The 63,026-nt window shown below is 38.0% G+C and overlaps 12 protein-coding genes and 1 pseudogene across 13 annotated transcripts; 9 read left to right on the top strand and 4 right to left on the bottom strand.

Annotated features, from left to right (window-relative positions):
- The first annotated feature begins 812 nt into the window (after positions 1-812).
- Positions 813-2,903, top strand: LOC137716103 (probable pectinesterase/pectinesterase inhibitor 41). Its single transcript, XM_068455498.1, has 2 exons — positions 813-1,747; positions 2,051-2,903. Exons 1-2 carry the CDS (start codon positions 835-837, stop codon positions 2,740-2,742), a joined length of 1,605 nt encoding a protein of 534 aa, XP_068311599.1. The 5' UTR covers positions 813-834; the 3' UTR covers positions 2,743-2,903.
- Positions 2,904-9,440: 6,537 nt separating this feature from the next.
- On the top strand, positions 9,441-11,673 carry LOC137715781 (probable pectinesterase/pectinesterase inhibitor 7). Its single transcript, XM_068455129.1, has 2 exons — positions 9,441-10,505; positions 10,778-11,673. Exons 1-2 carry the CDS (start codon positions 9,488-9,490, stop codon positions 11,467-11,469), a joined length of 1,710 nt encoding a protein of 569 aa, XP_068311230.1. The 5' UTR covers positions 9,441-9,487; the 3' UTR covers positions 11,470-11,673.
- A 3,240-nt stretch (positions 11,674-14,913) lies between these two features.
- On the bottom strand, positions 14,914-15,651 carry LOC137715783 (putative invertase inhibitor). The gene has a single exon (XM_068455130.1). The coding sequence runs from the start codon at positions 15,604-15,606 to the stop codon at positions 15,013-15,015; it is 594 nt and encodes a 197-aa protein (XP_068311231.1). The 5' UTR covers positions 15,607-15,651; the 3' UTR covers positions 14,914-15,012.
- Positions 15,652-18,892: 3,241 nt separating this feature from the next.
- LOC137714669 (RING-H2 finger protein ATL5-like) lies at positions 18,893-21,805 on the bottom strand (annotated as a pseudogene).
- A 2,321-nt stretch (positions 21,806-24,126) lies between these two features.
- On the top strand, positions 24,127-26,539 carry LOC137714082 (uncharacterized). The gene is made up of 3 exons (XM_068453370.1): positions 24,127-24,619; positions 25,767-26,005; positions 26,115-26,539. Exons 1-3 carry the CDS (start codon positions 24,155-24,157, stop codon positions 26,359-26,361), a joined length of 951 nt encoding a protein of 316 aa, XP_068309471.1. The 5' UTR covers positions 24,127-24,154; the 3' UTR covers positions 26,362-26,539.
- Positions 26,540-27,813: 1,274 nt separating this feature from the next.
- LOC137715503 (large ribosomal subunit protein eL18y) lies at positions 27,814-29,668 on the bottom strand. The gene is made up of 4 exons (XM_068454849.1): positions 29,552-29,668; positions 29,358-29,447; positions 28,942-29,253; positions 27,814-28,181 (listed from the first exon to the last, which is right to left on the bottom strand). The coding sequence occupies exons 1-4, from the start codon at positions 29,552-29,554 to the stop codon at positions 28,023-28,025; spliced, it is 564 nt and encodes a 187-aa protein (XP_068310950.1). The 5' UTR covers positions 29,555-29,668; the 3' UTR covers positions 27,814-28,022.
- Positions 29,669-30,986: 1,318 nt separating this feature from the next.
- Positions 30,987-34,415, top strand: LOC137715371 (exocyst complex component SEC15B). 2 transcript variants are annotated; one of them, XM_068454675.1, is made up of 2 exons: positions 30,987-33,444; positions 34,125-34,415. In XM_068454675.1, exons 1-2 carry the CDS (start codon positions 31,051-31,053, stop codon positions 34,131-34,133), a joined length of 2,403 nt encoding a protein of 800 aa, XP_068310776.1. In that variant the 5' UTR covers positions 30,987-31,050; the 3' UTR covers positions 34,134-34,415. The 2 variants fall into 2 exon arrangements, with proteins under 2 accessions (XP_068310776.1, XP_068310777.1); XM_068454676.1 differs by lacking the exon at positions 34,125-34,415 and having other exon boundaries at positions 31,003-33,533.
- A 1,582-nt stretch (positions 34,416-35,997) lies between these two features.
- On the top strand, positions 35,998-36,477 carry LOC137714668 (uncharacterized protein At5g01610-like). The gene has a single exon (XM_068453822.1). It carries the CDS (start codon positions 35,998-36,000, stop codon positions 36,475-36,477), a length of 480 nt encoding a protein of 159 aa, XP_068309923.1.
- Positions 36,478-37,002: 525 nt separating this feature from the next.
- On the top strand, positions 37,003-37,515 carry LOC137714666 (uncharacterized protein At5g01610-like). The gene has a single exon (XM_068453821.1). The coding sequence runs from the start codon at positions 37,003-37,005 to the stop codon at positions 37,513-37,515; it is 513 nt and encodes a 170-aa protein (XP_068309922.1).
- Positions 37,516-39,023: 1,508 nt separating this feature from the next.
- On the top strand, positions 39,024-39,803 carry LOC137715453 (uncharacterized protein At5g01610-like). The gene has a single exon (XM_068454789.1). The coding sequence runs from the start codon at positions 39,092-39,094 to the stop codon at positions 39,605-39,607; it is 516 nt and encodes a 171-aa protein (XP_068310890.1). The 5' UTR covers positions 39,024-39,091; the 3' UTR covers positions 39,608-39,803.
- A 7,010-nt stretch (positions 39,804-46,813) lies between these two features.
- LOC137715583 (protein SENESCENCE-ASSOCIATED GENE 21, mitochondrial-like) lies at positions 46,814-47,900 on the bottom strand. Its single transcript, XM_068454926.1, has 2 exons — positions 47,666-47,900; positions 46,814-47,284 (listed from the first exon to the last, which is right to left on the bottom strand). The coding sequence occupies exons 1-2, from the start codon at positions 47,737-47,739 to the stop codon at positions 47,050-47,052; spliced, it is 309 nt and encodes a 102-aa protein (XP_068311027.1). The 5' UTR covers positions 47,740-47,900; the 3' UTR covers positions 46,814-47,049.
- Positions 47,901-51,888: 3,988 nt separating this feature from the next.
- On the top strand, positions 51,889-54,272 carry LOC137715675 (U1 small nuclear ribonucleoprotein A). Its single transcript, XM_068455009.1, has 4 exons — positions 51,889-52,240; positions 52,786-52,879; positions 53,021-53,109; positions 53,764-54,272. The coding sequence occupies exons 1-4, from the start codon at positions 51,956-51,958 to the stop codon at positions 54,049-54,051; spliced, it is 756 nt and encodes a 251-aa protein (XP_068311110.1). The 5' UTR covers positions 51,889-51,955; the 3' UTR covers positions 54,052-54,272.
- Positions 54,273-56,257: 1,985 nt separating this feature from the next.
- On the top strand, positions 56,258-62,197 carry LOC137716563 (poly [ADP-ribose] polymerase 2). The gene is made up of 18 exons (XM_068456017.1): positions 56,258-57,087; positions 57,174-57,471; positions 57,624-57,742; positions 57,844-57,925; positions 58,260-58,483; positions 58,653-58,779; positions 58,968-59,023; positions 59,439-59,512; positions 59,741-59,787; positions 59,862-59,911; positions 60,062-60,124; positions 60,229-60,309; positions 60,415-60,525; positions 60,672-60,747; positions 60,895-61,037; positions 61,319-61,392; positions 61,680-61,788; positions 61,902-62,197. Exons 1-18 carry the CDS (start codon positions 56,635-56,637, stop codon positions 61,992-61,994), a joined length of 2,280 nt encoding a protein of 759 aa, XP_068312118.1. The 5' UTR covers positions 56,258-56,634; the 3' UTR covers positions 61,995-62,197.
- The last annotated feature ends 829 nt before the right edge of the window (positions 62,198-63,026 follow it).

Raw genomic sequence — 63,026 nt, 5'->3', positions numbered from 1 at the left:
GCAGTTGAAAATGTGCAGCTATTCTGTATATTTATGCCACCTCTCCGTCTCAGTCAAAGGCTATGCATCTTAATTATATTTTCTTTGGCTAGGAGCTGAAAGCTTAGAACTTGCACTAAATTACCGCTGAAATTTGGAAACTAATTAATTATTATAACCCTATATAATGGTTCTTTTCAACTAATGACATTATACCAAATAAAACAACTTCCAATTTCAAACATTCGGTTACCGAGGAATTTAACTTGCTGCTTAATTTGACCTAGAAGAACCAAGTTCATAAATTAATTTACATACGTAGACCATTTCTTATTTGGCTCAAGACCATATATATATATATATATATATATATAGACACACACGCACATATAATTGTATCTAAAGTTTGATTACTCCAAAGATCGAACCTTGTGAAATAGGTAACCCTTACTGCTGGTATTCACAAGGTTTTATGTATATATGAACCATTCTGTCAGCTAGCATGGATGCTGCATAACAAGCTAGCTGGTTTCAGTCTGGTTAATTACCAATTAATCAACAAAATTAAAGTATTATAAATTAACATTAAGGGATTTTATAACTTTTATTCAAACAAATGGAAAACTAGAATAATTATATAGCACATATACAAATGTTATAGTTGAAATAAGTTGACAGTGGACTTTGCCTAATGTTAGGAAACACAAGGAAAAATTTTCAAGGTTTTTGACTGCATTTGGCTTCAGCAAATGGACATGAAACTAATTCTGTTGAAGCTCAGCCTATATAAATACAACGCCAGAATGGCTAATATATAGCACTTGACTTGTCTGTCATAGCACCAAATTCGAGCCAATGGATAATTTGCAACTATTCTCCATGTCCAAAATTTCGGTTCTCATCCTTCTTCTTTCCACGTGTTTTGCATCTCCATCTTTAGCTGCAGATGCAAATCCAGTCTCCAAGCAAACCATTTGCAAATTCACCCCAAACCCTACATACTGCAACTCCGTCCTCCCCAACCAGACCTCAAATGCGTACGACTTTGGCCGCTATGCTGCGCAAAAGTCGTTATCACAGAGTCTCAAATTCCTTAACTTGGTGGACAAGTATCTCCGAAGCCACTCCGCCGCTCTCTCACAAACCGCGGTCCTCGCTCTCCAGGATTGCCAGTTTCTTGCAGGGCTCAATGTAGATTTTCTTGCAAGCTCCCTGGAAACCCTAAACAACACCAATTATCCAACACTTTCTGACTTGAAAACCGACGACATCCAGACCATGCTCAGCGCCATCTTAACAAACCAGCAAACATGTTTGGATGGCATACAAGCCACAGCTTCATCTTGGAGTGTAAAAAGTGGTCTTTCGGTTCCACTCTCTAACGACACGAATCTGTACAGTGTTTCTCTGGCCTTGTTCAACAAGGCATGGGTGCCTAAGAACAAGAAGAAGAAGGGGAGAAAACTGCTTGATAATCAGATCAACATTGATGACGTGTTGGTCAAGGAAATAGTGACTGTGAGTCAGGACGGAAGTGGGAACTTCACCACCATAAACGATGCCGTTGCAGCCGCTCCAAACAAGTCTGAAGCCTCTAAAGGTTACTTCTTGATTTACATAAAGGCAGGAGTTTATGAAGAGTATGTGACCATTGACAAGAAAAAGAAGTACCTCATGATGGTTGGCGATGGCATCAATCAGACTGTCCTCACTGGCGACCGAAATGTTGCAGATGGAAACTGGACAACTTTCAAATCAGCAACATTTGGTAAGAAATAATCAGCAAGTTTCGGTTAATTATTAAGTTAACATATCAGCTTCAAATTAATTTAAGTTTGTACAAGTAAATTTAATTGAACGAATTTAAGAAATAAATATCTCGGTGCAAACACTTAACTAAAAAATAGAAAATATGAACTATAGTGATTTATATACAACTTGCTGTATGTTTAGTGCACTAGTTTAATTTTTGAATTTTTTATGAAAACTTTGTAACCCCCATTTTACTTTTGCATATATATTTCCGAGCGAGTTTTGTTATAACTTGTACGCCAATTGATTCATGTTGCAGCTGTAGTTGGACAAGGGTTTGTGGCAGTGAACATGACGTTTCGTAACACCGCGGGGCCCGGGAAGCACCAAGCAGTCGCGGTTCGAAACGGGGCTGATCTATCCACATTCTATAGGTGCAGCATTGAAGGGTACCAAGACACCTTATACACACATTCTATGAGGCAATTCTACAGAGAATGTGACATCTACGGCACCGTAGACTTCATATTTGGTAATGCTGCAGTTGTCTTCCAAAACTGCAACATTTATCCCCGCCTGCCGATGAGCGGCCAATTCAATGCCGTCACGGCTCAAGGTCGAACTGATCCGAACCAAAACACGGGCACTTTGATTCACAATTGTACCATACGAGCTGCCAATGATCTGGCTTTGAGCGACGGTGGTACAAAGACTTATCTGGGAAGGCCATGGAAAGAGTATTCTAGGACAATTTACATGCAATCCTTCATGGATAGTTTGATTGATGAAGACGGTTGGCATGAATGGGATGGAGATTTTGCCCTGAGTACTTTGTATTATGCGGAGTACGATAGCAGTGGACCCGGTTCGGACACTAAAAGCCGAGTTGCATGGGCGGGCTATCATGTGATTGATGCTGGTGATGCTTCAAATTTTACAGTATCCAATTTCTTGCTGGGAGATGCTTGGCTGCCTCAAACTGGAGTGCCTTTTTCTGGTGGCTTATACTAATATTACAAACAATATGGTAAATTGGATTTGGAAGTAAAATTATTATGATTTAATTAGCTTATTTTGATTGTTGTTTTATGATTTTAAATACATTAAAATTTCTCTAAAGTAAACTCTGTAATGGAATAACCGCTAGTCATAAAAAATTTATGTCCCAATTTGAGACCATTTATGTATTGGAAATTTGAATAACCTTCATATTGTATTAAGTTATAATTTTTCTTGATTTCATCTTAAGGAAACACACATCCATATGGTTATAATTGTCAATGAGTTCAAAAATATGCAAGAATTAAAATACTTGCTACCACAGAATCCTATTTAGAAAATACAACATTCATTAAGGATAAAAAAGTCAATAAATAATATTTCAATTATGTATTAGAGTAAACTCAACACTGTAATAAGTTAAAACTTTTTTTTGCCTCATTTTAAGGAAACATGCCTCCACATATTGTTGATGAATACAAATTAAAACATGCAAGAAATAAAATATTTGGCGCCATCTTAACTAATAACCTCTCTAAAATTATAAAATTATTTTAGTCCCAACTATATATAACTTTAGACAGATTTTACTATAACTTCATTGGCAAATGTTAACATCAATTATATATATCAAAGTTGTGCGCATTTCAACATCTATAGCATATGTAAGCGTCTTGTAGCGTAGTTTGTATTAATATTAAACCTGGTGTCCCAAATTTGATTTTGTTCTTTCCGTTATCACTTGTATGTACAAATAATAATAAGCCATGTTAATTTAGTAGGATTGTGGCTCCCTAATAAATAAAAAAAGGTGGAAGGTTTTGGGTTTGATGTGCCGAACTAATGAGTATATTTGACTATGACCACAGGCAGGTTGAAATTCCTCATAACCTTTTCGGGTCCGAAAAGTTTGGATAATTGTGACTTGCCACCAATTATTCCTCTTTTAAAAATAATAATAAAAATGAAAATAAAAAATGACTTGTGGAGACAAATGATAAGATATTTCTCACAAATTAATTGAAGTGATGGAAAAGTCCAACGTCTGAATTCAAACTTCATGCATTATATTAATTTGACTTTTTTTATGCCTGTCAATTTGATCTAGTTCTAACGACTCGATATCTCATCAAGCATTATTAATATAGCAGAGTTTTAAGATTAAACTGGGAAAGAAAGATGACTGCATAATGTTACCATTTTTACTTAAAGTATAAGATTTCTAAAATGAGATACATATTAAATATGTGTTCACTCTTAATACAACATGCAGAATAATACATCACATAATTTTTGTTCCCAACTTTCTAGTTCCAATAAAAATTTCTCTTAATTTGGGCGTTGAACTTGTCAATCAAGTGGGATTAACATAGAAGGTGGAATTTTAGTTATGAAAGGAAGCTGCTGGAAAGCGCCGCAGGAATGCAAGTTCGAAACATTGACTTGGTCACGTCACTTTATCTATACACCCAACTTGTAATTAAGGTAGGGCAACGAGGAAGCTGAGGACTTGTGTACAGTGTATGGTGTCTGATTATTCCACCGTCTTTGAAACAGCTCGTGTCAATTCCCAACGGCTAACTTTTCAACGCGGTTACAGACTGCATATGTTTCTGGTCCGACTTAAAATATATATTAACTTCTGTTCATGTACATCAATAGCTTGGAAAGTCAATATAATGAGAGGTATAAAGCATACCTTAGCAAGTCAATATAGTGAGCGGTATAGACCATCTTCAAAAAAGTTAGTAAAGCTTTTATTTGAAAGTGTCATTTGTTAAGTTTATTTGGCACATTTATGTTATTTTAAAAATTGATCAAATCACATTTTATCTCACAGATTTTCCATTAATTTCAATTCATAAAACATCTTTTAATTTTTTTTAATTTCATAGTAACGGCTCATGATTTCATATTAATGTTATACAACTGTTAATCAATTTGTCTTTAGATGTTGAGTGATTATGTGACAAGCACTAAGTCCATATTTAATTATTAATAATGCAAAAATTAGAAGATTATTAATTTAATATTTTATTTAGAAATTAAAAAATAAATGAAAGAAGATACGAGCTCTGCCACTACGCAGAAAAACTCCATTTGTCGTCTGTCCCAAACGCTTAAAAATGAGCCTCCACAACCGACGCAAATAATAATTGATATAACAGAAATATAGTTAGAAGGGTATTATAGTAACTGGGATATATGGCTATATAAGGGATTGTATAGCTATCATTTCCTTAAGTTCAGTTGTATACATTTTGCCTGATCAATCAATACAATCTCTCTTGTTTCTCTCTACCAATTCTTTCTCGTTCTCTGTACCAATTCTTCATCTTTTGCAATGTAGTTAATATGGTATCAGAGCCATCAGGCTCACGCCATGGATTTTGGTGGTTCAACTTCCCATTATTTTTCATATGTTTATAGCTTTAGTTTCTTTCCAAATTTTCATTAGATGTTCCGATAAATTTTTGTGTGCTTCCGCAATCGTTCTATTACTTTCTGGGTTTCTTGTTCTTGTTCATTGGGTTTCTGGGTTTCATAAGCTTTGGCGCTTCTGCTTCACTCGCTTCACCAAAATCGGACGCATTGAAGTTGATTCTTAGTGGCTTTACTTGTGCTTGTTGTCCAATGAAAACCGGAACAGTCTCGTCAAACTCAAGTGTTGAAACCGATGCTGCAGACTCCACTTCCCCATCGACTTGGACCCTATCCTGATTCTGCATTCTCCAGAAATAAAACGGCGCTGTGCGCTCAGGGTGTGGGATCAAATTGGAATATGGAAGTGGAGTGACAGTGTTCTGCTGATTTGCCGGGATCTGGGTTTTCCTCAAAATTTGGTGTTGCTTCACCAGAATCTTGTGGTTCTTGTTTGTTGGAATCTGGAATTTGTGTATTCTTTCTCTCTAATGGGTTCTTGCCTATCACGTGTTCGATCTTATGCGTCAATGAAATTTCAATAAACGGAGTCTGCAACTGAGTCTATCAAAAAAGCAGCGGAATCTCAGAGCTTCCTAGAAGCGAAAAAAAAGCAATTATCGGAGGAAGTGGAAGCAATTCTTGCGCCTGTAGATGACTCTTTGATATCTTGATCATGGCGGTTAGGCAATTCTTGGTGTTTGCATTACTTGCCTGGTAACATTGCATTTCCAACTCAATTGCTTAATTTCATTACTGTGTAGCTCGATTTGTTGATTCTTGGATGGTTCTTAGAGATCTTTGATCAGTAGAGTAGACTATGAATTGAGTTCAATTAGGTGCTTTGATTAGTAGGTGATTAACACAATTTTCGATTCATGGAGGTGGCAACCTGCAAGTTGGGGCTCATTTATCAATTGGGTTTATGAAGAAGCTACTGCTAATTACTTGGTTAATAATTTTGATTCATAGAGATGGTGTTGGGGTTACAATGTGTTCAGTTTGGGGTTACTGCTCAAGGGAATTACTGTTTTGTGTACTATGTGATTAGGGTATTCTGTGATTAACGTTTGTGTACTTTGTGCTCTGTATCTGGCACTTTGATCCATGTTCTATTCTCTGTTGTGGAGAAAATTTCTCAACTTTGTGCAGTCCACATGTTTGAAGAAATGCACAACTTAAGTTGTGTGAAGTTAGTGAAGACACATGTTTGTCAAGTTGTTTTGTTGTTTGTTGGATGAATTGTCTAAGATAAACTACTATTTCATTCGGTGATTTGGTTAGATTACAAGATTTCAAGAAAGTGTCATTCTTTCTTGATGGATGGATAAGAAAGTATCATTCTTTCTTGATGGATAAGAAAGTATCATTCTTTCTTTGATTCCATAGAATTTGTCAAGGGTATCATTCTCTTGTTGCCTTAGAATTTGTCAAGAGTATCATTCTCTTGTTGCTTTAGAATTTGTCAAGAGTGTCATTCTGTTGTTGCCTTAACATTTGTGTCAAGAGTGTCATTCTCTTATTGCCTTAGAATTTGTCAAGAGTGTCATTCTCTTGCTACCTAGAAGAATTTATCTGTTTTGATTTCTAGATTGTACTTGTGTCTTTCATCGTGGCTTCACCAATGACATAAGTTGTAGTCTTATGTCTCAACTCTTCAAGAAGCTGCAAAAGCTCTCAGTAATCTTTTGGTCAGCAGTTACAAAGGTGTCATGGGGTGCACTTGTTTGATTCAGGGTTTTAGGAAAGCTAGAAGATTTGGTGATCGGTTTTGTGGGTGCTTTCTTGTTAGCAGCAGGTTAATCCAAAGTTGGTGATTCTAATCAAAGTACTACAATGTTAGATCATCAAATTTATCAGAAATGGTTACTGTCAGCATCAAAAGTGGAACTTGTATCAAAGGTATTCCAATCCTTTGGCTGCACTAGAAGTTATTTTCATTCGTGTGTTCCAATCCAATGGTTCCTTATCAGGTGGAAGATCGCGAAGGTGATCTTCCAATGATCCTAAGGGCATAAATTCATAAACAAGAAGCCGTTGGTCTCCAGCAACACAGTACCCAATAAGATTCACTAGATTAGGGTGATGCAGAAGACTGAGCATGAGAACCTCAACAAGAAATTCTCTGTTGCCCTGAAGTCCATTCCTATCCAATTGTTTAATAGTAATCACCTGACCAGTGCTCTTAAGTCACCCCTTGTATACATGCCCAAATCCCCCTTCCCCTATGAAAGACTATGGCCTGAAGTTCTTTGTTGCAGTCGCGAGTTCACGGAAAATGAAAGTTTGAGTAGCAAGTTCCAAACTGCAAGAAACAGGGGTTTGGGGTTTTCTGCAGTGTTTAGTTTCATAACTGTAATTGCAGATGTATTTACAAAAGGATTGCACAGTCCAATGTTCTTAAAGCATTGTAGACATCTTAGTCTCGTAGTTCCAAATCAATCTCAAATACCTGGCTAGTTCAAACTTCACTTGGATACTCCAAGTTTAGCTTGAGGGGGGAGTAATAACTGATACAACAAAAATATAGTTAGAAGGGTATTATAGTAATTGGGATATATGGCTATATAAGGGATTGTATAGCTATCATTTCCTTAAGTTCAGTTGTATACATTTTGCCTGATCAATCAATACAATCTCTCTTGTTTCTCTCTGCCAATTCTTTTTCTTTCTCTGTACCAATTCTTCATCTTTTGCAATGTAGTTAATAGCAAAGACGTTCTTAAAAAGAATGAGGATCTATTCCCTTAAAGAACCTGAAAATTAACATGTGAGATTGTCCCACAACAGATATTTTCCGTAACTACAAATTAATATGATTGTTTAAACCCAAGCATAAGCGATATGTAGGGTTCGCATTGCTTTGGCATATTGAGGACATGCATGTATAGTTCCAAAACACACTGCCGTCACTCGTCAATGCAACGTAGCAAAAGGAAAATATTCAAAACCCACCGTCACTAATTGAACTCTAGTGAACTTTCCTTTTAGTTTACTATAAACTCATCAAAACTGATCGTGTTAATGGTTTTATTTTATTAATCCAATTAGCTAGGCAGGATATAATGGCATGAGAAATACTTATCGAACTCTCTTAGAAGCGGAACTCATCATGAATTCTATGTCACTTCATTATTTTTTTTGCACAATATATTATAATATTGACACGAAAATTGACGTTAAACTATATGGTGATAAAAAGATTTATAAAAAATCTCACTTTTGAGAGAGTTCTCTTAACATTTCTCTAATCTTATATCTTCTGGGTTAGTTGACAATAATTTCACCTTCAATTTAAAACACACCCACTACCAGAATAATATCGAATTGAAATTCTCCAAGTAGCAAATGCGACAATATAATTGGCCGAAAGTTCTTACATGCAAATACCTCATCAAATTATTATATAAATGAATGAGGATCCCCGGATCCTCAAATCCATTAATCATGTATCGTGCAGTCAGAAATTATTTTAAATTCAATATGAATAGTACCTAATGAAAATTGACTACACAATATACAATGAATGGATACGATTTGAGAATCTCCAAGATCCTTGTAAAGAGGATCTCCAAGATCCTTGCAAAGAGGATACTCCTGGAATACAAATCATGCCTGAAGATTGATATCTAGCCTACTCGATGTCACCAATCCCCTTCCCTTGGGCACCTGCCCCACCGTTGATAAATGCCACAATGCATCTAATTTCTAAGTAAATAACAAAATACAGTGAAATATAAAGTTAATTTAGGAGCTATTATTGGACAACCCACTCAAGAAATCATATATCTTTTATTTTATTTTATTTTATTTTATTTTATTTTACGAGAATATAGAGTGATTTCATTGTGAGAACCAAACAAATACAAGAGAGTACGTACCAAAGGTAATATAGAACTCTTATATGATTACCATACGAACTAAGAGAAATTGGTATAAATCTGCTACAAAGGCAACAGAAGCTAAAGACCTAACAGACTGGCACCTATGTTTCCAAAAAATCACTCGCTAAAACAACGAGGCCACATTATTCTATTGGATGAATGGAACTAGCTAGGATGACTACATACTACGATTAGTCGACGTTTGCATGTACAATAACATCAAGTCTGAGATCTAACGCGTATTTGTACACAAAGTCTTACAATTCAGTTGACCTCACAAATACGAATACCCACAAAAAAATTGTTCACTCCAACCACCATATTATCAATCCAGAAAAATAATTCACCTCCCTCTCTCGCCTCCTATATATATATATATGTATGAATCAAGCCTATCACCAATCATCAACTCCACTAAATAGCATACAATACTAATTCAAATTCCAATCCAAATGGCTTATAATTCTAAGCTAATCTCATCCCTCAATCTTTTAGCTTCATTTCTCATCCTTCTCGTTCCACTCTTTGCCCCTCTATCTTCAGCTGCGGATAACTCTTCAACCACGGTCTCCGCCGGAACCATTTGCAAATCTACCCCCGACCCTTCCTTTTGCAAATCTGTCCTCCCTCACAACCGCAACCCCGAAAATGTCTACTACTACGGCCGGTTCTCCGTCGGAAAGTCTTTATCTCAATCCCGAAAATTCTTGAAACTTATTGACAAGTATCTCCAAAGACGTCCTACTTTGTCACTTACCGCCGTCCGAGCCCTCGAGGACTGCCGGCTGCTTGCCGGCCTCAACATGGACTTTTTGCTCAACAGTTATGAAACCGTCAATAAAACTAGCAAAACCCTTTCCACACTCAAAGCCGACGACGTCCAAACCCTCCTCAGCGCCATTCTCACCAACCAGCAAACATGTTTCGACGGCATTCAGTCCACCGTGTCGTCGTGGAGTCTGAAAAATGGCCTCTCCGTCCCCCTCAAAAACGACACGAAATTCTACAGCGTTTCGCTAGCACTTTTTACCAAAGGGTGGGTTCCCAAGAAGAAGAAACAAGTCGCGTGGCGCCCGACTAGGAAGCAGCGGGGCTTCAAGAACGGACGCTTGCCGCTGAAGATGTCGAGCAAAATGCGTGCCGTTTACGAGAGCGTGAGCAAGCGGAAGATGCTGCAGACGGAGACGGCGGACGATGAGGTGTTAGTCAGTGAGATCGTGACGGTGAGTCCGGATGGAACCGGAAACTTCTCCACCATCAATGACGCCATTGCGGCAGCCCCAAACAACTCTGCACCAACTGATGGGTACTTCTTGATCTATGTCACAGCCGGTGTTTATGAAGAGTACGTCTCGGTTGCTAAAAATAAGAGGCACTTAATGATGGTCGGAGACGGCATTAACCAGACGATTATCACCGGTAACCGGAGCGTTGTTGATGGATGGACAACTTTCAACTCTGCAACATTTGGTAAGAGGTCTTAAACAAGAAATTAAAATTCATTATATTATAATTGACGGTCTAACAACACAATTAACTATTTGAGATTGGTTACGTAACACCTTAATACTTTTATTAAAAAAATCATTAAGACTTTTCTTAAACATTCAAGAGAGTTGCTTTGAATGAGCATGACAGAAAACGATGTCATTAAACATTTAAAAGTGCTTTAATATATCAGTAATCATTATATAATGTTGAATTAGTATCTTACAAGTTCTCGAATATGATAAATATTGCAGCTGTGGTTGCACCTGGATTTGTAGCGGTGAACATAACGTTCCGCAATACCGCCGGAGCAATCAAGCACCAAGCCGTTGCAGTCCGAAGCGGGGCGGATCTGTCCACCTTTTATAGTTGCAGCTTTGAAGCGTACCAAGACACACTATACACACATTCTCTTCGGCAATTCTACAGAGAATGTGACATATACGGCACCGTAGACTTCATATTTGGAAATGCTGCAGTGGTTTTCCAAAACTGCAACATTTATCCCCGCCTGCCGATGAGCGGTCAGTTCAACGCCATTACGGCTCAGGGTAGAACAGATCCGAACCAAAACACAGGCACTTCGATTCATAATTGCACCATTCGTGCCGCCGATGATTTAGCCTCTAGCAACAGCAGTACAAAGACTTATTTGGGCAGGCCATGGAAGGAGTATTCTAGGACAGTTTACATGCAGTCTTACATTGATAGCTTGGTGGAACCTGTTGGTTGGCGCGCTTGGGACGGAGATTTTGCGCTAAGCACATTGTATTACGCTGAGTACAACAACACTGGGCCCGGATCGAACACTACGAACAGAGTTACGTGGCCCGGTTATCATGTGATTAATTCTACCGACGCCGCTAATTTCACGGTGACTAATTTCTTGCTGGGAGATGATTGGTTGCCTCAAACCGGAGTGCCTTATACTGGCGAATTAATTTGATAAAGTTCTTGGATTGCAAGCCATTTTTTCATCTTCTCTTTTACTATATTCTTTCTCCTTGCCATTTTTTAAAGTGTAGTAATAAGCATGTAATGCCCAATTAAGCATTCTCAATTTAGAACTTCGGATTTAAAATTATAAATGGTTTTATTTTTTGTATTGTAACTGATTAGCTTTATAACAATCATGTTAGAAGAAACTTTCTTGATACCTCTTAATACAATTTGTCAAATTTGAAGCATATACATCAAAAGATTGGATTACACTTTATGTAGTTCGTTGTTAGTAATTTTTTTTTTTTAATGTGACTTCCAAAAATGCTAGAGAAATGCCTGAATATATAGCGTTGGCTGATCTGGCTTTTTTTTAATTTTATATATAAAGCTATGGTATCCTATTATATCGTTTTTGACCTAAAATAGATATCGACTTGTAGTGTAATGCCTTGACATACCAACATGGGTGGGATTATGTCATGACGTCCATCCATTTTATAATATATGAACTAGTAACAACATATGTAACATCCCACATCGACCAATGGAGAGGAGGTGATGTGCTTTATATATACATGCTCCCCTTCCTATAGCACAAGGCTTTTTGGGAACTCACTGACTTCAGATTCCATCGGAACTCCGAAGTTAAGCGAGTTCATGTGAGAGCAATCCTAAGATGGGTAACCCACTGAGAAGTTCTCGTCTGAGTTCCCAGAAACAAATCCATGAGGAAATGGTAAGCCCAAAACAGACAATATCGTGCTACGGCTGAGCCGAGCTTAGGATGTGACAAAATGGTATCAGAGCCACTCTGCTGTTCAGTGGTGTGCCGACAAGGACGTCGGGCCCCTAAAAGGGGTGGATTGTAACATCCCACATCAACCAACGGAGAGGGGGTGATGTGGCTTATATGTACATGCTCCCCTCCCTATAGCACGAGGCATTTTGGGAACTCATTGGCTTCGGATTCCATCGGAACTCCGAAGTTAAGCGAGTTTGGGCGAGAGCAATCCTAGGATGGATGACCCACCGGGAAGTTGATAGAGTGACTGTTACAAAAATCTCTCTCATATCAAGAAAGACTAGATCTAAGCTAACTTCGACATTTGACAAGCTGCAGGAACTGAAGGTGTATAGCATGTGATACGTAAACTATGTGCCCCATATCAATTCCAGGGCTCATGTTTCCCTCGCTCTTGTTGGTTGTTAGTTTCCAACAGTTTTCCATACTTAAGCATACATCCCAAGCCATCCACGCAATTGAAATGAAGGACATGAAGGAGTACTCTGTTTCGTGTCGGGCAAAAGATTACAAGTTTAGATGCCCAATTTATTAGGCAGCGATTTATAGCTTCAATTATATGACTCAAATTTGGTCTAAAAGCCAAGATATTAATTTGAGACACTCTGCTTTTGTTCTTTTGGTCTGCTAATCTCAAATGGCTCTACTTCTTTGACATAATGCAGTGTAAAGAATGTTCTACGTTGAACATTGACTTCAGTTTATCTGACCTACTAACCTTTAGTTGTATCACAAAGCTAACAAGTTAAAGAATTTAGACATTTTTTTAATTTTTTTAATTTTTTTATGTTTAGAAACCTCGGCAATACGAGATGATTTGTATTGATAGCGAAAAAGAAATTATACCTAGTCAGGAGGACATAAACCTTACAGTCATAATGCAAGAAAAATAAAATAAAAAATACATGAAAAAGAAGGGAAGACTTAAGAAAAACTTGTAGGCCGGGATGCTCAAAAATTCATATGAAGAAAAGGGAATCTCCATGGGTGGAACCGCATGCCATACGGGGAAAGATGAAAGTAACCCTAAATTTGCTAATTTATCAGCGATCGCATTACATTCTCGACAAAATATGAGAGCACCGGAAAATCATGTGTTTCAAAAGGGAAAGACATTTTTTCCAATGAATCCACAGCTGCCAAAGAAAAGAAAAATGTCAAAAGAAAAGCAGAAGATCACACTAGAAGCGTCGCTTTTGAGCCACAACTTTCACCATCCCGCGAGTGGGCCAGCTCCATAATAAAGATGAAAACATGAAGCTCTGCATAGAAAAAAAGTACATAATGCCTCAAACTCTGAAAGAAACCACCAAAAAAATAACCTGCTGAATCACGAAAACCCATGACAAGATGTACGACCCGAGTTACCCTTAGCAAGCCCATACGCATTCTCCCTAGCCCAATCATACGGAGGATGCCAATAATGAGAACAATAAAAGGAGCATTACATAACTTGATTGGAATACCAAGAGAGATTTAAAGTTGCTTATCTAAAACTCCGCGAACATAGCCAAGAGTGAAAGAGAAAACTCCAAACTGCCAACTCCGACGTTCATAAATTTATAAATATATATCATCTTCTAATGCATGAACACAAGATTATGGGCTATTAGACTCTTTTGATTTGTTACATGGAGAAGAAGACTCTCAAAAGTGAGATTTTTCATGAACTCTCTATCATCTCATGTTTTTTGCAAAAGCTTTTTTAATGTTGACACGGAAATTGTATCAAAAATATGAGGTGACGGAGAGTACATAAAGAGTTTCACTTTTAAGAGAGTCTCCTTAATTAGCATTGAGAAATGCTAAGAAAACTCTCTCAAAAATGAAAGAGATTTTTCAGTGTGACCAGTACACAGAGTGGTACATCACATGTTACTATACAAATAGTGGGATATGTGTGTTAAAAAGTTAATAACTTAAAAAATAAAATTTCACACCATTTATATAAAAACATGTGGTGTACCACCTATGTTCCAGTCACAATGAAAATTTTATCGCTTATGGGACTCTCCGCCACTTTTTTTTTTTTTTTGTGAAATTCTCGTGCTAACATTATAAAACTGTATACCAAAAAAAACGAGATGGCAAAGAATTTATAAGAAATCTCACTTTGAGAGAGCCTCCACACAAGCAACAAAATTGATTGCGTCCTTGTACTCTTTTTTGTTTCTGCTCCTTATCTTTGCTATGACGCATCTGAAATGAATGTAAATGCCACTCATAGAAGACAACTACATAGGAGTTACCAAAAGCAATCCTTCTGAACCGCCTTCTTTCACGTGCATGTGTTCCGTTATACCTTGGAACTCTCATGCATCTTATTAATCTCTACTTAAACAAAATCACGAACATTTAATTTTCTAGGTTTGCTCTTCTAATCGTTTCTGACAGATCACATCAACTTGATGATATAGCTATACCATCTTGTGACGGCAGACATTGCTTTGAGTTTGGCAAAAACTATTAGAGAGAACTCAGAGAAGGATGCATCGCTACGTATTTGCACATGATTATTTGGTTTAATAGCCGTTAATTAGGTGTTGAGTTCAAATTTCACAAAAAATTGTTAATAAAATCGTTGCTTGGTATATATAACCAACAATTGTTATTGAAGAACTGTGAGTCATTCACCAAGTTGACACATTTTAGTAAATTATAATTTATATTAATTACATAAGTTTAAAAATTTGACCATATTTAGCTAGCTACTAATTAAATCCGTACGATGAGGACTCAAGAAAATCACTTTTCAGCAGGCAAGACCTTGATTATGGACAAAATATTATTGCACAACAGGCGGAACGCTTTGTTCTTCTCTACCATCACGGATTCCTGTCCCTTAAGAGAGTTGTCGCAGAAGTCGGCGTCAGAAATCGCCACGTTGACCCACACTTCAACGTCCTTGAATTTACTCGCCGAGATGGCGGCGGTGCAGTCGTCGAGCTGGTCGTTGGCATCGGAGTAGTGCTCAACGCAGTCCGCCAACCCCTGCTGAATCACGGGGTCCAAGGAGGTGGCGTTGTGCATGAGCAACGACCGCATGTGCTCGTCCACGTCGGCGGCCATTGCCGCGGCCAGCCGGACGGCAATGTAGGCGAGGCCGATGAGGTCAGCGCCCTTGCTGTTCGAGTCCTTCTCTAGGGATTCGATGCATAAGTCCTTCCTGGGTGAATGCTGGCACGCTTGTTCAAGAAGCTTCATATTCACCTCCCCCGCGGCGGCAGCGGTGTTGCTTCCTTCACTTTCACCTTGACCTTGACCATTACCGGCGATCACGACAAATCTTGAGGCACACAATGTTGAGAGGAAGAAAAATGCTGCTGCAATTGGCTTCATTATTTTTCTTTTTCTTTTCCTTTTCCTTTTTTTGTTGTTGTTAAATTAATAGAAGGGGGTTATTTAATTAGAAAACAAGGAGAATGAGTATATAAATGAGGAGGAATTGGAATGGTGGTCGGTTTTTGTGAGAGGAGAGCCTCTCAATGCTGCGATTTATGAGGAACCTTCACGGGTTTCTCCTAATTTTTTAAACGCGTTTTGGAAGTTGATTTGAACGACTGGGACCGAAGGTGGATTTTGTTCTTCTAAATTTAACACATGTATGGTTATGCGGCTTGTGCTGAACATACGCAATTTGGAAATCAGGATTGTATGTTGGGCTTGAGTTATGATAGCTTTCCAAATTTCCTTAGAGGTTTGTAGCCCTAGGTATGCTTGGGCTATGTTCGTATTTTGTTTGGTGGCTTGGTCGTATAACTAAATTATTAACATTGTAAAAGACTAATTTTTCGCCGTTGTTGAATGAATGGGATTACATGAGAGTGCCTTGGAGTTGAAGAAAACCTTGAGGCCGTTTGAAAACCACTTGTTTTCAACTTTTAGTTTTCACTTTTTTTGAAAACGGAAAGTAGTTACCATTTTTTTTTTTTTTAAAAAAAAATTGAAAATTGAAAACAAAATGATTATCAAACTCTCCCTTAGATAAACAACATGACCGACTATATTGATAACGTAGCTTTTCCAATGCATGCGAGTTAACCTTTATAAGATTGGCTGGTTGGTCTGCTCTACTAAATATTTTAGCACAACAAGTAGGCATCATTTATAAAGTTAACCTCCACCACTTGCTTGAAGAAAACCCTTACTTGAACTAAGCTACCACCTCTTAACAAGCAAGCCCACAACTGAAGTAACGCTCCACCATCTGCTTAAAGAAAGTTGTCTCTTTTTTATTGACAGCTTTTGCTTCTCTCAACCAATTTTGCTTATTTCAGAACCAAAACTAAGAGGTTAGGGTTTGAGAGAAAGATTTGTTTGAGTTAAGCAACTCAACTGTTGGATTCCATGGTTCAAGCATAGTGAATCGTGTAAGTATCCTTGTGTTATTAGCTTTGCATTGCTTTGTTTCCATCATTCTGAATTTCTGAGCTACTATTATTGTATTGTGATTCAGTTTTCAGCTTCCTCCATTGATATTTGAACCTCAATTGATTGTTGATTCAGATGCCATTGCCTTTGTTTCATTGTTTAAAGTGTTTGTAATCGAACATCGAATATCATCTGAACATGTGGTTGATTCAGTTCGTTCGAATCATCTGAAAGAGTCTAGACCTTTAATCATTTGGTAATAAGGCTCATGTGACCACCATGGGAATAAGGCTTCATTAGATTTACGGTTGAGGAATTACATAACCTAATTGTATTGTTATTGATTCACTAAAATCTTGTGTTCATTGTATTGCAGCTCTTGAATCTAACTCCTTTGATCTTCCATTCGAATCATTTCGTCCCTTTTAGATCAGCTTGGGTGAGAAGCTGACATGATTAGGATGTTTTTAAAGAGTTGTAGAAGATTTGAGTTCATTTTGGAAGACATTAGATGTTCTTGTAGTTGTTTTGACAACACAGTGTACGTTGATGTTTTGTACTTTTATTCTAGATTTTCGAACCTTTGTAGTTTCATTTTGAGGTTTATTTTTAGTGGTAACGAAATTGTTTACATTCAGTTTTGGAGACTTTAAAATAGTTAATTTTTGCTTTTTTTAAAGTAACGTGAAATATCACCTACTTAAGTTTACTTTGTGCCAAATTCAAGGTGTGACGTGAACTCTTTGCTTGTGAATTTTATTCAAGTTTCATTCAAACAAGATAATTAAAATGAGGCAAAACAACCTTTAAAAAAACAATAAATGTTGGCAAATGATAATTTATTAATAATGATGAAAGCATCATAAGATCAATATCTCGGATACCTAAACCGGGTTGTATAAAACTCAAACGTGAAAATAAAAAACAAAAACATTATTTTTAAGAAAAGAATATTGCTTGACTACATGAGTTAGTGTATACACTTTGTATACAAACAAATTATACAATACAATCACAAGGTGTACCAAAACGCTGCCAAAGAAAAACAAAAGCGCCAATAAGATTATTTCCCCATTGCACTGCCAAGTGCAAAGTACCAAAATCCAAATGGATCAGATTGTTCTGAATCACTATGCTCCAAATCCTCTTTAAGGACAGAATCTGGGTGCGCGATTCACGAACCCGAACTTTTTTGTCCACTGTAATTGTTTCTTGGTGAACCAAAACTGATACGGTTAGGCACCTCCTCCACAAATACCCCAACCACCTTCCTGAATGGCTTCCTCCCCCATAGGACCCTTCTTAAAACCGTCTTTTAAAAAAAATTAAACAATGTATTGATACTAAAAAACAATAACTAAAAGTGATGACTTTTGAACTCACACTAATAACAGTTTTCAAATATTAATATATGTAAATAAACGTAAAAAAATAACCATATTAGACCATCTTCAAAGGAGATGTCAAATATACCAAATAGGATTGAAAGACATTTAAGTGTTTTCCAATGGATATGTCATATGTGATGCGGCATGTGAGTCATTTGACTCCTTACTTTCTAACTGTCTTTTTTGGCCGCAAATAAAGAATGAGTCAAATATATTTTATTTAATTTTTAATGCATGGGTCCCATTAACAATCAATAGAATAAAAACTAAAACTAATTTTGATTATTTTTTAATAGATAATGTAACTCTAGGTCCAATAAAATAATAAAATAAATATTTGATACATCCATTGGAAAAGAAGAGAATTTAGCATTTGTATTCAATTTGCCACATCAGTCATCAAATAAAATTTTGACATACTATATTTGACATCTCCTTTGGAGATATTCTATTACTAAATAATCAACAATCAGTTCAATCTTAAGAAACCATATTACAATATTACTAAATAATCAACAATCAGTTCAATCTTAAGAAACCAAATGAACAAAAGCTTCAAAAAATCCAGCATTGAAGTTTCACTTAAAAATAGTTCTTCTTTGTCTCAAACTCATCAAGTAAACCTTCATAATCAATTTTGTCTACAAAACCACTTTCAATACATATCAAAGCAAACTCATTTAACTTTCATGCAACATGATTGATCGCAAGTATAATTTGTAATATTGTAGGACACTTGAAATTTTTTTTTTATCACATTCAGATATAATAATGCTATGTATATAAGATATGAAATTGTTTTGGGAACCTTTTAAATTTTAGGGCCCTGTGCGGTCCAACACTTTGCTCTCCTCCCAAAGTCAACACTAGTGTTCCGGTGATATACTCGTCCACGACGCAAGTCTCGAAAAACCCATTTTACCCTCACTCTTCCCTTGCTCCGAACCGGCCGGTTCATTCACTGATTGATATTTCGGGCGAAATCTCTGGCTTAGAATCTAGAATATCGGGTTGAATCGGCGCCCTGCATAGTGGGCAATTAGACTGCGATTGAAACCAAGTGTCGATACAATCGATATGGAAGGCATGGTTGCACTTGGGCAGTACATGGCCTTACTGTTGGTTTTCGAAGTCCGATAAGCAAACTACGCACTCCAGGGGCGCTATAAGGGCGTTTTCTGTAGCAGTGGTGGTGGCAAAGTAAGTGCAAGGAGGTAGGGTTTTGAGAAGAAAGGGATCTAAGGCCTTTGGATTGGTAATTGAAGAGAGAGTGGTTTCGAGGAGGGAGGTAAAAGAGCGGTGGTTGCGAAGACGTCATTGGTGGCGGCGGCGGTGGTGGAAGAAGTAGCGGACGTTACGACGGAGCTGTGGTCCTATGAAAGCTATTAACTACATTGTAAAAGATGAAGTTGGTACAGAGGAAGAGAAAAGTGATAGAGAGAAAACCAGAGAGATTGTATTGATTGAATGAAGAAAATGTATACAAATGAACTTAATGAAATACTAGCTATACAATCCATTATATAGCCATATATCTCAATTACAATAATACCCTTCTAACAATACTAACATTTATGTTATTACTCCCCCCTCAAACTGAACTTGGGACCAAGTGAAGTTTGAAGTAGCTAGAGCGCTGAAACTAATATGGAACTGCAAGACCAAGATGTCTGCAATGCTTCAAGAACATTGGACTGTGCAATCCTTTGGTAAATACATCTGCAATTATTGTTATGAAGCTAAACACTGCATAAAACCCCAAACCCCTGTCTTATGCCGTTTGGAACAGTGTATGATAGTCTGGAGTTGTTGACATTAATGAGCAGGAAATAGTGCTTCACTAAACATGCTTCCCTGGCCTAAGCCTGCAATTTGGCCCTCATTTCCACCAGATGCTTCATCTGAGGTGCTGGCAAAAGAAAACCATTACACGGATCCACAAATACCATAGTCGATTACTCTCCTCGGGGAGTGAAATTACTCCACCGATACACCATCATTCTGTAATTTCAAAGGATGTGGAACATTCTGTGGAATAATTAATTACTCTTCACCAGGAATTTCAGAGAGCTCAATTGATCAACCCATGAGGCTTGCTAAAATTTATGTTGCTGCTAAAAATGCTCTGCACAGTACAATTTCTAATCCTAATCTGTTGAAGTCTTTGTCATCTACAGAGGACTTGGAGCAAAACAAAAAAAAAATATCGTGAACTAACTGAAGCTTTACAGAGACTGGCACCAAATCAACTAAGGAGAATGACATTCCCAAGAAACTAAATCTACCAAGGAGAATGACACTCCAAGAACCCAAAACAACCAAGGAGAATGACACTCCTTTTCACTTCACTGACATGAAACTTAACAAAAAATTATATCGATTTCTACCAAGAAAGACTGACACTTTCTTTTACAGTAAAACAAATCTGATATAACAAGAGATTGATACTCTTGTGCACTTCCCAGAATTTACACTTAACCAAGAAGGAATGACACTTTCTTGGGATGAATATACATCATATCACCAGACTACACTTCATCATATGAAAATCTCAAGATCACAACTATCACAAAAACCCTTGATTTTGCAGAAATCGAAGGCATCACAGAAATTGCACTACCCAGAACACAGTAAATCGTCTCAACAATATTATAGACATATGCATGAATTCGAAGAACCGAATCACCTGATCTGCACTAGAAATTGAACCAAAACCAAATCTTTAAGCCTCCACAATCAACAATTCTTCAAGAAACCAACAAGAAAACTAGTTGACGATGACAATTGGCCTTGGAATTCATCAAACAGAAAGAAATTCTCACTGACACAAATCAACAAACAGGTAGAATGCACAGACCTTTGCTCTACTGAAACCCCATAATTCTAGCACCAAGAAACTCCACCAAGAACAGCAAATCGTCCACAAGAACCAATCAACTACAAATCATGCGGCGGAAGAATGAAAGATCAACAAGGATCAGACTAACCCTTTTTCGCAGTTGGGATTTCTAGGGTTTCTTGCGAGGAGAAATCCGAGCCGTTCGAGGGAGGATCTGAGAACCCAATCGAATGGCATCGCAGAGGTAAGGAGCAATGGACGCTGCCATGCTTGACAACATAATCAAGCGGCCCATAGTTGCCTGACTAGCCAAGCCGGGGAAGCAGGTTCAACTCTCGGAGTAGAGATTAAGCAACCCTGTGTTGCTTCCAGGAAAATCTTTCTTCAGCAGCCTAATTTGCTCGAGCTTGAAGCCCCAGTCAAAATTTGCAGTGAAACCCAAATGAAATCAAAGAAAATCTATGTGAAATCTCAGAGAAGTTTACAGAGAAAGAAAGGAAGAAAGAGCTCTTGTATTACGAATACGGAAATACGCGGAAACGAAAGAAAGTAATTAAGAGAGAAAGAAGAGGAATCGACCACCAAGATCCATGGCGTGAGCCTTGGTGGCTCTGATACCATATTAACTACATTGTAAAAGATGAAGTTGGTACAAAGGAAGAGAAAAGTGATAGAGAGAAAACCAGAGAGATTTTATTGATTGAATGAAGAAAATGTATACAAATGAACTTAATGAAATACTAGCTATACAATCCCTTATATAGCTATATATCCCGATTACAATAATACCCTTCTAACAATACTAACATTTATGTTATTAGAAGCAAGCGATGGTGGAAACTACAACGAATAGAATGATGACTCAGCAGAGCATGATCTTGCCATTCAAAGCGTAGTGGGTGGGTTTGTGGATCAATGGAGTGGGTGAGTTTTCAAACATTGTGTTTGAAACTTAAAGGAGAAGGATGGGGCTTAAGTTATGGGGGAAGAGGAAGGGTTGTTGGCTCTGCAATTGGTAGTGATGACTGATAAAGTTTGGGACTTTGAGTTTGGTGGGTTGTTTTTAAGAGCCTCAGCACCTGGGCATGCATATGTGCCGACGAAAGCTAGCTGCTCTTGCTAAAGTTATTTCTCTTATATGCATGCATGTCAGAAAAATGTTTCAGTATGGTCGAAATATGAGGTGGTGTACTATGTTATTATATAATTGAAAGAAAAAAAAATTATTAGAAGCTAAATTTTTCGACTGACTGTGTGATTATTATTTCAATTTATAAAAATCAAACTCGAAATTTCGATGTATTGTGAAATATCTTTTCAGTCCAACAAAGGACTAAACTATGCAATAGGCCTGCGTCAATAACTGCAGTAGTACAGATGGGATGGGATGCCTATGCTCATTAAATTGATTTGGGCCAAAATACACTTCCCCAACATAACCTCATCAGATTTTCAAGTGAAATCAAGTCTGAACCCGGCCCGATACATGTGGGTTTGGGCCAAATACTGAATGTGCATAAATCACGAACCTAATTTTATCTTCTGCAAAATCATATGAATGCATTAAACTTCAAATAATTTGTGTGTTGGGTGGTATCCTGGCCATAAACTATTAAGTGCCTATAACCGCTGTCACCTAAGAAGATATTGAATGCTTTCAATTCAGTAAATTGAAGGCAAGCCTTGGTGCAATGAAATAGTTGTTCTTTTTTGTTCAAAATATTACGTGTTCGAATTGTGGTGTTTGCAAAACAAGAGTAAAGTTGTTCGATAGAAGTTCCTCCTCCTCCGACCCTTGCAAATGAAAGTCTTATTGGCTCGAGGTCACTCTTTATTCAATTCAGTCTATTAATGTTTACATAATGTGTATTGATAGAGAAATAATTATATGAAATGAGTCGTATATGGTAATGCCCCATGCCATATTCAAAAACATGTATTAGTTTCTCTTTACATATATTTATATTATTAAAACAACATGCTATCACGACGGTACACTTGTGTTATACAAGTTGATCTCGCATTGATTACTCTATCTACCGCATATTTGCCTGTCCGGGCAACCCTATCCTGCTTCGCCATGATGGGACAATGGTTTGAAGGTCTCTTTATTAGTATTGGTGGTAGCGACAGAACGGTGTTGCCATTTTGACACGTAGTATTAGCTTATTAGGCATACAACTGACCATTGCATGCTAAGCTCATAAATTCGGGAAACTAACTTATGAATGCTTGGAGTGGGTCAGGAATTAATTTTCTATTCACTTTCAAACTTTTGTTCATCGTCTTCTCAATTCTTCATATCTATCTCTTCAGCTTCATAATTGTAGGATCCGAAGAGTACGAATGAAAGGGACCCGAAAAGAATCCTAATCCGTTGGTAGGATCCGAAGAGTACTGATGGATTTTTTTCGAATCAACTATCTTTGAAATCTGAAAAGAGCTGGCATGTAATTAGAATGTTATATTTTTTGTTTTGGCTGGAAAGTTTCATTTTTTTTCTGACGATTGAAACTTCGGCAGATATAGTAAGGTAGGATGTTTAGTTCCAAGTTCCTTCATCAATGATTTATGGAATAAATAGGTTGTTTGTAAGATAAATTAATACTTTGAAGTTAAATTAGGGCTTGTGTTTCATGTTAAGGCCTATGGGTTGTGGAATAAATTTTGGGTTTTGACGTGCTACGAAACTGGGATAGAACAATTTGTGGTTCCAGTGTCCAATTGCATAAATTTGTGAATTTTTTCTATAATGTGCATATGGTGTGCATAGCTACATCTTAATATGAGAAGCAGGAATGTTCACTAGTTATGTTGCACGTATGTTGTGCCCTAAAATTTAGCGAATATGACCACAACCTAGTTGGTCTCGACGAAAAACTAAATTAAGAAAAAGCTTAGAGGATGTTAAGGATCGTGCGTGTCCATGAAATAACGAGAGGTCTTAGGTTCAAATCTCGTGGATTGTGAATTCAATATCAAATTAAGTTGTCCATTATGTGGTTTAACCGAACTCCCCAATCTTTAGTGTAAAAATATAGAGGTACTAAAAAAAATTCTTATAATACAACTAAAATAGTTAATTTTTTAAAATCTATTTAATAAATAAAAATGATGAGTGAAAAAAGCACATAAAAAAAAAACAAATAGAAAAGATAGCTCACATTTTTAGAATTTGAACTGAAAAGCTAATTTCCTATTCATTTTCATCCATATATATACCCACAAAACCAGACCAAGCACAAAAGAGAAGATAAACAGAGACCAAGAAACACACAGAGTGTCAACAATGGAGAACATCGAGCACACGATGGTGCCCACAAACGGCATAAACATGCACGTCGCTTCAATCGGAACGGGCCCACCGGTGCTCTTCCTCCACGGATTCCCGGAGCTCTGGTACTCCTGGCGCCACCAGCTCCTCTCTCTGTCTTCCTTGGGATACCGCTGCATAGCCCCCGACCTCCGAGGTTTCGGTGACACCGACGCGCCACCGTCTCCGACGTCCTACACGGCCATGCACATAGTCGGCGACCTCATCGGGCTGCTTGACCATCTGGGTATTGACCAAGTCTTCCTGGTCGCCCACGACTGGGGTGCCGTCATGGCCTGGTGGTTCTGCCTGTTCCGGCCCGACCGTGTCAAGGCCTTGGTCAACATGAGCGTGGCTTTCAGTCCCAGGAACCCTAAAAGAAAGCCTATCGATACTTTCAGGGCACTGTTTGGCGACGATTACTACATTTGCAGGTTTCAGGTAATCAGATTCCTTTAACTTTTAGTTTCTTCTTCGTCCTGATCTGGAAATTTTAACCCTTTTGCGAATTATTGTAATACAATATATTTGCACACTAAGACGCAGGATTTGGACTAAGTTACACATCAGCTATCTAACTCGTGGGAGTCAAACCTCATACCTCCCACGAAGTGGATCCAGCGTTCGAATTCTTAGGTCCCAGTGTTAAAAGTACAAGTTAGGAATTTCGTCCAAGAATTTGTTGTTGTCAACCAAATCATGTACCGCACATGTCAATAGATACGACATATCAACATATGGTGAAGCAATTTGATGATTGATATTTACAGAATTTGTGCCCAACCTGTTGGAATATGGCTAGCAAACATTACATCACAATCATTTGGTCGGCACAAAAAAAATCCATACCAAATATTCGATATTCTCGGAAGACTTCACATGTATCACATGTATATTTTTCAACTCCGGCAGTCCTGGGACCACCTTGGTCCTTTTGTCCATCTGCCCTGCTCTCACTTACAGGCGGAGGGAATCCCACCGACCGTAGTGCATAGTAACAAATCTTTCCAATTTCCCTTTTTCTCTCTACACAAAAGAGGAAGTTCTGTTATTTTGGCTGTTTTTGGTTTATCTCTTTCTAATGTAAGGGCTTAAACATAGTAAAGTTCTAAAATTGTTTGATTTCATACGGAGATAGTCAAATCTCAATATTTACCAAGATGGTATAACTTTCATGGAATATACATTTTACTATTGTTAGTATTGCTCAGGCATTCAGAATTACTGAATGCTATTGTTTAGCTATATAATTTTGGTTTTGCAGACATGGGCATAGCCACATTTGGCCATAGCGGATGTGATTCCCCTTCCCGTGGTTTAGATTACTCTAAAGTAGAAGATCGATTAATCATAGCCAATTCATTTTCATGTTATGGAGTATTTTCAATGCTGAAAATTCGTCGGCTAAAGACAGTTGGAGATTAATTAATCTGACCCATTTGGGACTAATTTGTAACCTTGTTAATGTCAAGGACTGAATATGTTCAAGTTTGTTACTTCCTGATTTTGTTGCGGCATCGCTCTTGTTACTCAAATGCTTATTTTAACTTATAAATTGAAAAAAAAAAAATTGTTGTTTGTGTTATAGGAACCGGGAGAGATCGAACAAGATTTCGATAGCATTGATACTGCAGCGGTCATGAAACGTTTTCTCACCGGCCGCAGTCCAAAGCCTCCATGCATACCAAAGGACCAAGGATTAAAATCTTGGGCAGCTCCAGTGACCTTGCCCGCTTGGCTGACAGAAGAGGACGTTAACTATTTTGCCAGCAAGTTCAGCAAGACAGGATTTACTGGGGGATTGAACTACTATCGAGCTTTGAACTTGTATGTACAATTGTACATACCCTTGTGAATTCGTTTCGATTTATCAAAAGCATGGTTCTTTCTTAAGATTGAAGAAGTAATTTTGTACTTTGTTCGTTGGTTGTTGCAGAACCTGGGAGCTTACTGGACCATGGACGGGGCTACAAATCAAGGTACCGGTTAAGTTTATCGTGGGGGACCTGGACATCACCTATCATATTCCAGGTATCCAGAACTACATACATAAAGGTGGGTTCAAGAGAGATGTGGCGTTTCTGCAAGAGGTGGTTGTGATGGAAGATGCAGCTCACTTCATTAACCAGGAAAAGCCAGACGAAGTCAGTCAGCATGTCTACGACTTCATCAAGAAGTTCTGATTTCCATTAACTAGATGAGCACGCCAGCGTCCTTTAGTTTGTTTCTCTTTGCAGTTGAAGAGTTTCTTCTACGCCCTTACAGGTTAGGGTGATGATGTCTGAAATTAGTTGTGTTTGAGGTTTTCGTCCTTCGGGTTTGCCTGTTCTGTAATTGTCACCCCAATCATGTAATAATATGCAGAGCTTGTTCCGTCTTTCAATTATGCTGGTGGCCTCATTTCTCTGTTACACCGGGACCAAGTAATTGGACTACTACTTGCACCTAACCTCTCGTTCGAAGCGATTAGAAAGAACCTAGCCCCCGATAGCAAGATGCCAATCTATATCACAAAAAGACGAACTAGAGCGCATGGCACCGTGATTTGTAAACCGTCCGAGGCTCATGAGATGGTAAAACTACTCGGTTGGAACTTGGAAGAATGCTTTGGCAGGGAGGCATAACTAGTAGTGGAGATGATTCTAACAGACTTCTTGCCGATCCTAAGAGCAACTCCAGCAGGAGCTGGAGCCTGATGGACCGGCGACTTTGATGATCCAATAGCCCCAGCTACCTTCTCTAGCCCATGCGAGCGGTTGGGCAAGGAGGGCCCGAGTGAGAGGCCCAGTTCAAATTGGTGGCCCAAGAGCCTGAGGCCATATGATGCATGGCTAACGTCAGAATGACATCAACCATATTATAAAATTAATAAAAAAAAATGTAAAAAAGCAATAAAAAAATGAAAATTTTTAATAAAATTTTTAAAAAATGTAAACAATTAAAAAAAATCCAAAATTTTAAAAATTAAAAAAAAATTTAATTTTTCTATAAATATCTTATCATTATCTTCCACCTTACACCACAATTTTATATTTTCTCAAATATTTTGGGTTGTAATTTAGTATGTAATGAAACGTGATACAACGAGACCTAATTAAAAATCATATCCGAAATTTGAAATAAAATTATTTTTTATTATTTTATAAAATAAAAAATACTAATATTTTATTGCATATTACCATGGCTATTCAGTTTAGGAGTGGAGATGTAAAAAGTAATTACTGTTCGTTAAAGGCAGTTACTGTTCACTGAAGTCTGAAAGCTATTCAATAGGAAGTTGCCCTAAGGGGCCTTGATACGCTGGAGTTGCTCTAAGAGTTCCACACCGCCCTGTCCCGGCAGTAGCTGCAGATTTCAGCACTGCCCAGTCACGGCGGGGAGCTGCAGATTTCATCTCCTTCAGTCCCTTTCTAGGATACGATGTATCAGAATTCGTCATCTTTGTCCGCGAAAGGGGGGCAAGGTGGGATCTAATTCGCACCAGAGGCCCTTTTTTCATTTCGACACAGCCTTTTAACAGGCATCGCATAAGTTGGTTAGATTTGTCAAAGATTACGGAAAAAATTTCACCGATCAACCCAAGTTTGCTTCGCCAAAAATATTAAGATCACGTGTAGTTGAGAACCAAAATCGAATTCAACAAAATCTTAACATATAGCATACATTCCTTAAAGTAGCCATTAATCCTTCAAACATCTAAAGATCTTCCTCTCGAAGCTAAAACAGTCATAGGGAATAAAGAAATACAGATGAAGGTAAGCTATAGATAACATAAGAGTTCCACCAAAAACACAAAGTGAAGAAAGCAAGACTGAAAATAGGGATATAACTCCTTTTGTAAAGCTTAAACACGGAAACCCTTGCTGTTTCTCTTTCCTCGGGCCTTCTCGAACTTCCTGCCCTTTGATCGCACATAGGGTTTGGTGTGGCTGTGTGGAACACCAGGAGCAGGTCCAAAATGCTTCACAGCTTCACGAGCATTCTTAGGTCCTCTAAGAAGAATCTGCAGAAAAAGATTAACGTTTATCAGTCAACGGAACCCTTTTATTCACACATTCCCTTAAACAAAAAATGATCAATAGAAATAGATTTATTAGAACATAGAACGGCCTAAGGGAATGAGTCTCGTATCGCAAAACAATATACTCTTGTAGATTTGTAATGTTATTTTACAATGGAACAAACTCGAAAGTTCCACAAGCATACAACAAAAACAAGAACCAAGTATTGCTGATGGCTCTTAATTCTACCCACCACTATCTTGCACCTTCTATTCATTTCAGTACGTAATGGTTCCTACATCCAGCAGCACGTAGTTCATGATTCTCATCACCATGAAACAGTCAACTACATGACGACCACTAAACTAAATCCATGTAAACTATCTACCACGCTAAGGTTGCCATCATAGCATATCGCACACCAATACCGGCACGACCCAAAACCCAAACGTAACCATTTCTATGAACCCAGTATAATTACCACAGGTTTTAAACATTTGCCCCATTCTTCGATTTTAAATGGCTTATGACTAAATGACTACAAGATCATGTTACTTTCCATCAGATTCTACCGTTCCGCAAGTTTTCTGTGCACATTTGGAGGCAAGAACGCATAATTGAACAATCAAACCCAGCTATGATACTCAATACCAATTTAAACCATCCCGCGAATTCGCATGTCATTTCGATAACTAAACACAGCCTCCTAACATTGCAATTCACATATAAGGCAAACCAAATGCAACTATCAAATCGACGTACCGTGTTCTGGCCAAGAGGAGCTCTGAGAGCCAGCTGGTCAAAAGTCAAGCACTCGCCCCCGGCCTTCTCAATCCGAGCCCTGGCGGTCTCGGTGAACCTGAGGGCGGTCACTTTCAGGCAAGGAACATCGTAAACGCGAATGTCATCGGTCACAGTCCCGACCACCACGGCAATCTTACCCTCCTTTCCGGTCATGTACTTAATCAACCGGGAAAGGGACAGAGGGGCTTTGTTCACCTTGCTCATGAACAACCTCTTCAGAATCACGGCATTGAACTTGCTGCCGGTCCTCCTCACCAGAAACCGATACAGCTGAAAACGCAGATCCAAAAACATAAATACCCATAAAATACAATTCGGAAACATAAACACAAACAATAACAAAAACCCAGAAACATTTGGATTCGAGGGAGGACCTTGACGAGGAGTTTGAGGTAGATATCATCGGACTTTGGGGCTGTCCGTTTGGTCTTCTTGCTCTTGCCACCGGCGACCAAATCGATACCCTGCGAATACAGACACGAGGAGGAGAGAGATAGTCAGAGAGAGTGAGAGAGTGGAGGAGGAGAAAATGGAGACGGCGGTGTTAGGGTTTGGAGGAAGAGATTACCATTGCGGCTGCTGCTTTGATGCTCTTGAGGCAGAGAGGCGGGTGTAGGGTTTATTTGCAGGGAAAGCCAAACTTGGTTTTTTCTTTAGGTTTTTATATATAAAATGGGGCTTTTTCTATGCAGTTTTAAGGGGTTTGGGCTTTGTTTGTTTCTCTTGTTCTTTAAGCCCACGAGACCACATGCAATAATTTCTTTTATTACTTTTGTTGACACGGAATTTTATTTCATTTTTAAATAAGAGGTTAAAAAATATGGTGAGATATCTACACATACTTTTTTTTACTTCTCATATATCCTTTTAATTTTTGGGCATTGGATTTGATGAAATGAAGAAGGTCAATGAACATAAATTAAAAGTAAGTGTGTGAAAAGTAAAAAATGATGTGTGGATAGCATATCCCAAAAACATATATAAATTTTCAATAGAATGAGCTAAAGGTTCAAAAGTCAAAATTGGTCTGATTTTTCCAACAATTCATCTTCAACTAATAGGTGGACTATAATTTTTGGAGTTCTCAGGTAATTATTTGGCTAAAAGGACATCAGACTGCTCAAATGTAGCCCCCTCTTAACCCCTTTTTTGAGGTCTAACTCTTCAGTTACAATAATTGATTCAAATTTAACGGTTAAAATGTAAAAACATCCAACAATAAATGAACCAAGAAATTTAAAGTAGAAACTTAAATAAATTATTAAGGAGCTTCAGTTGGAGATAATATATGAATATGGTTTGACACTGTTAATTTCAAATTTTTTTGCGTCACCTAGTACTACGGTCAAGTGGTATTTAGGGTTTAGGAAAATTTGAACCACATTATTGCGTCACCTACTATACGGTCAAGTGATATTTCTCTTTACTCGTAAGTAGATTTTAAATTTGATTCTCGTTAAAGGAAAATTTGAATCGCATTATTTCTAGTTCTCGTGAGGCTAAGTCCACTCCTCCTTTTTCATGTGAATAATATCATTTGTTTTAAAAAAAAAATTGCAGTTAAAATCCTGAACATCGTTATATTTAGCATGTTAGATTAGAGATGGCCTAATTTTCTCATCAACCTCCCTCTGGTCATGGGAGCAGGATTTTTTTCGCTCCTATTCTTATCTCATTTCCCCCCGTCCTCTCACACTTTACATTTTATCTCTATAAAAAATTAATATAAAATATTAATATGATTTAATCGAAGGAAAAAAAAAAAAAAAAAAAAAAGAAGGGAGGCTCCAGTCATGACCGGTCCACTCTTACCACCCGAGTCGTCAGACACTGCTCTGTCAGAACCGCCGCTGAATTTTACTATCTTCCTAATTACGAAAGTACCCACAACAAGCAATCAACCACCAGCACCTACTACCTTCAATCTCCACATAATATTTCCCTGGTTAGGGGTGGCATTTCCGTCAAACAACGAAAAATCCCCAAATGTCCAAATAACTACCCCACTCTCTCCCTCTTCCATTTTTCCTAAATCCTCTCCCCGCCCTGTTCTCTCACATCGCCACGATGCAGCACACGAAATCTCGGCGGAAAGTGGCTCCGTCCGCTGCGGAAAACGGCGACTCTGCTGAAAAACTCGACCAGCTGCTCCTCTCCTCCGCCATCTGTAACGGCGAGGATGTGGGCCCATTCGTCAGGAAGGCCTTTACTTCCGGGAAGCCCGAGACGCTGCTCCAGCACCTCCGCCACTTTTCCCGCTCCAAGGAGTCCGAAATCGAGGAGGTCTGCAAGGCCCACTACCAAGACTTCATCCTCGCCGTGGACGACCTCCGATCTCTCCTCTCCGACGTCGATTCCCTCAAGTCTTCCCTCTCCGATTCCAACGCCAAGCTCCAGTCCGTCGGCCTCCCTCTTCTTTCCTCCCTCGACGCCTTCGTCGAAGCCCGAAACGTTTCCCGAAACGTCAACCTCGCGCTTGAATCGGTCCGAAACTGTAGTCGTTTGTTGGAGCTCTGCTCCCGATCCAATCACCATCTTTCCAACAGCAACTTTTACATGGCGCTCAAGTGCGTCGACACAATCGAGTCCGAGTTCCTGGTCAAAACGCCGTCGTCTACGCTGAAGCGGATGCTGGAGAAGAAGATTCCAGATATTCGGTTGCACATCGAACGGAAAGTCAGCAAGCAGTTCGGCGATTGGCTGGTGGAGATCCGCGTGGTGAGTCGGAACCTGGGTCAATTGGCGATCGGTCAAGCTTCATCGGCGAGGCAACGGGAAGAGGATCTGAGAATCAAGCAGCGGCAAGCGGAGGAGCAGAGCCGCCTCAGCCTCAGAGACTGTGTGTACGCTTTGGAGGAAGAGGACGACGACGGACTCGGCGGCGGTGGGGTTGGAGATGACGGTTTGAATGGCGGAGGTGGATTTGATTTGACTCCCTTGTACAGAGCTTATCATATACACCAGACTCTAGGGCTTGAAGACCGATTCAAGCAGTATTACTACGAGAATCGAAAGCTTCAGCTCACTTCCGACTTTCAGGTATCTTCCATGACTCCGTTTCTTGAATCGCATCAAACTTTCTTTGCCCAAATCGCCGGATTTTTCATCGTTGAGGATCGAATTGTGAGGACCGGTGGCGGTTTGGTATCGAAATTGGAGGTTGAGAATTTGTGGGAAACTGCTGTGAGTAAAATGTGTGCTGTTTTAGAGGATCAGTTTTCTAGGATGCAAACTGCCAACCATTTGTTGTTGATTAAGGACTATGTGAGCCTGTTAGGTGTAACATTGCGTCGCTACGGATATTTGGTTGACCCCTTGCTTGATGTTCTGAGCAAACATAGGGATAAGTACCATGAGCTCTTGTTGTCAGATTGTCGTAAACAGATTGCTGAAGCGCTTTCCGCTGATAAATTCGATCAGATGTTGATGAAGAAAGAGTATGAGTATTCCATGAATGTGCTTTCGTTTCAGATACAGACGTCTGATATCATACCGGCTTTTCCTTACGTTGCACCATTTAGTTCGACAGTGCCTGATTGTTGCCGCATTGTAAGGTCTTTTATTGAAGATTCTGTGAGTTTCATGTCGTATGGCGGGCAGCTTGATTTCTTTGATGTTGTGAAGAAGTATTTAGATAGGCTGTTAAGTGAGGATTTGGATGGGACTCTTTTGAAGTTTATCAGTACGTCTATCCATGGGGTCTCCCAGGCAATGCAGGTGGCGGCTAATATGGCTGTCATAGAGCGGGCTTGCGATTTCTTCTTCCGACATGCTGCTCAGCTTTCTGGTGTTCCCTTGAGAATGGTGGAGAGAGGGAGGAGGCAGTTTCCTCTATGCAAAGCCCGTGATGCAGCTGAAGACACACTCTCTGGGTTGCTTAAACAAAAAGTGGATGGCTTCATGATGTTGATTGAGAATGTGAACTGGATGGCTGATGAGCCTTTACCGAATGGGAATGAATATGTGAACGAGGTGATCATATATTTGGAAACTCTGGTTTCCACTGCTCAGCAAATATTGCCTCCTCAGGTTCTCAAACGAGTTTTGCAGGATGTCCTTTCTCACATATCGGAGAAGATAATCGGGGCTTTACTTGGGGACACAGTTAAGAGGTTTACCGTACAAGCAATTATGAGCATTGATGTAGATATTCGATTGTTGGAATCTTTTGCAGATAATCAAGCTCCTCTACTCTCAGATGAGGAAGCAAATCAGTTGAAAACGGCAGTTGCTGAGTCGAGGCAATTAGTTAATTTACTCTTGAGCAATCATCCAGAGAATTTTCTTAATCCGGTAATCAGGGAGAGGAGTTACTATACCTTGGACCACAGAAAAGTAGTGCTTATTTCAGAAAAGTTGAGGGATCCTTCAGAGCGGCTATTTGGAACCTTTAGTAGCCGGGGAGGCAGGCAGAACCCGAAGAAGAAATCTCTAGATACATTGATTAAAAGACTCAAGGATGTGAGTTGATTTTTTTATATAGTTGTACGTATGATCCTTGTCCTTCCCCCCTCCCCTACAAGTTCCCTTATTGATTGTGATTGGAATTATTTCATAGCGTTTTTGTTCCTAACTTTGGGCTCGTTTGGATGTGCTTTTAAAATGACTAAAAGCGATTTTAGAGAAAATGTTTTTGGGTTTCAAAAGCACTTAAAGTGTTTTCTGCAAGAAGCACCAGTAATGTGCGTTTTCAGGATTTACTTGCATCTTTACTAAAGATTGGCTTTGAAAACATTTTCACTAAAGCGCTTTCAATCATTTTAAAAGCACATTCAAATTATTTGCGGATGCCAATTGTTGTCTTCGGAATGTATCACGGGACATGCAAATAGATTCTTCTGTATGTATCAGGTTCATAGTTACTCATTGGTTATTGTATTGATGATTTATTTTTCTTGAAGTGGTTTAAGATTTGCCTTATATCTCTGAAAATTGAAATCAGTCGGGGCGGACAACAAGCAATACCTTCGAGTAACTGTTCTACTTACCATCGGAGCCAGTCTCGTTTATCTTTTAAACTGATACAGTTCTGTTTCCGTGCGTACATTTGAGATGATTTTTTTGTTGGAGTGAGGATCGGTTGGTAATGTTATTGAATCTGTCTTACATCAAGATCTTCTTCCTGCAAATATTATATGCAGATGGCATAATTTCTCAAAGGACGAGTGTTTTGAGGTGTTGGAAGATCCAGCAACAGTGATAATTTTTGTCACGGTAAAAATGATAAGTGGGCTGCTTCTGGTTTCTATGGGGATTGTTCAGAGGATCAGAAGTGAGTCCATCTATTCGCAAATAACCATTTTTTGGCCCATCTAACTAGATTTTCGAAGCTTACGTGTTGAGGGTGAGTTTGTTGTACTTAATTATCTCGTACTAAACCAACTTTAAGGACTAAGTTGAATTGACTTGACATGTACAAGAATTGTGAAAGTTTGTTGCGGTGCAAGACTAAGAGCTTGTTTAAATGTGCTTTTAAAATGATTGAAAACGTATTTAGTGAAAAAAAATTTAGAAACAATTCTTAGTAAAAATGCCAATTAATCTTGAAAAAGCACTTAAAGTGTTTTCTGGAATAAACACATAATTTATGTTTCTTGTAGAAAGCACTTCACGAGTTTAAGTGCTTTTGAAACCTAAAAATATTTTTTCTAAAAGCACTTTCAGTCATTTTAAAAGTACATCCAAATGAACCCTAAAAAGATGGACAATAAAAACATTCATTTTGTTTTATTATTAAATTGTTTTTTGTAGTTATTCCAATTTCTAAAAACCTAATTAATTATCGAAAGGGTTGTGCTATCTACCCATCCATTTTTACTTATCCCTTTTTTTTTTTTCTTTTTTTTTGTCAGATCAATTGAATTGAAAAATAAAAATTAATGGCAAAAAACTAACAAAAGTTCATGAAAAAAGTAAAAATAAATGTGAATAGCGCTGTCAAAAACATTGTTTGACCATTTATTAATTTACTTTTGCCTTTAAAAAAATTAAAAAGTAAGAAAATAATAAATTAACATCAGTCATCAACCTTTCTTCCTCGCAGAGAGATGCGAAATCATGTCCATCAAACAAGAAAGACCATTGTTTCTTTCTCAAAGCCGTTCTTCTTCGGGAAGCAAAACTCAAGGAAATAAGAAATTACTGTGGAACAAATGGGAGCGAACCTAACAAATGAATCAAACCCAAAGTCATAAATTGAATTGAACAACATGTATGAAGAGTTTCAAATTTGGGTGTCGGCGGCTCACAGTCCGACCTGGTTCTTCAGGAGATCGACGAAACGGCGATGTAGGAGTCGGCGGCAGGGGGCTACGAAGAACGCTGCTCTCTGCGAGAGCGAGAGCCTGAAGTAGTAAGCGTCGATAGCTAGTACCACACGTTCACTCAGGATTAGATAATGCAACTTAGCGAGGCGTTTAGTTGACATCAGTGCCATTTTAGTTGATCTTTTGATAGTGTGATGGGTCAACGGCGTTACCAATGAGATACTTCGAATAAACCAGAGTACATATAGGATACACCGATGCTAAAACCAGTTTAATTTACAACTTCGAAGGCAATTTTTATCTCCAACGTCGTCATTCTCTCTCCCTTCATTGATGAATTGACTGATAAGCAAGCATTATGTGTGAGGTTTCGCCAATCACTATCTGCTGACAACCATGCATGCATAGATGTTACACTAGTAACTTCCAATATTATTCAGGATGTATCTGATCAAGATACCTCCGACCAACGAGAAAGTCTTTGGTTTAAACGCCACTTGGTGACTAAAGACACGGTGGGTGGGGCCAGAATACAGGGATACAGGAGGTGAGCGTTGGTGAGATTGTTAGTGTGTTGGTCATACAGATGATGTGGTTCAACAGAATATACCCAAACCACTGATTAGAATGGTGACAAATAACACATATGAAAAGCATTCTCCCACTCAACATCGATATATACACGTCCCGTCTGTTCCCATAGCTCACTTCTTCTACTAAACCAAATAGCTGCTTCAAGTTGGAACTCATGGCTCCGTCAATGGTGTTTCTCGTTGCCGTTCTCGTGGCCATTCTCTCATCCTCGTTCGCCTATGGCGACAACCCATCGGCATACATGGTGCTTCAAGAATACGACTTCCCGATCGGCCTTCTTCCCAAAGGAGTAACAGGGTACGAATTAGACAGAGAATCTGGAAATTTCAAGGCTTATTTTGACGGAACTTGCCGCTTCTCCATTGAAAATTCATACAACCTCAGGTACAAATCCAGCATAACTGGTGTTTTGTCCAAGGGCAGGCTCAAAAATTTGGATGGCGTCAGTGTTAAGATACTATTATTTTGGCTCAACATTGTCGAAGTCATTCGCGATGGCGACGACCTACAATTCTCTGTGGGGATTGCTTCAGCAGACTTTTCCATTGACAACTTTGAGGAGAGTCCGCAGTGTGGGTGTGGATTTGCTTGTAAGAGTAGAGCTAGCTCTACAAGTAGAACTGCGCTGACCTAGATCCAACCTAGCATAAAAAAAAAAAGAGTCAACAAAGCAGGAATTATATTTGTGGCAAACTAGCAAGCTGGACATCTCCCAGTAGTATCTGGTAGAAAGACTTGTCAAAGCTGCGTGTCTCGATCCATACATTCTCCGCGTAAGAGTAGGGCTAGCTCTATGTATATATATCGTTAATTAGCCGTAAATTGTTTAGCATGCTTTAAAGAATGTTCATATTCAGCTTTAGTGCTTTAATTCTTGTATACGTAATAACCAATTAGTCTACGAGAATAAGAGAACTGTAGCTCAAATAGTTAATAGTGTTTTCTCTAGCATTTGAGGTCTTGTGTTCGAATCTTGTCTCCAAATATCGCTTATCAAAATAAAAATTTAGCCTATGAGAGAGTGGCGCTTTCTTGTATGCAAATAATGTTCAAACGAATTAGATGGAATATTCTTGGTTTTGCCCTTCAAATTTTCTCTATATATTCCAACTACCATTAGAGACTGCATAACCAAACAGTCAAAACACTTGATCGAACCATGTCTCCAAGGGCAACACTGCTACCAAGCCTAATTCTCTTCTTTCTGCTCTCTTTCTCGATCCCCTCGCCCTTCGCTGCCGACGAGCTGACGGTTTACGAAGTCCTCGAGGAGTACGACTCCCCGGTGGGCATTCTCCCCAAAGGCGTAGTGAGCTACGAGCTGGACACCTCCACAGGTAAGTTCTCAGTCCACTTGAACAGCACTTGTACATTTACCATCGACTCGTATAAGCTGAAGTACAAGTCCACCATAACGGGTGTTATAACCACTGACAAGATCTCTAGCTTGAGTGGCATCCAAGTTAGGGTGCTCTTTCTGTGGCTGAGCATTGTCTCCGTGACTCGTAACGACGATGAGCTAGAATTCTCGGTCGGCATCGCCTCCGCAAACTTTCCGGTGAGTAATTTCTATGAAAGTCCGACCTGTGGTTGTGGTTTCGACTGTGTGAATGGGAAAAGAATGATTAAGAATTTGGTGTCTGCTCTTTTAGGTCAGTCTTTAGCTTTCTAGTGCCAAAATGTGGGTTTGGGCAATGATGTTGTTGGATCAAAATTAAGATTAAATATGATTTGAGAATAAATAAATGTACGACTATGTCACTTGTTCGTGAATGTTTACTTGCTTCTCTGTATGATTTATGAAACTCCGATCTGGAGGCTGCCAAGGTTATGAACTTGAGTATACTAGTTTGAATGGTTGTTGCAAAACATTTTGGCTTGCAGACTTATAGGTTTAGCAATTGAGGCCAAAAGGTGGGGTGAGGATCTTCTCTGGATCCTCTTTGTGAGGATATTGGGAATCCTCAAATTATGTTTGTTCATCGTATATCGTGCGGTAGAAAATCATTTTAAATACTTTTACCTGACGAAAACTGACTGCACGATGTATGATGAACGGACACGATTTGAGGATCCTCATGATCCTCACAAAGAGAATCCTGAAAGCATCCTTATTCAAAAAGGTAAAAAGAAAAAAAGAAAGGAAGAAAAAGGTTAATTATCAACATGCATAAAAAGTGGATGTTAGCTTCTTACACTATTTTATTTATGGTTGTTGTATTGAATAATCAAGAATAATGGTATTTATATTTTCTTTTTTTACCTTTTATATACCTTTTAATTTACAATAGTCGGATCAAATTAATTGAAGAAGATTAAAAAATTAAAATTAATAAGGTGTGAATAGTAAAAATGAAAATGTGTAGATAGTATCACTCTGAATTAATCGAAAACAACGATAATAAGACATAAGAGTGCGTGATACACAAAAGAATGTGTATTTATCATTTTTCCTGTTGAATTATTTGGATTCCTAATTCCTACGTGTTTTTTAGAATTTATATAATTAAGAAGAGAAAAATTAAGAAATATGTAATACTTGAAAGAAAAATAGATTACCTTTTCATAACAAATTTGATTCTTAAATTTCGTGTGTTTATTAAAATACCAATATTATTATATTTCACGTAATAAATTTTATACAACACATATCAAATCCGAAAAAACATAAAATTCTCTCTTAAATATGTAAATCTTGTTTCCTATATTGAAAATCAGATGGTTGGTCCACAGTTTACTTTCCTTGATTATTAAATAGGAGAGGAGGGGAAAAAACGTACGAAGGTTCTTTTCGGATACACTTTATAAAAATTTTGAAATTTTTTTAATTATAATTGTACATCGTGCGATCAAAAATCATTTTAAAAATTTTATTTAAAATTAAATATAAACAATATTTGACAAATACTGATCGTATAATATATAATAAACAGACACAATTAAAATATTTTCTAGATCTTCACAAAGAAAATTCCAACAAGATTTTCATTCTGAAAAAACAAGGTCAGAGAATCCTTAGCGCGTCTTTCTTGTCACCGCAAAAGTCATCACGTGCTTGGAAAATGCAGCACCACGTGCCCACTTTCTACGTCGTCGTTTCAACTAACCAAATTTATCTTGTCCACGGCTGTCAGTCAACCCACCTAACCGACTCTCTGTGCCAAACAAGACTACTTCCCGGAAAAACAAAACAACAAAACAACAAAACAAAAAATTTCGGAGAGAAAAAAAGAAAAAGAAAAAAAATCATGTCTCTCGCACCAATTCTCGCCGTCTTCGTCCTCCTATCGCCGTTCTCCACGTCATCAAGCGCCTCCGCCTCCGCCTCATCCAACGGCGACGGCTCGCGGTCTGTGTACGATGCAATCCAAGACTTCAACTTTCCGATGGGTCTGCTCCCGAAGGGCGTCACCGGATACGAGCTCGACAATGGCAACGGCCGATTCCGCGCGTATTTGAACGGCTCCTGCAGCTTCTCGCTGGAAGGCTCGTACCAGCTCAAGTACAAATCCACCATTACCGGCACAATCTCCCCGAACAAGCTCGCCTCGCTGACCGGGGTCAGCGTCAAGGTCCTGTTCCTGTGGCTCGACATCGTTGAGGTCACCCGGAGCGGCGACAACCTCGAGTTCTCGGTGGGGATAGCGTCGGCGGCGTTTCCGATCGACAATTTTTACGAGTGCCCGCAGTGCGGGTGCGGGTTGGATTGCGTCAATGGCGGACAAGTAAGGAAGATTAAAATGCCTCTTGTTTCTTCGATTTGAATTGATAATTGGGGCTGTAGAGGAGGGAGGATTTTAGGGGTTTGGAATTACGGGTAGTGTTCAGTGTTCGTTCGCACCTTGATTTCTTAAAGATTATGAATTTTATGCTTTTCAATAATTTTCGTTTATGCGTTTGTGACATGTTTTGTTGTGGAAAATTAATGATTTAATGATAATGTATGTTCAGTTGTCTCAAGTGAAGGAAAAAATGCAGTTATGTTTGATGCGTAACAGCGTTGTATCAATTGCGCATATGGTTTATGGTGGATTTTAGAGAGTTAAAAGCTTGTATCTTGATTGTTAGAGCTTATGTTTGATTAGTTTACCGCGTAGCAGCGTTTTATCGATTGCGCAAGTGGCCGTTATGGTGGATTTTAGAGAGAAAAGCTTGTATCTTGATTGTTAGAGCCTATGTTTGATTAATTTAGGGCATAACAGCATTGTATTGATTGCACATATGGCGGTTATGTTGGATTTTAGAGAGTTAAAAGCTGTATCGTGATCGTTAGAGCTTATGTTTGATTAATTTACAGCATAACAGCGTCGTATAGATTGTGCATTTGGTGGTTATGGTGGATTTTAGAGAGTTAAAAGCTTGTATCTTGATTGTTGGATCTTATGTTTGATTAATTTAGGGCATAATTGTGTTGTATAGATTTGCTATGGCGGTTATGGTGGATTTTAGAGAGTTAAAAGCTTGTAACTTGATTGTTAGATCTTATGTTTGATTAATTTAGGGCGTAATTGTGTTGTATCAGTTGCGCATATGGTGGTTATGGTGGCTTTTAGAGAGTTAAAAGCTTGTATCTTGATTGTTAGAGCTTTATGCAATATGGTTTAGGCCAAAACAAGCGATACATTGCTTGTGTTGTTCTTTCCGCTTGGAAGTCTTACACTTTCATATTATTCTGGTTCAGGAGGGAACTTGTCTAGTAACCCGATTTGCATGCGTGTTCATAGGTTTTATGTTAGTAGGGAATTTTAATTCATGTTTCTTTATTGTCGTATACTCTGTGGCTAGTTTGCAAATGTGGGTTCAGTGGTGATGGAGAAGGGCGTGTTGAATAGGACCCTGCTTGAGAGTTTCATATTAGGTTTGGGTTTGCATTATGGACTTTAAGAGTTCGTGGGATGTAGTGAGCAGATTACAGTATGTTCGCGTTTCATGCTTTTTTTTAATGTATCAGTGAAAATGGCCTTCTTTGGAGTTCAGGTGGTAACTGCGCAGGCAGAAACTGGACCTTCAGGGTTGATATACCTTGGAGATTGTTATTTTGGTTAAGGAAGTTCGTAGTTTGGTTTCAGAGAACATGGAATTCAGGTTCGATACATTAAGTAAAAGTCTTTCAGTTCCGACTCTTACCACTGTTAGCTTAGCATTTGTTTTCCCAGGGTGTAAGAAACTACTTCTGCTTAGCATTTGTTTTCCCTAGCGGTTTGCAAGCTGTGTTGGAGCCTTGTCAATTGGGATTATGGTTTGCCTCGCAAGGGTTTCCGTACAGTGTCCCTCGGTCTTGAGCTTTTGCTAGTTTTTTTCGCGTGAAATAGGTACATCCTCGAGAGATAAGTAAGTGTCGTGGCCCTGCTGCGTGAAACCGTTCTTCCGGTGTCTGTTAGTAGGTTTCGGTGATCATTTCTGGCTATGGTTGGTGTCATTGAACAAGTATATCTACGTGCTTAGTTTCTTTTTCTTTCCACACAACGGATACTTGTAATTTTGGGCAAGGATAGCAAGTCATATGAACAAGGAGCAAAAAATTGTGATTAGAATTTAGATGGTGTGTCTTTCTCGTTTGTTAGTCGTGTGGCAAGCACACCCACAACTCTCTAAGAAAACTCCTCCCACCCGAATGTAGGATTATCTACATTCTGCAAGGGAGAAAATTTTGTCTAGCCACAACAACTCTCACACAGGAGGGACAAGCATAGTATCGAGTTGTATTATGCAGGGTACAGTTTTGCGGGAGCTTTCTGATGGACGACGTGGTCTAGTTCTTTCGGTCCAATAATGTCATATATGTGTAAGTTTTTCTTCACAATGGCATGAACTTTTGAACCGGGACATTACATGGCAGTGAAGCCGTTTCATACAAGTTGTTTTGTAATGCTGGGTTAGCTCTTCGAGTGTGGATAACGTTTGACTTGGTGATTCTTCATCATCTTCATATGTAAATTGCAAGCATTGGATTTAAAAATAAGGAAAACTAATGAAAAAAGCTTGAAAACTTTGAGAAAATAACAAAAAAGTGTTATAAGTGAATAGTATCAGGATTGACTTTTTAAAATAAAAATGTGATTTTTCATTAAAATAAACAATACCAAGAGTTTTTCATTAAACTTCTCTAAAAAATAACATCAACCCAGTAAATGAATCTGTCACGTCAACGTCGAAGCATATTGCTTGGCTTGGTTCTTCGTAGCAAGTAAGTGGACAACTTACACGCGTCGTAAAACTTGAAAGAACCCGAGTGTATACAGTCATGTATTTGCCTCTTTCCGTCATCTCCCCTTGACTAACTCAAACCAGGCAAAGACTCGACAATTCACCGCATCTAGCTGAACCAGTAGCTGGCTTTGGCCAACATACACATTGTATTTATATATGAGGCTTCAAATTTGGCCCTACCGTAAAGTTTATAATATCTTTGGCATTGGCAAACAAGGTGACATAGTTTGATATTGATTCCCTATTCTATCTGCGCCTATAATAGTTTTGTACCTAACCTAATAATTCTCCATTATCATGATTAGATTATTTATGGCCGCGGCGGAGCCAGTATTTATAACAATGTGGTCATAATTTGGCAAAAGTAAACTTCATCGGATCATTTCGTGGGAGTCCTTAGTGGGTAGCTGTCGAGTTATCTGTTCTTTTGAATTCTTTTGAGGTCTATTCAGTGAAGCATTTTATCAAACACTTGTTGCAGACCATAGGTTATACAAGAAATAAGAGAGAAAAAAAAAAAAAGACAAAGAAGTAGCATGTTGAAAGTTTGTGTTTTTGACACATTCTTTCAGCTTGTAGAGAGTAATATATTAGGGTAAAGTACAAAAAACTATCTCAATTATTGGTGTCATAACACTTTCATACCTCATCTTTTAAAATTAACAATGTCACACCTCATCTTTAGAATTTGGTCCAATGTTATACCTTCCATTACTTGGCCGTTTACTTTTCAGTTAAATGTTGACGTGGCCGTTTACTTTTCAGTTAAATACTGACGTGGCTTGATTCGGGATCCACTTTCTATTAAAAAAAATCATTAAAATATTATTAAAAACTAAAAAATATATATTTATTTAATATTATTAAAATATTAAAATAATAAAAAAAAGTAAAAAAAAAAACCATCAGTTCGTCCCTCCCCCCTCCTCTCTCTTCTCCCTATCTTCATTTTCTTCCCCCCCCCCACCTGCAAAAAAAAAAAAAAAAAATTTGAAAACCCAACAACCCCCCCTGCGGAAGAACAAGAAGGAGGAGGAGGAGGAGGAGGAAGAAGAAGAAGAGGAAAAAAAAGGAGGAAGGAAAAAAAAAAATTCCCCCCCCCCCCCGGGTCGGCGCGGAAGAAGTAGAAGGGAGAAGGAGAAGGAGGAAGAAGAAGAAGAGGAAGAAAAAAAAAAAAAAAATTGAAAACCCATCAACACCCCCCCTGCGGAAGAAGAAGAAGGAGAAGGAGAAGGAGAAGGAGAAGGAGGAGGAAGAAGAAGAAGAGGAGAAAAAGGAGGAAGGAAAAAAAAAAAAAAATTGAAAACCCATCAAACCCCAAATCCACCACTCTCATCCATTTTCCACATTCTCTTCTGCACTCATCCTCCACCTTCTCTGTGCACCCAAGATCCCACCTACGGGATCTGTGTTTTTTTTTTTTTTTTTTTTTTTCCGGGTTGCAGGAGGAAGAAGAGTGTGGGTGTGGGGGAAGACAAATTGGATTTATTTTTTTTTGTTGGGATTTGCAGGTGGGGGAAGAAGATGAAGATGGGGAGAGAAGGGAGGAGGGAGGAGGGAGGAGGGGAGGGACGAAATGAGGGGTTTTTTTTTTTTTTTTTTTTTCTTGCTACTTATTATTATTATTTTAATATTTAAAAAATATTAAATAATTGTTTTTTAGTTTTTAATAATTTTTTAATAGAAAGTAGGTTCCAAATCAAGCCACGTCAACACTTAACAGAAAAATTAACAGAAAAATTGACAGAGGTATGACATTGTCACAAATTCGTAAGATACGGTATGACATTGTAAATTTTAAAAGATGAGGTATGAAACTGTCGTGATTTCAATAGTTAAAGTAATTTTTTGTATTTTACCCAATATATTATATACATTGCGATTATAAAGTTATTTGGGTTATGAGCATTTAATGATTCTGTATTGGTTCTACCACTACTCATGAGACTATTTTCTTGTGTATCAAAAGCGTTTGTGATGTATTACTTCACTTCATGTGTTAAAATAGAAGTAGATGAAAATATTAATATTTCATACTTACGGATATATAAAAAATGTAAATATAATTTAAGTAAAAACATTACTTGACTACTTAAGGATGAGTAGAAACTCCTACTAAAATTTGTTAGTATTTGAATCACAGAGTTTTGTGCATATAATCAAAACCGTTCATATTATCAATCAAATTGTAAAGATCATCTCTGCAAAAAAAATAAATTAAAAAAACTAAAGAAAACTAACGAAAAGTTAAAAAAAACTTCCCTTGTAATAAAAAGCTTTTTTTAAAGGTATAGTGAATAGTACTAGAAAAATGTATAAATGTGATTTTTCGTTAAAAATGAACAGTACCGAGAGTTTTGTTAAAACTCTCTCAAAACTAAGATCGTTTAGATCCTGTATTAAAAAGATAATGTGAACTAAAAATCTCCCAACAAGCAAAAGCCACTAATTGTCGGCCGTAATTGAACAGTAGCAAATCCATTTCCTTATTCTTTACGCACTTACCAACCATTTTGAAGAATTTTATTAGTGGATCTTGCTTTTGGATAGTTGGCCAACTTTTCAGCGCCATTAACATTTTTTAATGAAAATTTTAACGAAAAGCATTCGGTATTGTTTACGTTAATAAAAAATTATATTTTTACATTAAAAAGTTAATCATATACTATTTATTTTATTTTTTATTTTGTTAAAACTCAAATCATTTTTATTATTATTTTTTTTTAATTGGTTAGACTTGGCCCGGCTGCCGGCACATGATAACACACTTGGCGGCCGTAGAAGGTGCCGCCTGATATTTGGCCGGTGGTTGCGTAGCTGATCGACTGGCACTCCCGAACAATCATTTCCCACCACAATCATTGCTTTATATAGACTAAACTATATAGAATTAACTAAGAGCATTTAGTGTGCAACTTAATCAACTCCTTAATTATGTGGTGCGAGATACCTTCAAATTTATATTACGTGTACGCATCAACCCTACTTAGCATATGCTTATTGACATGCACTTGACTCTAATAGTCTAATTCATGACTTTTTAAAGTTTTAGTATTGAAATTTTGATTATTACTTTTTAATGCGTCTATTAGATCGAAGATATATGAGTTTTACTTTTACGTCAAAACGTGATCAAATGCTTGAAAAATTAGAGATTAAATTCATAATAGGATTACTTGATCTGCTCATTCCAAATTAAAACTAATTCTGATTTCTCTAACAAATTTGCAGGACAGGCAAATTCACATCTCTTGCAACCGACATGGTCCTCTATTCTTGGGGGGTCAATTTGCTTCGCTTTACATCCGTCCCAAGATATTACTTCTAATACATTTGTTGGGCAGGCACACACACATTGAGTACACCTTCTACACGTATTATAAATCTTTACTAAATATAGCTACATGACCTTATCTCATTTTAAATGAGTAAACATATTATTCTTCTTCTCCTCTTCTATTTGAGCAATTGTTCTCGTTGAATTAGTACCCTCATGTCCCAGTACTATACGGGATGATACATCTTAATCAAATACCTAATTAAATATAAAAGTCCACAAACTTAAATAACCAACTAAATCATGGAGCTTTTTGGATTAACCCATAAGGAAAATATGTGTGCACCCATCCATCCTTCATCCTTGTGGGACACAACACGAAATTAACAAGTATTCGGGTCGACATGATAACGAATTGAGTCGTTATCGGGTAACCCGATAAATACCTGTTAAGATAACGAGTTGGTTCGGGTATACATGTGGATAAAACGATACACATAAGTAAAATATTAATTTTATAACCTAAAAAAATACTATAATAAATATATATATTAATTTAACAATTTTATACCCCTAAAAACTATAATAATTATATACATATATTAAATTAATTAAAAAATTTGATTGACCATTGGATCAGTTGAGATTAAATCTCAGCCGTTCATTGTGCATTAGGTTGGAGGCTATCCTTCCCTTCCCTCTCATTCACTCTGATCTCTCCCGTCCAGACTTACTCCCGCGCCGTCTTCTTAATCCGCATCTCTCTCGCATCCTCCTTCATTCACTTTCTTCAACTCGACTCCGGGAGCCACAAGAAAACCATACATAGGCAAGCACACGCTAAAGGTATGAATTTTGTATTTTTGAGAAAGGCTTCACAACCTTGAAAATAAAAACTCTTTCATTTTGCATATCTTTGCACATTTAATATTTTGTAACAGACTAGTAGTGTATGAATGTTTTTTTATTAGGCTTTTATTTTCGAGTGTAGATTTAGTACTTAAATGACAAATGTGTGTTTAATGTTTTGAAGTAATATTTATGTGGCAATGTGTGGTATGTGCAAATTTAAGGAAAAAAAATATTTTTCTTATGAAGTCATAATGGGTCGTTGGGTAAAATGACCCGACTAGTTAAGGACTCGTCAAGATAACAAAGTGTGACACGACACGACTCATTAAGATATCAGATGTTACACGAAAACAACACGAACATGACAAACATGACCTGTTTGCTAGCCCTAGGTTTTCTGAAATTGAACGTAATTTTTCAATCTAGAACACAAATCAGTACATCATAATTGAAAAAAGGATTGAAAAAGAAGAATATTTTCCGAGCACTCTTGAAAATCCTCCCCAATTCTAAGACATTCCCCACTAAGAATAAAATCTACCATTTTTTTAAAACCAAAACTAGTACAAATCACAATCACACCAAAAGGATGTGCAGTGACTTAAAATATTAATTAAATTAAAACGATTGATTAGAGAATTGAATAAACCTTTTATTGCAAATATAAATTGATACACGCTTAAGTCTCTAATCGGATCAGAGGACGGAGGAACCCAGCTATTACAACAAATCATACATATTTTCCAGCGAAGTCTAAACTCCGAAGAATTCAAACACAAACACGCCGACAGCCCATTCCTCGTACAAGTCTCCTCGTATTTTTCCACCAGAAAAATTACAAGAATTTTGTTTTGATCTTTAATCTTATTAGTGCTTCTTCAAGAGCGCCGCCCGCAGCTCGGCGGCGTCGATCTTCTCGGCGCCGTTCTCGGGTCCGTAAACCCCGGTTTTGGGGTCGGGGACCCACGAGACCTTAAAGGTGGAGCCCACCTTTTCTTCCCCGGAATTCTTCTTCGCTATGTTCACGCTTCTGGGATTCGTAGCACCTCCTCCTCTCACCACGCTCGACGCAACTCCTTGTGAACCCGCCGCATATCCACGTCTGCATTTCCATGAAAGAAACATCATTAACATTTAATTGATATAAATTTCAAGGCGTTAATCACGTTTATAAACTAATCGCTTCCGGTTCACGTCACGTGGACTAACGTGCGCCGAAAGTGTTCCTCTTTAAGAAGAAAACCGAAACTAACAGCCGATTAATTACTAATTCTTCACCGGAGAATGGTGGTGCGTGAATAATACAGGATACCATTATAAACATGGGATTTCTCTCACGGGGAGATATTAAAAACAACCAAACTTAGACGTGCATGATTAACTTAAAATACCGTCGCAAAGATATGGTTTCTCTCTCTTACAAGAGATAAACCGAGATCGAAAACAACAAAACTTGGATTTGATTGTTAGAAATGGTTAGTACCTGGAGATGGAGCTAGAGAAACCGTCGACGACGAGAGCAGAGAGAAACTTAGCGTTGGAGAAAGAACGAGCCATTGTTTTTCTTTGGTAATTGAAAGAGATCGGAATCTAAACACCGCTGCAAAAAGCTTAGTAGCAGAGAAAACCTTCGCCTTCTACAGCAGCGAGAAGAAACAAGAAGCTCTTTTGCTACGGCTCTTTCTTTCTCTCTCTAAAAACTCTCTGGAATTGCGAAGATGGTTTGAGAGAGAGGGGAGTAGGGGGAAGGTGTGTATATAGGGGAGGAAAACAAGAGACGCGTGGGATCCAAAGAAAACAAAACGCTGTTAAAATGGGGCGGCGAGTTGACTAACCTGTAGTTTGTTGCCACGTGGGATCAAAGCGAAGTGCCGTTGCTATTTCGAATTTAGGAACTGAGATCGGACGGTTGAGAGGGAGTGGGGATTTGAGTGGAGGACATTTCCTTTCACCTGAGGCAACGTCAAAAGGTGAGGAAAGGTCGTCGTGAGTGTGGAGTCTAGAATGTGTAGGATATTGGGGAAGAGATCCGGTTCGGATCTCTCTCGTTAAACGTCTAGATTAAGTGATTGAGATTGTTAAAATTTAATCTAACAATTACAAATATAAAATCTTTTTAAAAATTATAATAATTGTAATCGTTAGATTAAATTTTAATAGTTCATATCACTTGATCATGAATCTTTGATGGGAAAGATCCGGACCGGATCTCTTCCCGGGATATTGGCCGTCGATGGCAGAAAGATTAGACACCTCACTCTAATATTTTGTGCAAATAACTATTTAATAAGTAGATTCGATTCTAGTATGGAAAATTTAAATCACATTATCATGACTGTTCCTAATTTAGCCCACTCATCCATCCTCATAGTGTAGTAAATATCATTTGTTAAAAAAAAAAATTGTGGAAATAATACAAAAATTGTAGATTATCTATACATCTATTTTTACATATGACGCACCCTTTTTTTTTCGACCATCAGATCAAAAGAGTTCAAGAAGACTAATGATAAAAAATTAACAATAATGTGTGAAAATAAAAATACTTAATACAAACAGCACTATCCCACAATAGTATCTTCACTTTTATTCATATATTATTTACACCTAGTCCTGTAGTACAAACCACTTTAGTTGGTTCCGACTTGTGTGCAGGTATAGTTAGTGAGTTGGGGATTTGAGTTCTAGATTCAGCCGTAGAGGTCACGTTAGGTGACTCCGGCTGACATGTTACTTGCAAGAGTGCATAAGACGTGTACTAGGAGCGGAAGATCTTTGCTTGATTGTTGTGAACAAAACCTCAAGGAGAAAGACGAATAGTTTGAGGTGTATGATATACTCTATAGGACAGACAACTTGATCATTACACTATCAAATTATCAATTCCACAAGGCCAACTGACAAAAAATATCGTTGTAGCAATTTATTTGTTTTTAAAAAGTATCTCTTCGGAACACGTCACATCATATTTTTTTAGTATTATTTTTAAACTAAACTAGTAAACATGTAGTAAACCACATTGTTCATCTATATTAAACAGATGGATAACTATGAAATGAGAGTCCCAAGCAGGAGAAAGAAAGGGGAAGTGGTGGCGGAGTTTCCTTGCTATGTTCTGGAAGGATCTAGGCAATTTGGCCTCGTGATTTATGGAAGGGTCCAAGTCAAGGGTCTTACTTGTTAGGGTTAGGAGTCATGACTCTCGTGATGTGATGACGAACAAAGTTCCAACTTTTGTCAAGTTTGTCTTCGTCATTATCTATCGTTTTCTTTTTTTCTTTCCTTTAAACAGCTGTGCAAACGAAAAGGAATTAGATCGATGCAGCTGCCACCAGCAGCCAGAGCAGCAAAAGCGTCACCAGCCGCCGTGCCGTGCCGTGCATGCATCTTTCACATATTTTCTTGTTATTGCGTGGTGTGCCAAGTCACTCGTGTGCGTGGTCCTACTCCTACCGACATTAGTCATGCATCTCGTTACCGACTAATCAACGATATTTCAAATTAATCACACAAATTTGTGATGTTATTTTCACGGCTCCCTCCTACTTTCCTTCGCGGAATCATTCGGGTTCGTCGGAGACGTCCTGTGAGTCTTTCTAGAAAACCCTAGGAAATATGTATATGCATTAGTCAAAAGACAAAAGGAGGTACCATTTAGTTGGTGGAATTATTTGACCATTTATTTTGCATTTTAAATTTTTTATAATTATAAAAAAAATACACTTACGAAAAATATAAAATAAAATCTTTATAGTGTTATTTTTTCTAGATACTTCAAGAACATTTCAAAAAGGCAGGGACCATGTCCATCAATTCAACATGGTGGCACGCGATTTAATATTTCTTGATAAACTATTAGAATCTGGATAAACAACAATTTTCACTTGTATATATCCTCTCCTTTTCTATTATTCTAATACAGCCATTTCCAGCCAAGTGGATGGAACGTGTCTCTACAACGAACACAAGGGTTGGGGTTAAATTATGAGGGCAGGCAAGTGCCCCTAGCGGGAGATGTCAAGGACCCTCCACAACAATCACTTCTTTCGCCCTTGTTTTACGTAGATGGGGTTTAATATCGTGATGTCTTGTGTTAGTGATTGATCTAAAAGTACATATAAATTTCATCAACATAGTGTTGTTTTGTTGTCACAAAAAGTTACGTTGTGTATTCAAGTCATGTACTCACATGTATGGGAAGGAGAAGGAAAGAGGTTACTTTTCTGTCACTGACATGCATTATGTGTTGTGTCATTTTCAAGGTTTTATTGGTTGGAGTTGTCTGCATATGATCAGAGACACATGAACATTCGTCACAAAAGAGCACTGATGACGTCGATCGCATATAACAATGAAACTTAACCACATACAAGCATATGTACATGAATAGTCGTGTTCTTTTTTGTGATAACTTAAGAGTTGCTTTTTAGTTTTTGTTTCAACAACAATAACAAAGTCTTATTTCACTAAGTGAAGTCAATTGTATAAATCTTACAATGTTATTGAGCTCAATTTTGCATCAAGTCTTCCGTTTGTTTCAACATGAACAAAATAAACACCCTAAGTTTCTAATGGCTATGCTTGCACGAATGCATTGGGTTAGAAAAGATTTGGTGGCTATGAGCTATTTATATAAATTGAATTAATGTACGAAGAGTTCAAACTTAATGAGTGTTCGAAATGGAATTATTAAAGGGAAATGTTATTCGCACTGCAAAAATCTCATTCTACAATTCTCACAAGTGTATTTTTCTTTCATAATATATAAAAATTTGGAATGTAGAATGAGATTTTTGAAGTGCTAATAACAATTCCCTTATTAAACTGGACAACAGTTTATCATATTGTGCCTTACAAGTCTCGTATAGATTGATGAAACTATATAATATTGGCTCGGACACAATTCTCAGTTTTGCTAGTCACCAAACTGACACTGATTTTTGTGCTTCTTACGCCTCCATCGGTGGCTAGGATTCTAATAGATTGGAGAATTCATTAGTGTTGAAGTAGGAATGAATGTCAACTTCTTCATTTTGTCCAAACTGAAGGAAGAAGATGGATTACCAATGATAAAAATTTATGTATCTCAATCTTTTCATTTGGGTGGGAATTGATGAAAAGTTTACTTATAGGGAATGAGATTTGGAATCATTTCAGCGTTTTACTTCCACGTCTTTACTAAAACATGGTATTATAATCATTTTAATTACTGACTTCCCTCACATTTACTAGCACATATTAAGTCGAAAAAAATTGTGTGTCACGCCTTAAAGTTCTTAATCCAATACTTGGAAACCCATTATTAATTCAAGAGACTAGTTGATCCCTTCTCATTTCTTTTTATTTTCTCCAGTTCATGAATTTTCTCGTTCTAATAAGTAAACATGTTGTAATAGGGATAAGTCTTATCCACAACTAATCTGTCTTCTACCTTCAAATTGAAAATTAACATCTATTTCTCCTCAAATATATATTAGATCTAGCGAGGCATCCGATTCGATTTTATCTTCATGCCAAACGAGGCTTTAATTATTTGGGCCGAAAGCATCTCAACTATTGGGCATTAAATAGCTAGTAGAAAAAAGTGAGGGCTCATTAATCGACCCAAAGTTAAATTAGGGCCCATTAAACGAGCTAAATCCTTGCTAAAGGCCTGGCGCCGTGGGTGCCCGCGAAGCCGTCGAGCTCGTCAGTCAGCTTAAAGCCTTAAACCCCTTCCATCTCCACCGCAGCTTCAAAACGAAATCCGAGATCGGGAACTGAGAAAGAAGACATGGCCGAGAACAACAGCGGCGGCGGCGACGGTGGCGTTGGTGGTGGTGGGGAAGTCTCGGCGAACCAGACGATCTACATCAACAACCTGAACGAGAAAATAAAGCTGGAGGAACTGAAAAAGTCGCTTCTGGCGGTGTTCTCGCAGTTCGGGAAGATTGTGGAGGTCTTGGCTTTCAAGACGCTCAAGCACAAAGGCCAAGCCTGGCTCGTCTTCGAGGACGTCTCCTCCGCCACCAAAGCCCTTCACCAAATGCAGGGCTTCCCCTTTTACGACAAGCCCATGGTATGCAATTCTAACCTAATTTTATCTAGTTGTTTAATTTAGAAATTTAGTATTAGTTTGATTTTATTTTGTTATTCAAATTCCATTTGTTTTGTTAGCATAGGGCAGAAGGAGTATATAATTAGGTGAATTGAAATGGTAGAAAAAAGGATCTTGCTTGTTGTAAAATCAAATTTGGGAAAATTTAAGCATGATCCAGCTCTGGTTATTAGTCAATATCGATGATGCCCGAACGCGTAAACTCGACCGGCTACATGCTGTCAATGTCATACGGACTGCGGGTGGGGAGGGGAGATTGGGAAGGTTTAGGTAAGGGCAGGTTTTCGCTGCCATTCATATGATTGTTCTTTTGCATTGTCTAGAATCTGGCCTTTTGATCGGTGAATAAGCACATTGGCATGTCGTGTGATGGATGGATTATGTTTCAACAACCATTCTTTATCCTAGTTAGATGGATATAATGAATTGTGATTACCGAAAGATTTTCCCGTTGTTTAATTTGTTTTGTTTTTTGGAATCATTTTACTGATATGTGATTAATACAGAGAATACAATATGCCAAGACGAAATCAGATGTGATAGCAAAGGCTGATGGTACTTTTGTTCCACGCGAAAGACGAAAGAGGCATGAGGAAAAGGGTAAAACATGCTCTCTCGTTTATATAAGCGATATGACAATAAGATATATCTTTTGGAAAAAAAAATTGCAGTATTGATGTATGATTGATGCATTTGATTTTTATGGTCTTAAAATTTGTTTTTCTGTTCCTTATGTGGCAGGGAGAAAACGAAAAGAGCAACATGATGCGAGCCAAGCTGGAATGGGTGGCGTTCCTGCTTATGCTGGTCCCTATGGTTCAGCACCTTCGGTAAGCAAGTTTTCTGTTTCATTGAGGGATAACTTACTCCCAATTTCAGCTTTGTTTATACCTTCACTATTTATGTTTTGATTTGGATATCTATGATCATATTTATTACATGTCGTGATTGGTGTTGCTTGAACTGAAACAACTCTAAACTGATTCTGAAGTTTATTTGGTGGAAAAATTGCATGTGACTCATAAAAGTTGGGAAGTTGACAAGTTACTTGGAACGTAAACAAATTAGATAGGTGTATAACAGCTGGAAACTGTTACGAAAAATACACAGATAAAGTAATTTTTTGGTTTATTTTGGTGATTGGAGATTTTTTTCATTCAAGTAGTACCCTTCATGGTTTATACATTCCAAGTTTGTATTGGTTCATTGAAGCTGGTGTATTTGACATGAAATTAGTAGAAAGCACTGTGCTGGGTTATCGAATCATGGAGTTCACTGTTACTAGCTACACTTTGCTATCTAAATCTGGCTTGAAAATTGTATTACGCATTTAAGTGGGAGTCTAGGCTCAAGCATGCTCTTTGGATAAGTGTATAATCTGCGGCTTAGCCCGTTTGGTTGATTTTAAAATGACGAAACTCTGCCCTCAATTATATGCTCTTGTGCAATCCTTGACCACTCTTCTCTCTCACAAACTTGTGCAGCTTTCCCAAATACCGTATCCTGGTGGTGTGAAGTTACCCGAGGCTCCTGCTCCACCAAACAACATACTATTTGTTCAGAATCTTCCGCAGGAGACAACTCCCATGATGCTGCAAATGCTCTTCTGCCAGTATGCTGGTTTTAAGGAGGTTAGAATGGTTGAAGCTAAGCCTGGTATTGCTTTTGTGGAGTATGGAGATGAGATGCAATCAACAGTAGCAATGCAGGAACTCCAAGCTTTTAAGTTGACACCGCAGAGTTCGATGTTGATTACCTATGCCAAAAAGTAGGATTTAGGTCTTCGCTATTCATGTAAGCTGCAGCCATGGATCCTTAACTAGAATGTTTTTAATCCGTTGAGATACCAATGCTTCGATGTATTATTATCGCCGGGATATATTAGAGAAGGAAGAGTTGGCGTACCATATCGGTAGATAAACTTGTCATGCGAGGAATTGTGGGTAGGCATTTGATAAACCAATATTTATACTATATATTTCGCCCTTTTATATTTGTTTTCTTATCTAGTTTAGTTGGAAGTTTTAAGTATTTGTGGTACTTTTGCCATATTGTGTTTCTAGGAGCAGTATGATCGAGTTTGATGGAAAAATATGTAAACGGTGAAATTTTTGAATAATTATAGTTGGAGCTTATTCACAAGAGATTGAAGATAATTATATTGAGTTTTCAGCTCAAAATGTTGTCTTCCGCTTGTGGCCTTCGGCTTGGTCTTCCAGACCAGCTCTCGGCTAAATTAAAAAAAAAAAAAAAAAAAAAGGGAAGGGGGACAACAATAATGATGAGGAATGATGAGGGAACATTATGATGAGGAGGCATCATGGTTATGTTTTGTAGAAAAAGAAAAAGGAATTCCTTTTTCCTTTGGGCATTTTTCAAAGGGCAGACGGATGAGTTTTGGTGTGAAGGAGCAAAACTAACGAGAGGGGGTTTTTGGTTGTTTTGGAGTTCGCAGAGAGAGCAAAAGGGAAGGCAGAGAGCAAAAGGAGACAGAGATTCAGGATGGAAGCAGCAGAGCAGAAAGAAGCATGCTCCTCTCTTTGAGGAGAAGATCGGAGAGCTCATCTTGTAAAAGAGGGTTGTTTTCTTTCTTTGATTTTTAATGGATAATTGCTTAAGTGTTGTTACATGCTTGCTTAGATATTTTCAGTCACTAAATTAAACTATCAGTGTGCCTTGATGCTTGATCATCATTATGATACTTAGAAAAGTCATCAAATGCAATTTTGAACGAGTGTCACGTTAAAATTGGTTATGCTTCTTGTGATTGAGGATTGTAATTTCTCCCAAGGTAAATATCATACTTTTAAGGATTACATGGTTTACCAAAAGGATTTTCACCAAGATTATAAAAGAACTAGGATTGCAGGAAGGTAAAACACGCAGGAAAGCTATAAGACTACACAAGGTTTTTCACTGTGATTGCATGCCCTCAACATTGTAGGGAGCAACCTTTTTATAATCACTTTGCAGATTACATCAGGGTTTCAAAAACCCTATTTACAAGCTTACATTTCGAAATTCAAATACTTTACTAATTCTGATAAAACAAATATTCAAAATTCAAATGAGTTTAACAGAAGCTCCACTTGATAAGTGTTGTTGACTGAGTAAACCAACTGAAGAGTTTCTGTTTGAAGAGGAAACTTGACTTTGTCTAACATATCAATGAATCACTCATGTTTATATTTAATCCAAATGTCATGGATGAATTGTATGTAGTGGTATGCGTTTTAGCTTGAATGTCACAAGTAAAACTACACAAGGAAAAACCCAACCTTCAAAGCATGTGTGTTTTCGATTACTTAAGCAATTGGAAGAGCTATATAGGAGTGTTGTTGGTAAAGGTTGAACTCTAGTGCCTTGTCAATCTAATTTTCTTCAATTATTTATTTTATCTTGAGTTTCTACATTTACTTGTTTTGTTTAGTTGGATCACTTTTTCTATAAGCCAACTCCCATTTTCGATATTTGTTTAAGTCACGTACAGTAGGATTCAGTTTTGTCAAATTAGTACAATTCTTAGAGTTAATTAAGTCAAATAATCCAAAAACTCATAAATTGTTTATACCAGTCTCTTAGGAGATCGACCTTACTTGAACCACTCTATACTACAAAAACTTGTTCTCTTGCAAGAATTTTCTATGGTTTAACCCTTGTTTTTCAGGTGGTAAAATCTCTATCAGTATACATGTGGATTCAGTATATCGATCTTCCGGATAATTTCATCCTATAACATTTGAAACGATGACAAAATAAGTGAAAAATCTTACGACATATGTACAGGAACTTAGCAGTAAAATCTATTTTCTTGAGGACGATGATCGTCAGACCGATAATTTCTTGGTTGTATGACATTGCTAGATCCTCTAGGTTATCGGAGGCAAAGGAACCATGAAGTAGCAAAAGGAATGTTTTTTAGCCATGAACAAAGAGTGAAAGTAGCTCTTAAAATTCCTGGACTTTGCATCACAATCCCAAGAAGGCACCGTCTGAGTCCCATGTCGAAAATCTTGTTAATGGTCTCGTCACCATTTATCCATGGCAGTGTTGTCACGCATTTTTTGCCTTCCATACACCCTTCAAGCACACTACCAGTTTGTTCTACCCGATTATTCCACCGATGCGTTTTTCCCAACTAGAAGCACCATCATCTTTGAACAGATTTACAGACTTTGATGTACAATACGTTGTCCGATATACAGATACCATGATTCCTGGGAAACCTTTTTCTTAACTATCAGCCTCTCCAGTCCATGAAAACCTGCATTGACTTGTTGAGATCGAAGTCCATCCCTTTATCCTGAATCCGTTAAGGTCCTCGTACCGCCACCTTCCACCGCCATTAGCATCTCATGTTTTCGTGTTCATGGTCTGAAGCTCCTGTGAATTTGCGAGGGAGCGGACGAAGAACAGGGCGCGGGAAATGTGAGAGAAAGAGAGTTACGAATGTGAGTGGGAAGTTGATTCCAATGGCGTTTTGGTGTTTGTCTGACTCGGTTTATATAAGACCCGAATTAATTCGGCCCAAATCCAGTGGGCCTGATCATAACATTGGGACTTTGCTCACAAATCAAATAACTTGTAAAAGCCCGCAGAAAGCCCGCAGAAAGCCCGCCAAAAGAAGCTTGCTGCGGACGCCGGGGGAGAAAGAAAACCTCCACACTGCAACTCCCGCTTCAAAATCCCTCCTCCGCTTCACAGTTTCAACCATCTCTCCCCCAATGGCAAGCAAGCTCAAAGTAGAAGAGCTCCGAAACGAATTGGCTCAGCGTGGTCTCCCCACCACCGGAGCGAAGCCCACCCTGGTCTGACAACACCCCCTCTCTCTACTCTCTCTCTCTCTCTCTCTCTCTCCAAGATTCTCTGGTATATTGATTTTGAATTTCTGCAGGTTCGGAGGCTCGATTCTGCTCTTCGCGAGGAGAAGAAGCAACCCACAGGCGCAAGTGATGGTTCAGCAGCAGAAGCTTCACTGGTTAGTGGAAAGAGGAAAAGGAAGTTAATTGAAGAGGAGGGAGGTGGGGAGTCAACTGTGTCCGAGAAAATGAAGGCCACCGAAAAGTTTAGTGGCATGAGCGTGAAGCAATTGCGCGAAGAAGCCGCTCTTCGTGGAGTTTCGACATCTGGGTCGAAAAAAGACTTGCTGCAGAGGCTTTCTGAACATTCTGATGACATTCCTCTAGGTAAAGGTATGAGCTTTCACATTCTGTGTTTGGCTGCCAAGAAATATTTTGTAGGAAATGACTAGTAATAGATATCTCAATTTTTATCCGAGTGAAGATTTTTTGTTTTTCGAATTACAACTGGGTGTTTATTTTGTTATGCTCTGTGTTGATGCTAGCTAATGAGGAAGGAAATGGCAGCAAGGAGAAGATAGTAACCGCAACCAAAAAGGGTGCGGCGGTACTGGATCAGTGGCTACCGGATGACATAAAGGCACATTATCATGTTTTGCAACTGGCAAGTCTATATTGATAAGTCAATTTCATTTCTTGCTTAGTAATTGGTGTCAATTCCATTTGTTTCTAATTAGGCATTATCTAATGATGTTTTTGGTGTAGGGGGATGATATATACGATGCCATGTTAAACCAGACCAATGTCGGTCATAACAACAACAAGTTCTATCTGATTCAAGTTCTTGGTAAACCCCTTCCTCCTTTCAACAAATAATTAGTCAACTAGATCTTTGGATTGTCGTAATTTTGAATTCATGGCAATGCAGATGGAGTTAGGGTGACACTTGTGATTCTAGCAATCAAACTTATCAAGTTATAGAAAATTTCACTGAGAAGTTGAGAACCTCGTAACTAATACTGATTATAATGGTTAACAAATTACAGAAACATCATTTATGCTTTTTTCACATAAATAAAGTTTCATCTGCTCCATTGAGTTATGATCCTCATGGCATTGGCGCATTACACAAGTTCAGGCTATGTGTACTCATCCGCATTTTATTTCTTTGTAACATGCAGAATCTGATGTTGGTGGAAGTTTCATGATTTACTATAGATGGGGGAGAGTAGGTGTTAAGGGTCAGAACAAGCTAGCTTCTCACGCATCCCTCGAGAGTGCGATCAATGAGTTTAAACAGAAATTCTATGACAAAACCAGGAATGATTGGTCCAATCGAAAAATGTTCCAGCCTATCCCATCCTGCTATATGTGGATAGAAATGGATTACAATGAAAAGGAAGCTGTGAGTATCCACAACTCTTGGTTTATGTTTGTATAAATTTCTGAATTTTGGAGATACTCTTTATTCCCTGAAGTGATTCTTGGTTGCAAATTACTGAGGACATGTCTCTCCTAATGAAAAGGAAAATTATCTTGCTTACTCCTCCTTATTATTTGATAATGATTATCAGGTCGAAGAAAAGAATGGCTCTGCTTTAGGACGTCAACCTTTGGAAACACAACTTGAGCCCTGCATTGCAAAGTTTATATCTCTTATTTGCAACATCGGCATGATGAAGCAGCATATGATGGAAATAGGTTAGTCTGATTCACTGTCAAAAAGACATTATATTGCAAATTACAGCTCATAATAATCTAAAGCTGTTCAGTTGCTTAAATTGGAATAATAATTTTATTTGGAGACTCAAACATTTCTTTCGGTGTATTCTGTTTAGTTAACTGATGTACTTTTTCCCTTATTTGGACACATTCTTCTTCTTTGGTAGGATACAACGCTGATAAGTTGCCTCTGGGTAAGCTTAGCAAATCAACAATTCTAAAGGTAAGATTTTGGCCTATGAAGTGAAGTCTCCTCCAGTTCATGCTAGTTATTTTGTTGTTGAAAGTTAATTGTAGGAAATTGCTAGGCTCCTTTAGATCACATTTTGACATCTATGCAAGAAAAGAAAAAGTTTTGTGTGCATGTCAAACTGAGATTTGCAAGTAGGAATGGCTACTTCCAAGGCAAGGGGGCGTGTATTTTCCATAATTGTATTTCAGTTACTAGTTAAGCTGAACAACTGAAAAGGATATTTCCTAAAACTTCTGTCAGGACTTTCTCTAAATTAACTTCAAACAATTCAGTGTGAATTTTGGTACAAAACATTGAAGTTTAGTGTATGGTGTCTTCTCTTTCAATCCGTTTCTCCATGAAGATTCAACGAACCAATAATTTTTTTTTTTTTGGAAACATATAGGGCTATAACATCCTGCAGAGGATTTCTGATGTGATTGGCTCATCTAACAGGAAATTAATCGAACAATTAAGCGGGTAAGGTTTCTCTTTCTCTCTCCCTCCATACCCTCCCCCCCTCTCTCTCTCTCTCTTCTCTCTCTTTCAAAACCCCAACAAAAGAGTGATTTCATTTGTTAATTCTTTAAAATATACTTTTAACAAAATGCTTGACTAATGTCTACCTCTTTTCTTCTCTTCCTTTGGTACCTTAAGCTTTAAATAATTTTGGAATTCCAATTTTTGATGGGCATCATCCTTTTGCAGAGAGTTCTACACTGTCATTCCTCATGACTTCGGGTTTAAAAAAATGAGTGAGTTCCTCTCTCTCTCTCTCTGTGATTGTAAAAGAAGGCATCTAATTGGTTTGGAAATATGAGTAATGCAGATAACTTTGTGATTGATACTCCTCAGAAGTTGAAACACAAGCTAGAAATGGTAAGTCTTTCTGTAATTTGTTTCATGTATACGTGTGGATAGTTCGGCTAAGAACCTCCAAACGTAAATCAAAGGTTATTTTCCTTTGAATAAGTATCGTGCCACCTACAAGTGCTATTTGTGTGTTTATTAACTCTTCTCTACTTGAAGGTTGAAGCACTAGGTGAAATTGAGGTTGCAACGAAATTGTTGAAGGATGACACAGGAATGCAGGTAAATCTCTTTTAGTCTTGTTCCTCATGGTTCACTTGCGGACTTGCCCTTATGTCCTATTATCTATCCTTCCTACTAATGTCTGTTTTCTGTCACCATAATAGGGAGATCCCTTGTATTCCAGTTATCGACGCCTTCATTGTGAGCTGACACCGGTTGGTGCTGATTCTCATGAATTTGATATGGTAACTATGAGTTATAAGCAATGGAAATTCGAATACAAACAAAATTAAGCTAATTCAACTTACACTGTTGGTGCTGATTCTCGTGAATTTTATTGCTGTTGTCAGATTACAAAATATTTGCATAATACTCATGCAAAAACACATTCAACTTACACTGTTGATATCATTCAAATATTCCGCACATCTAAAGAGGGTGAAGTTGAACGCTTCAGAAAGGTTAGGTTGATCTATGAGAGGCTTTTGATAAAATGTTTCAGCCATCTTGGATAATTTTACAAGTACTTGAAATTTCCTTGTTGGTCTTGAATATCCTACATTTGTATTTTAAGCAATTTCTAATTGTGTTTTACTCTTGTGAGCAGTTTTCTAGTACGAAAAATAGAATGCTTTTATGGCATGGTTCTCGTCTTACAAATTGGGCTGGTATATTATCTCAAGGTGATCCTTTATGATTTAGCTTCGAATCATGGGTGGGTGTGTTTGCGTGTGTGTGTCACTGTGTGCACACTCGTGCAGAATCTGCAGATACAGTATGAATGTTTTACCGCTTAATAATTTAGTTAAACATGTGTCATGACAACCCAGGCTTGCGCATAGCTCCACCTGAAGCCCCAGTGACTGGTTACATGTTCGGGAAAGGAGTTTACTTCGCAGACATGTTCTCCAAAAGCGCAAATTATTGCTATGCATCTAATGGCTGTACATCTGGGGTGCTGCTTCTATGTGAGGTAGTCTTTCAAGTTTCAGCAAGTAAAAAAAGATAAATTTTATACTAAAAACAAAAATACCTGGTGTTAAGAGTGGTTTGGCATCAGATTATCGAATATATCCTTCAATGCATTGTATATCATTAAGATCAAGATTTATACGAGAGACGAGAAAAATATTTCTGGATTAAAAATTTGAATTTCCCCTACCACAGATCTGCTACACTTGAAAGCCCAACTGAATCCCTAGGGACTTTTTAGCACTAAATGTTCTAAATACTTTTTAACTATGGTTTATTTAGGTTGCGCTGGGCGACATGGCCGAGCTTTTAACCGCTAAGTACGATGCTGACAAGTTACCCGTAGGAAAATTAAGGTTTGCGTCTCTGTTATCTTTATTGGACCCTCCCATCTATTGCTCATAAGTAATAACTAAACTGTTTTAAGCGATGAAGCTTCTTCTGGTCATTTATGCTTTTGGTATTTTGCATTGGAAGTTTATCTTCCTTTCCGTATAATCTTTGTGTTTGTTTAGACCCAGAAGTTTATCTGCATTGTGTGAGAGAATTAACTTTTGACGAAAACTTGTTGCATTATCTCCATTTTTTGGAAACTAAGACGTGTATTGCTTGACTTAATCTGGCATGTAACATAATATTGCAGCACTAAAGGAGTTGGGGGAACTGAACCAGATTTTTCAGAAGCTCAGTTACTAGATGATGGTGTCGTGGTTCCCCTAGGAAAGCCGAAAGAGAATACAAGCCGCCCGAAGGTAGAAATACATCATTTTTTTCGAATTACTTTGGATGTGAATTTGATTTGGAACTGTTGAACCAGGCAGGCAGCTTCATTGTAAATTAATCTTCGTTTACGTGCACCTTGCAGGGTTCATTGCTGTACAATGAGTACATAGTTTACAATGTGGAACAGATCAGGATGCGCTACGTTGTTCAAGTTAATTTCAATTTCAAGATGTGATTAGTATCTGGATGTATAGACCTAGATATAATCGGTGTTCATTTTGCCTTTATTTATTTATCATTGTTTTTCGACTTGTCTCCTCCGTTCTTTCGTTACAAATCACATTTTGACACATGCATATATTACTCATGAAAAACACAAATAGAAAAAATTGTGCACGTATGTCGTATTGTGATTGACAGAGAGTGGGAACGCCTAATTTCAACGGAAAGAAACAACTATTTATCTCATATTTTTACTCTTTCTAAACATGAATTCCACTTTAAGAGTACTTCTGTTGAGTGAAATATTAGTAGATTAATAGTTAGTCGGTGTTAAAGCTAAAAAATGGATAAGAAAAATGAAGAAATCCCAAAAAAGATGCACCTACCCAGACCACCACAAGTACCTTCTGTATTGTTGCTGTTCTTTTTAAGTGTTTGAATCCAAGTCAAACATATCAATCAAGTAGGGTGGAAAAAATTGAAGTTTATGGGGGGAAGGAAGGGCAGGAAGCATGATTGAGTTTCACATTCAAATCTTCTACATATACATGAGTGTGTGACCAAATAAAGCATTTACTACGACAACCCATTTTTCAAGCACTGGGTGCAAACACACGCCAAGTATTTATGTTCCTACACCAAAGATTTCATCATGACCTCATCCAGAATCTATGTTCTTCTAACACAATTTTGTGGCTTCAGAGGGTGACCTCAAATTTCAAATTTGACTTAAAACGGGCCTCGGTATTGGACTTGAACAAGAAAAACTCGAGTGTAACATATGCGATGGTGAGAGATACAGAAGAAGATGAACAACCGGTTAGTGAATAAACAATAGAATTATCCTGCTAAACTGAAATTAGGTCTTGTGATGCGAGAGATTGAAGAAAGAAAGAAATATCTCCGGTTGTGTACTATAATCCGGGATGCTAAAGCAAAAAAGAGCAAGAGAGAATAAACATCATGACTGAAACTGAATTTTACATTAGTGTCACGAAATGAAATCTATGTCCATCTCTACGTATTCAGCTTTGTCAGTTTAGCT

This window comes from Pyrus communis, chromosome 14, assembly GCF_963583255.1.
Source record: "Pyrus communis chromosome 14, drPyrComm1.1, whole genome shotgun sequence".
Lineage (NCBI taxonomy): Eukaryota > Viridiplantae > Streptophyta > Magnoliopsida > Rosales > Rosaceae > Pyrus > Pyrus communis.
This window is presented reverse-complemented; position numbering and strand designations above follow the sequence as displayed.

Coding starts and splice junctions, on each gene's coding strand:
- LOC137716103 (XM_068455498.1), top strand. CDS start 835: ATGGATAATTTGCAACTATTCTCCATGTCCAAAATTTCGGTTCTCATC. Junction 1,748..2,050: donor TTTCAAATCAGCAACATTTG/GTAAGAAATAAT, acceptor TTCATGTTGCAG/CTGTAGTTGGACAAGGGTTT.
- LOC137715781 (XM_068455129.1), top strand. CDS start 9,488: ATGGCTTATAATTCTAAGCTAATCTCATCCCTCAATCTTTTAGCTTCA. Junction 10,506..10,777: donor TTTCAACTCTGCAACATTTG/GTAAGAGGTCTT, acceptor TAAATATTGCAG/CTGTGGTTGCACCTGGATTT.
- LOC137715783 (XM_068455130.1), bottom strand. CDS start 15,606: ATGAAGCCAATTGCAGCAGCATTTTTCTTCCTCTCAACATTGTGTGCC.
- LOC137714082 (XM_068453370.1), top strand. CDS start 24,155: ATGGAGAACATCGAGCACACGATGGTGCCCACAAACGGCATAAACATG. Junction 24,620..25,766: donor ACTACATTTGCAGGTTTCAG/GTAATCAGATTC, acceptor TTTGTGTTATAG/GAACCGGGAGAGATCGAACA. Junction 26,006..26,114: donor TACTATCGAGCTTTGAACTT/GTATGTACAATT, acceptor TGGTTGTTGCAG/AACCTGGGAGCTTACTGGAC.
- LOC137715503 (XM_068454849.1), bottom strand. Junction 29,254..29,357: donor ACCTCAAACTCCTCGTCAAG/GTCCTCCCTCGA, acceptor CTGCGTTTTCAG/CTGTATCGGTTTCTGGTGAG. Junction 28,182..28,941: donor CTCCTCTTGGCCAGAACACG/GTACGTCGATTT, acceptor CTTTTTCTGCAG/ATTCTTCTTAGAGGACCTAA.
- LOC137715371 (XM_068454675.1), top strand. CDS start 31,051: ATGCAGCACACGAAATCTCGGCGGAAAGTGGCTCCGTCCGCTGCGGAA.
- LOC137714668 (XM_068453822.1), top strand. CDS start 35,998: ATGGCTCCGTCAATGGTGTTTCTCGTTGCCGTTCTCGTGGCCATTCTC.
- LOC137714666 (XM_068453821.1), top strand. CDS start 37,003: ATGTCTCCAAGGGCAACACTGCTACCAAGCCTAATTCTCTTCTTTCTG.
- LOC137715453 (XM_068454789.1), top strand. CDS start 39,092: ATGTCTCTCGCACCAATTCTCGCCGTCTTCGTCCTCCTATCGCCGTTC.
- LOC137715583 (XM_068454926.1), bottom strand. CDS start 47,739: ATGGCTCGTTCTTTCTCCAACGCTAAGTTTCTCTCTGCTCTCGTCGTC. Junction 47,285..47,665: donor TTCTCTAGCTCCATCTCCAG/GTACTAACCATT, acceptor ATGGAAATGCAG/ACGTGGATATGCGGCGGGTT.
- LOC137715675 (XM_068455009.1), top strand. CDS start 51,956: ATGGCCGAGAACAACAGCGGCGGCGGCGACGGTGGCGTTGGTGGTGGT. Junction 52,880..53,020: donor AAAGAGGCATGAGGAAAAGG/GTAAAACATGCT, acceptor CTTATGTGGCAG/GGAGAAAACGAAAAGAGCAA. Junction 53,110..53,763: donor CCTATGGTTCAGCACCTTCG/GTAAGCAAGTTT, acceptor AAACTTGTGCAG/CTTTCCCAAATACCGTATCC.
- LOC137716563 (XM_068456017.1), top strand. CDS start 56,635: ATGTTTTCGTGTTCATGGTCTGAAGCTCCTGTGAATTTGCGAGGGAGC. Junction 57,088..57,173: donor CCGGAGCGAAGCCCACCCTG/GTCTGACAACAC, acceptor GAATTTCTGCAG/GTTCGGAGGCTCGATTCTGC. Junction 61,038..61,318: donor GGGTGCTGCTTCTATGTGAG/GTAGTCTTTCAA, acceptor TGGTTTATTTAG/GTTGCGCTGGGCGACATGGC.